We start from the raw sequence: 52,570 nt of genomic DNA, 5'->3' as shown, positions 1-52,570 counted from the left end.
CTAAAAAAATTCCCCTAAGATGAGACAAGTATATGCTTTATAACAATTAAAAAAGTTCGTTATACCAAACGTTATCTTTATATGAATAACTAGTTTAAATTATAGGTTTCTAAAGACAATTTTCACCTTATTTTAGATTTGTTTTTTAATTCTACTTAAATTATTGTGCATCTCTGTAGGGAGTCACAGCTTGAATTAATAAAAATAACATGCTAATTAGTTTGTTTCAAGGCTTTTCTAATACTGTAATGTACTAATATTTGGCTTGTGCAATAACGAAAAACGTATGGTAATTATATACATTTTTATTAAACAATACGTATAAGCCACATAAGCAATAGCTTATTTCACATAAGTAATATCCAATACTAGACAATTTATCAAATAACATATATTTTGGTTAAAAGTACAGCAGCAGTGTTGGGATTTAACCAGTTCGCGCAAACGGCTTCAAAAAAATGAAAGAAAGTTCGCAGAACGGTCCCTAAAACTTCCTCAGAGTCAGATTAGATCTAATCTAGGGGTGTCCAATTCAAACATGCCGGTGTGCCAATTTTTATCTTATAACTTTTTCCCGTGCCAAAGTTTCGTAACCGAACCAATTCTTTTTATTCACAAAAGCTTTTTTACCAAAAATAAGAACGTTTATTTAAACTTGAAAAAAAAACTGTCTAGTAGAAATGAGCATCACTACATCAAAGTGTCTCTCGGTGAACTGACTTTTGTTTCTTCACACTATGCTATATAATATTATGTGAATTCTAGCCTCCACACAGTATAATGTCACTAGATCAAAAGTAATTGTTGGTTGTCAGGATTGCCGTGATTGTTTTATATTGTGAACAAACAATGGCAATTGAAAATAACAAACTTATTATTTTCTAACAATTGGCTGAATAACAAATTGAGCTTTTTTTGTCAATTGGCTAAATAACAATTTTAGTATTTTTTGGGGAGGGCTTGCATGCCATTTTTTATAAGGTTGCATGTCACATTTGGCATGCATGCCGCTTGTTAGACACCCCTGATCTAATCACTAATGAGCCTGTAAGAATCACTTTACGTATAGGATTACTGTTAGCGACCCGGTTAAACCGGTTGCCTATAGCATTTCATATTTTGGCAAAATCCCATAGGTCGATATGTTCTTCAAAAACGGTTCTCCACAAAATGTAAAATAACCAAATGCAAAGCAATCTTACTTAATATTGTTGCTAGGGATGTTCAAAGTAGAATCCCAAAGTATTCTCGAATCTAGAATAACGAACTTAGAATATGGAATCCTAGTATATTTTAAATTAATTGAATTTAATCTTTTTTTTTTTGGTGGAACATTCAAAATATATATACCTATTTGTGACCATATAGTAAGTGAAATAATCCAACACAATAAACTCCTTAACGTTTAATAAGATATTATTGTGTTTTTGTTTTACTTTACTGCAAAGAATACAAAGTTACCACTGCCAGTAATGCATTACTTTTAATTACCAATTATGCTGTGCATAACCTTGCTGAATGTCAGCCTAAAGTTGACCTTGCGTAACCCTGTAGCGTAATTTGTTTAAGGCCAGTACGTTTTAGATGGAACTTTTTTTTTACACCTGACTGGCTTGTATTACACGTTATCCTCTCTCCCAATAACATTTGATTGGTACTTAATGATTAGGCCTGAGGATTATGGTAAGGAAATGGTCGACCGAAAAAAAAAGCCGACGCTTCATTACATGGTTTCATTCAAAGCAAGCACAGTAGTTCTTTTCCAATCATGTCCTAATCCAAACTCTATTTTGTAAAATTAGGCGCAACCTTTTGTGGTGACACAAATAAATTATATCGGTTCCAAATAGGTGATATAAACGGCAAAATTGAATACAAATCCAGTTTGAATTGGAATCAAAGGATGCAATATATTCTACTTTGAACTAGGGTTCCTCTCCGAAAATGTTTCGACAGAAAATTCCCGGGATTTTCCTCGAACTAACAATCCCGAAACTTGGAAATATTTTTTATAATCCTGGTTATTCGGCAACATAGCAAAACTTTAAAAAACTTGTCATTTTTTTACTAATATATAACAAAAAAGATATTAGCAAACCTATTAAATTTGTTGCCCGAGTTCCTTTATGCGCGCTTACCAACAGGAAAAACTAATTAAATTTATTTTACCAATATCAATGCTTTTGTTTTCCAAATAAAAACAAATAAGGGTGCAGCCTTTAATTCGAGAAGGTCTTGTAAGATAGCAGCAGCAATACTACAGAACATAAATCAGCAATTAAATGTTTGGAGCAAATATAAATTAATTAAAACATCATTATGACGTAATTAGGACACAAAAATTTCAGTGGGATTCCCAGTAATTTTCATTTTTCAAACCCATTTCTTGTGAGTAAAAAAATCCCGACAAAAGAGGAACCCTAATTTCAACTTCCTTAATTATTGCATGTTTCTCATTTGAACCCTTCAGTCGCTGTAATTTTTTACCTTTTCTGTTTGACCAGCTCAGTGCCATGTTGACTATTCCAGATTGGAAACTTTAGTTTTTGCAGCTTGAAATTGCACGGTTGTTTTAATATTATTTGTAAAGTTTGCACGGCTGAAAATGGAGTGCTATACTGAAAACCATTATCATGACGAAAGTTTTGCGCGTTTGCAATTTTTCGTAGCTAACCGCATTTAATGTTGGTTTCACACAAAAGTTTTTTTGGGTGCTGGTTAGGTCAATTAAAAAAAACGCTTTGGTTCACATGACATACTGTCCACATTGAACTCTGGCCAACAAGTAGGCTTGCCATATATTCCATTTTAATAGCCCCCCTTTTTATTGATTTGTCCCAAATCTCAATCAGTCAACCAAAAAGTTTCATTTTGACATCAAGTAAGCTAAGATCACCCTACAGGCTAAAATTACACTAATATTAGCATTTTGTGAACGTTCTGTTTACCCAACTGATACCTGAGGTGTTTTCTTGTATTTTGTGTTAAATATAAATATAATTATTATTTATTGTAGCTGGTAAGTGCTATGACCTGTTGATTGGTGGTACATTCACTAATTCAATAATAGTAAGCCGGTCATTCCAAATGAACCACAAAGGTTAAAAAGGTCTTAAACAACTTTACGAAAATACAGAATACTACACCAAGAATGACATCATCTGTTCTGCTTAAAAACTGCTAACACAAAGAAAATACAAAAAAGCTTTACATAAAAATAACAAATATCATTTTTTTGGCCAAGATATTAAGGTCTGTGCAAGTATTGTTTGTGTGGCATATTCTTTATGTATCTTAAAAACTAAAATTTACCTTGATAAACATTTTTGAGCTTCAAGAGAACTATTGTCCACCATTGGCAAAACTTAAATATGTTCTACTTGCACCAGATTTCAGAGCGCTCTAACGCAGAAGATGTTTTATGTTGCGGAATAATTACATTCAATGAGTTGATTTACAAAAAAACATATTTGATAACAACAACTAATTTATAACTGCAAGTTTCTCATATGTGTTATTTCAGTCTTGAATAGTATTTAGGCATTACATGGAGATCAATTAACTGAAATGTCAGCAAAATCAAAAAACGCTGAATGTGTTAAAGTAGTGGTGCGCTGTCGCCCTTTGAATGAAAAGGAAATTGCAAGCAACCATGCAAGTGTTGTTGATATGGATCTAAAACTTGGACAAGTGCAAGTTAAAAATCCTAAAAGTAAGATAATATAAATTATGTTCTTTTGTGATTTTCTTATTGTTTTGTTTTCTTTTTGCTTAGCCCCAAATGAGCCTTCTAAAACATTTACCTTTGATGCTATTTACAACTGGAACTCCACACAAAGTGATATATTTGAAGAAACATTTTTGCCATTACTGGAATCAGTGTTAAATGGCTTCAATGGCACAATATTTGCTTACGGTCAAACAGGAACTGGAAAAACATTCACCATGGAAGGTAAAAGCATACAACTAACACTCCAATTAAATTTGAAAAAAATATTTACAGAGCTGGGCCAAGAGAGCAAATTTTTTTGTGACACTAAGAAATACATAATGGGAGTGCAAAAGTTCAACCGTGTACATGTCTGCTTTTCTTACTCTCACACTGTTACATAGATAAGTTGTGCTCAAACAAAATTATGAGAAGTATGCAACTCATTACCACAGTAATTGAAAGCCTGAAAAAAAACTTTATTTGGGTGAATTGCCAAAAATTTTTTAATGTAAAAGTAGATATAACGCATTAGGCACATAACGGAGATTTGTCTATTGCTGAAAATACCTGTATGTACCATTCAAATTAATAGAAATGGCACTTTGTCAAGGTCATACTGCAGGGCTGCGGAGTTGAACTCCGACTCAGAACAGTCTGTTTGTTTTCCTGGAGTCTGACTCAAGACTCGAGTAAGACTACGTAAAAACTACCAGAGTCCCAAGTCTGATGTGGTTATGTGCAGTAGCAAGTGCGAAATTTATAAGGTTACAAACTGCGTTCATAAATGAGGAATAGTATTTGGTGAATTGCTTTTCAACTGGTCATTTGAATTACAAAAATCCTTATGAGTCGATTGCTGTATATCGACCCTATTTTGGTAAGTAAATAGGTTTAAAACCGGCTTAAAAGTCGTAGCCAGACTCGGGACTCAAATGATTCGACAAATATGAATCAAACTTGGGATTCGGGGTCAGACTCAAATCTACTTTTTGGTCTGAGTCGGACTCTGGTAATTATCGGCTCTGCAGCCCTGACCATGAGTCACACAGCGCAACGTAGTATGCATGGTGTGTTTGGGCTGAATAGACTTGCTTAACACAGTCAAAAATATTGTTTAGGTGGGTGGTGTAGTGCCCCCCGGAATCTCGAATTTCATACTTGTTCATTGGTACTGAAAGAGATTCTTAAGTACATATATCAAAATTAGAAAAACAACTAGCATGTGGTGAGCTGCAAACTCACAACCTACGGTCATAATCAAACTCGAAAAAGTTTGACAAACTAATATTGCCAAAATAAATCAAAAATAGATTTAAACATGAATAAAATGTTGGCCCACATTTATACTCTCACAGATAAGCCAGTTTTAAGAACGTGAAACAAATTCTTGTTATTTAATTGCCCTTTGTTGTTCAAATTACAATGCTATGGTTTAAAAAAAGATATGTTTTACAAATGTTTAGGTTATTTTAAGCAAAATATAAATCCATTACTTTTTGTTTAAGGTGTTAGATCCAATCCTGATCTAAGAGGTGCTATACCACGTTCTTTTGAGCATATTTACAAGCATATTGCTAGAACTGTTGATCAACAGTACCTTGTTCGAGCTTCCTACTTGGAAATATATCAAGAAGAAGTTAGAGACCTTTTATCCAAGGACCAAACTAAGCGGCTAGAACTAAAAGAGCGTTCTGATACAGGTAAATTTAAAACAACATTCATTGCCTAAATTTGCAACGACAACTATATGGGGCAAAAACTCAACAACATACAAAACAGGCACGTAAATCACAGCAACGTGCATTACAAACTTTATTGATTCTTCTCAATTTTTTGGATATGAACTCATGAACTCCTGTATAATATCACTCACGGAATAGGTAATATCACGGTGTACATTCATTGACAGTTGTAACAGGCAGGGTCATTGCAATCTGCATGACAAAACTTAATTTAGCAAATTCAGGGAAACAGTAAAAAAAACAGTAAATTAACCTGCTCGGATCAGGGTCTGCAAGTTTGGGAAAAACATTTCTTTTCCATTGTCAAAACTCATCCACTTCATTTTCCATCGTTCCATATAATTTATGGTTGCTAAACGCCAATAAGTTTTCTGGACATATTGGCGACACTATCGTACCCTTGACCTTGCATATTGTCGAAACTTAAATCCCACCTGTTTATGCTGTCTAAAAGAACAAGTTTCAGTCAATTGTTGTTGAGGTGACACTACAATCACTAATTTGTTTTGTGTTTTATTTTTTTGATGACTATTTTCTAGCAATTCTAATCAACTGCTAACACTTCTTGTGTCAAACTACGCTGTGATTTTTCTTACTTTTCGTTTCTTTCTTTTTGGGATGTCATATTTCTGGGAAAACTCGTTCTTTCTCTGACCAACTGTCAAATGAACACTGTCCACTAGAAAGTCTTTCTTAACCTTTTCAGTTCGCGAACCCACATTTAATGCAAGTTTTATTGAGCGACTCACAATGAGATATGACCAACGAATAAAAAACAAATTCATGAGAAAAGAAACAATGTATACATAATACATATGCCAGATACTATTAATGCGAAACTTGAGCTTTTATATTGGATATTATCTGATCAAATCGAGGCTTGATTGGAGACTAGCTCACACATAATGTTACGTAATGATAATAGTGCAATAATTTCCCGATCTAATAGAAAACTAAAATGCCTCACGACCCACCTAAAATAGCTTCGCGACCCACTGGTTGGGAAGCACTGTACTAGAAGAATATTCTATCACTTCACTAACATTTAATACTCCTGTTGATTAGGGTGAGGCCAGTGCCCCTCAAAAATTAAATATTGTAGTAGTTCCTTGGCCCTTTCCAAAAACATTCTTTAGGTTCAGTAGATTAAGATATATAAAAGAAAATAAAAAAAATATTCACATGTAGGGGTGCTTCTTTTCGATCAAATACTATCTGTTTTTATAAAATTAGCCATTTTAAGCTAATGCACTGTCAAAAAATAATTTAATCTGAACATCAATGGTTGAAAGTTGAAAGGTATCATAAATAAAGCAACATCAAACAGTTAATAGAAACAAGTAAAACTCATAGTTAAAAACATGAGTAAAAACAGGTTTAAAGGAAAATATATTTCGCCAAAGTGGCATCATCAGTTCCTGTAAGAGTACAAATAAATAAATAAAATCAGAGCGCAGCCATCAACAAACCAAAAGTAAACAATAAAATATTAAAACATGAAAATAGACTAAAAACGCAATGAAAAGCACTACAGCCTCGCAGGCAACACGACTGGGATAAATGAGTAGGCGACGCAAATAAGTGGAGGAAGGGGAAAAAATACATATGAGCAGTGCGAGATGCTAGACGGTAAAATGCGAGCCGCATTTTTTTATTTGTACTCTTACAGGAACTGATGATGCCACTTTGGCGAAATATATTTTCCTTTAAACAAAACGTCTGATCCTGTTTTTACTCATGTTTTTAACTATGAGTTTTACTTGTTAATATACGCGTCAGCGGAGCAGTGATCGACTGGCTAAAACCTGCCGCCGATGGTTTTCGATTCTATAAAGATACACCCTATTGTACAGTTAATAGAAAGAACCTCACAAAAAAGATATAAAAACCAAGCTGAAACTAAAATTACAAAATTAACTTAAAACAATACGATTTTGTTTTTAAAACACATTACTCATATATGTGCGGATAAGTTGACTTTACAAAGAGAGTTTTGGTCTTTTTCTTTGGTTTGGGACTTTGTTACTTTCATGTTCAACAACCAGTAACATGTTTTGAAAGTTCTCTTCTTTTTTAGATGCTTTCATGAAATCAGTTGTCAACTTGACACCTCTTTCTGCACAGTCATTGGTCACCATTAAAGATTTTACAACTTTTTTTGCATCTAGAAAAGCTTTGTCAGTTTCCCACATAGAAACAGACATGTGGTGTCAATGTTCATTATTTGGAAAAAATACCAGGAGTCAGATCCCACTAATTTGTCATATTTGATTAGTGGTACATAAATTTCATATCTAACCTCTGGAAATATCGGCTTTCCATGTCCCACTCCGTACCTATTTTTTGGTTGAACTATAGTTTTTGAGGACAATAACTTTCTCACCATGGCTTTTTTATTTGCTTGACTCACTTTGGTGCTAAATAAAGCTAATGGCACAGCCTCTTCAGTTAAATACCAAAGATGCTTTTTGAAGGCATATAAAGCTGATTCCGCAACTTGTGCATCAATTTCTTTATAATAGATTATCTTTTGTAGAAGTTTGGCATCATTATGTGGAGCATCTTCTGCAGATCCACATTCAATCCACCATTGGACATATATAAAAACTACAAATTTCACAAAGCGTTCAATTTGGTTCATCTGTTTTTGTGAACAGATAGTATGTCCCCGAGGCAAGGCAAGGATTTGTTCAGATAGTAGAGACATTTTGATGCTATATATAAGCTTCGCCATCCATCTAGCTTTATGCATAGGGCCCTCCTGTATACATCAGAAGAATAGGAACCTCCTGTATACATCAGAGATATCCTCTTGAATATAGAATGCTGCAAGCTCTAACAATTCTTTATAGTCATCTCTAGGTGTTTCTTTTCAAAGTAGATGGGTTTTAATGAAATGATGAGCTCATCTTTGTATATCTCCATTTTTGGTTGAGAATTTTTCTTGTAGGCAAATGAAACATTTTCCAGATTTTTAAATGGTAAGCTGTTAAAGCCTTCTTTAAACTTTTTAGATATAATAACATCAGGAGATTTTGAAGTTTCTATTTGCAAATCACCAAAAACACGCCCAACAATTAGCTCACCCATGTGGTGCCTGCATGCGTGCCAAAGTAAAGCCTTGTTTTAATTTTCTTTGGATGGAAATACATCCAGCTGTAACATGGCCAGTATTAGAACTAGTGGTATCAAATACCATAGCTCCCACTGAATTTTGCATTTCCATTCATCAAGTAGCTTTTCTGTTGCTGCAGAGATTAGTTCTCCAATTGGTTCGTTAGATTTAGTAGGAAGCTTTGGTGCTCCTAAAACCTTAATGCCATTAGAACCTGAAAACAGTATTGGAAGCCGCTCTTCTTGTTCCTTTGAATCCAGAGACATCATAAGTTTGCCATCCCAATGTAGAGATCCAGTTCCGGCCAATGGTGGTTGCCATTGTTCTTTAATAACATCAACAGTTGCTTTTACAGTTTCAGTGCGACATCTCAGAGCCTGAGAGTGGTGAAGGTTGATTTTTGTTACATCTCCGCCACATACAGTTATCAGTTCTGTCATCAATGCAGACAACGCAACAGAACTTACATGGTTTCTCACAGAACAACCAACAATTGAAGGATGTTTACAAATATCAAATGGAACATGAATTGTAGTGCAAGTTTTGACGGTGCGATGGTGACTTTGTGAAGTAGACGTGGAAGCTGCTTCTGATCCAGTATTACTGTCAGATGATAAATCCATTATTTGATCAAATGAAGTACTTTCAGTAGTCCTTTCCAAAGTGAATAACTTTTTTCGATCCTCTTCTTTTTCTGATAATTCTGAAGCCCTTCCATCGCATTGCATTTTTCTTTTTGCCTTTTCAATTATAATCAAATCTTTACCTGTAAATGTGGCTGTCCTGTCTGTCATCATGCTTTCCAAAAAATTTATGTCATTTTCAATTTTCAGTAGATGAAATATGTTCTTAGGCCAAAAGGACATAGTCTTATTTAGACAGTTTTGAAATTCTAAAACTCTTTCATTATGCTTTCTGTCATCTGCCTTTATTTTGCAAACTTTTAAAAAAATTTTGTAAAAATTAATGATTTCTTCTTCAATCTTCTTCTGTGTAATACTATCAATACCAGCAAATGAATACAGCTTTATGATTTGAACTGCAACTTTTCTCGCAGTTGTTCTCTTACTTCCTTGCTAGCCTGGATTTAATTCTTGAATCTCATCATTAAATGCGATAAATGAAAACAAAACTTGTTTGTATGTCGGTAGGCGACAACCTTTTAGTGTCTGATCACCTTTCTTTGGAATCGTTGTCAATATAAATAGTCTAGAATCATTATTTCTCCAATCCATTTCTACTAATAAACCTAAAAAAGATGAACATTGATTAATATAATAGTGAGCAATACTGATACACAATAAATTTATGGTATTATATATAACATATAAATCACTGTTATATGATACTAAATGAAATACCCTGTAAACATAATAAAACAATTGTAATGCATGCTTGAAAGTCATTACAAACCATACAACATGATGTACCGTTCTTCAAGGTGAAATGATCTAATATTTCATATGCGGATATTTGTAAAATCCTCTAAAAATTGAACAGTAAGGAGGCACCCCTAAGCATCATCCAAATTTGATAAAACTTCATACTTTGTCTATTTATAGTAATATATTGGCAAAGGGCCGAAAAAAAATTGACAGTAGTGGGGCATCAGCCTCACCCTACTGTTGATTACACGACCCTACTGTTGATTACACGCTGTGCAAGGGATTTATTTTTTATAAATGACTTATACAATTCTGTCTCCCTTCACAATGAATTGGACAAAAAAAGATTTTCATCTTATGAAAAACTTTTCCTAACTGAAAATAAATGGTAATCTTACTATAACTTCAGTAATGAACAGTGTTTTTATTTCTCTCTCATAGTTTTGGCTGAATAATTACTAATCCTACAAAAGGGTGATGGTACGCTTCATACAATTGGCGAAACCAAACTACAAATACAACCAAATTGTTGATATGCATTGTTAAATTTGCAGCAACAATTTGTGCTTGATATGTCATATTGGCTGTTCTGACACAGCAATTGCATAGAGCAGTGGTTTTTAACCTTTCATCCCTTGTGGCCCCCTTCAAAAGGCTTTTAATCCTTGTGACATAACAATGTTTGGCAATTAGGCGAGCAGATAAGGAATTGCAAGCTTGACGTCGACTGTTGCAAAACTTCTCACGAATAGCAAGTAGTAACCTGTAAGAAAAAATGCGTTATAGGTCAAAGAAGATTTAACACTAAGCTTGAGTTTAAATGAAAAAATAAAAATAGTGACACAGGTTTTGCAATACCCTACATTGCTACAGACTTATGCTCTTGGCCCCCCAATGACAGATCCGTGGCCCCCCCAGGGGAGCCGAGGGCCATGGTTGAGAAACCCTGGCATAGAGTTTTACATACAGTTCAAATCACGTGACAATCAAACGTGAATGTGTCAACGAGGTAAAATGTTGCTTACACCACACTCCAGACCACACGGTGCTTCGGGTTGCGTCCTCTTTAAAACGGCCATGCTACGTGCCTGATGTTTCCAAAATGCAAAAATCTCTTGAGAAATGTTATTATTAAACAAATTAGATGCTTACTGAAATGACTGTTTCCAATTCCAAAAGATTCAATTGTTCGTGAATAATACTGTTTCAATTGTTGATTGTGTAGGTCTTTTTACCACATGCAAAGTGACTAAGTCTTTGGTTGATTTCTTATTGTGGTTGTACAAGAGTGTATCGCAATGGATTAAACAAAATATTTGGCAGCCCAGTAAGTTAAACATAATATATTACGGATGAAAAAATTAAAACCTTCAATAGGTCTGAAAACAACAACCAATTTATGCCTAAAGGCACTCGCCAATTGGGCGAGTGGGTGTCAATTGTCATACATGTCCTTCGAATTGCACTCATGTTGGCAAGCGGCCAAATTCCAACCCTGTATATAGTTACGGTCAGGGTTGCGGAGTCCGTTAAAAATAACCCGAGTCCGACTCCGGCCAAAAAAATAAACTCGAGTCGGACTCTGACTCCAGTCAAATGTGCGATTTTTTCGAGTGCCGAGTCCGGCCCGGAAAATAATCCGCCTTTTATTTTCCACCTTAACAATTTCCATTTGGCGGCCATGTCAGTTTTAAAATTCGGTACTGCACATGCGCATGTCGGACTCGGGTAGTTTTACAAGGTCTTACTCGAGTCCCGAGTCCGACTCCAGCAAAAACAAACCGACTCCTCGAGTCCCGAGTCCTACTCCGACTCCGCAGCCTTGGTTACGTTAAATGTTTATGACAAGTTAAAGTAAGAAAGTGTAATTATAGTGTAAAACCTAAATAATGCGAAAACATTGTTTAAAGCAGGGGGGTACTTTTTTACTGTGGACCCCTAAAAGTTGTTTTTATTTTGTGTGGTCCAAGGTAGGCAAAGCATTTTAGAGATGACAAAATAAATTAACGTCACAATACAAATAGACTTAAGAAATCTGCTATTTCGTTCCAAAAATAAAGTGCAAATCATTTTTAAATAAAACCGTTTCTTCAAAAAATTGATTACTTTTCAAGTATACACTAATATTTGAATTAGGCCTTCACTGACCCCCTAGAACAATGGTTCCCAACGCATGGGTCGCAACCCAAAGATGGGTGGCCTGATTATTTTGGGGGTCGCTTTGTTTTCCAGGCATAAATAATTTTGGGTAAAAAAATAACAATAAAAAAATTTTAAGAGATCACAAAACTGGAAAATACAAACACAAGTTCTTCAAGCGTTTCATGTCGAGACAAGTGTAAAGTTCATCAAAGAAAGTGACATGTATGTTGATTATCAAGCATTGCTGCTGCATACGGAAGTGCGATGGTTGTCACGAGGTCGTGTCATGAAGCGAGTTTTTGATTTGCGGGAGGAGATTGCATCTTCATGAGGTAACAGAACTGTGTGTGGACCAAGAAGTTTTTGCAAAAAGATGTAAATGCAAAAATTGCTTACCTTGCTAATATATTTGTGACAAGGAAGTAGAATATAGAAGTTAATATTAAGCAAACCATAAGCGGACATCTGGAAGAGTTTGTGCACTACTATGGTGAATCTCTATGACCTAATAGCCAAAAGGATTGGATAATAATTGATCTATTTGCTTGAAAAGATCTGCATCAACTTCTCGTCCATGTTGCAGAACAGTTTATGAACATATAACGACAGAAGCAGCAAATTGTATTTCTCTTGCGTCCTTCAAAGAAAAATATCTCAAAGATTCTGCTTTCATGTAGCCTACAAAGTGTATCCCACAGTTTCAAAATTAGTTATTATAAAACTGATTCCATTTGCAACAACTTGGCTTTGTGAGATGGAATTTAGCGGCATGTTTGCATTGAAAACTTAACGGCTGGAAGTTGAAGCCGACATTTGGCTACACCTAAGCAAAATAACGCCTTGGTTTCAAAAACTCACTCGCAGCAAGTGTGCACAGCTATCCCATTGGTGATTTTATCATAAAATTATTTTCGAAAAAGTTACTGTTTTGAAGTGCTGTCTGTTTGCAATGCAATCTTTTATGGCTTATAAAATATTCCAACAATTTGCTTGGGTTGCGAGATTTCACCTACTGAATTTAAAAAAAAAAAAGGGTGGCCTTCAAAATGTGTTGGGAACCACTGCCCTAGAACTAGTTCACGTACCCCCAAGTGTGATAATATTTTTATTAGGCCATAACATTGCACTCATGCTCGCCGCCAAACTTCCAAAATTCCAGAGTGTTTTTGTTCCAGTGCAAAATGCCTAATCACCAACAAAACATAACAGTTTATGAGAAACTGATTTTGCGCTTCTGCATATTATCTCTAAAACAAAGCGTGACGTATAGTTTTATCATAACAAATTGTTCTTTAGCAAAGTGAGGGCCTGCTTGGTGCTGTAATAAATGGTAAGGGACTAGTGGTGTTCAATCCAGTGCTCTGCAACATTTTTTCACTTGCAGCACATCAACAGAGCTTAAAAAAATTTGGCAGCACACATACAACATATATGTCGATCGACGATTGACAAATATTCAAGGCAGCACAGAGAAGAGTGGACGAATTATGATTAAGGGCGAATAATTGATGTATTACATTCGCCCATGTTCTCTATTACATATCTCCATTTTTTATTTATACAGTCTTTCTAAGATATTTTCTGTCCTGAAAATTGCCCCTTCAATGCACACTTAGTCTTGGCACACCGTTTGCAGAGCACTTATCTACTCTGCTTATAGTAAAGCTATGCACCGTCTTAAGCTAAACAATAAACTTCTTGATACACAACTATTTACTAATGAGGCAATTGTCCCAACATTTAAATAAATCTTCCCAGCCGCAATTGACTGCCTGATTTTATAAAACCTATATTACTTTTTAAATAAACTCAATTAAAATATGGTTTTGATATTGATATGGCCTGTAGTTCTCTAGAGAGCTTGTGCTTGAATATGCAGCTAAAATTAAATATAACCCCACCTCTGAAAGTGCTGAGAGATATTTAAGAATCTTTAAAAATCTGTTTTTTGCTCAACACTTTCAATTTTTTTTGTAAAGATTACAGTGGAATGAATCCAAACATACCTTCCCATGTTGTGTAGAGTTAATGTGTGTTGTTCCAGTTCCGTTTAATGTGACATTCTAGTGAATTACCAGAAAAATCTTGTAGGGGTGCTGCAATCTAATCATTATATCTGAGGGGTGTTGCTAGCCATAAAAGGCTGAGAAACACTGTGCTAGCATCAGTCCGAATTGTCCCATATCCTAGTTCTACAGTTTTTGGTGGTATTTAGCTTGTATTCCAAAGAGATGTCATTGGTCTTAATAATATGGTATTATATCTAAATTGCTTTAGATAATGTTGCTTTACAGGTCTTATTGTATGTTTCCGTTTTGGCAAGAATTGTTACAACAGGCTGGGCATATTACTTTCTGAAGTAACTTTAAGTTGCCCATTGTGGCATGTTCAACAATTATCTTCGCTTTGTACATAAGGTTATTGACATGGAGAAATACCCACACACACTTACTGCACTAAGACTATTGTCTGATGAAAAAAATAGACATGATGGATATTAAACTTTAAACAATAGAACTGCCTAGCACAAGTGGTCTGTGAATATAACTTCCTAATTTTTAAGGTCAATTGAGTTGGTCTTAGTAAGTTGTTAGCTATTACACACACACCTCACTGTTCCTTATTTTTAAAGTAAAAAATGCTTAATGAGATAACTCCAAGGACAACGAAAAATGAAGCCTTTAATAATAGGTCTAATATTTTTTGGCGGTGACCTGGCAACTTTCCATGAAGCACAAGTGTGCCGCGGCTAAGTGGTAGAGTGTTGGCATTGCTAACCAATTCCAATTTTAAAAGAAGCATGGAGTTTCACTGACTCAAACACTGTAATTAAAAAACTGCAGACCAACATTTATTGAATTAAGAATGCAAGAGAGGCAAATTTGTTTTTTAGAGTATAAAAACTCATGTCTTGGATTATTACACTTTCGTATTGCATTTATTTGCATTGCATTTAGTGTCCAAACATCGCAACAAAATACTTTAAGATTGAAGAATATATTTTTCACTGCAATGTGTTGTACTGTATTTCAAAGTTAGAAAATTGGTTGACAATTTTGTCTATTTTAGCCTCAGTTGATTGCTTAATGAACATTTTATCATATAAGGTTTGGTAGTATACTTGTAGATATGCAAAGAACTATATTTTTCCACGCTGTAATTCTGGAAAGTTTAAAACACTGTTGGTGAACCTAAACTGTGCTACAGGCAATGAATTATAGGTTTAAACATTTGTATCGTTTATTCATATGTATACAATTTTGTATAAAATATTTGGTTCAGTCTCAGCTGTTTTTAATTTTATTTGGACATATGTAGAAGAACATTAAGAAACACTAAACAAGTTCTTTGACCTTAATTGTAAAATAAACCAACAACAAGTAGTATTTGTTATTATATTTTCAGGTGTATATGTTAAGGACTTGCTTTCATTTGTAACAAAGTCTGTCAAGGAAATTGAGCATGTTATGAATGTTGGAAATCAAAACCGAAGTGTTGGTGCAACTAACATGAATGAGCATAGGTATATATAATAAAAATTCTATGCCTGTATTTCTTTGGATACTTGTATTTATAAGACACCATGCAAAAGGTTATTTGAGTTTGAGTTTGGCCTTTGTTAGTATTTAGTAATCATAGAAATTTGCAATGAAATGTTACTTTTAAATTTGAAACACAATTTATTAAGGGGAAAGAAATACATTAACACAGTATAACATTTTATAATTAAACAATGTTTTTTCGGTATTAAATATATGTTTTTGATTACTGTTAAGTTTCTTCGCTTGGCTTAAAAGTCTGTCTATCCCACAATAGAACAAAAAATTGAGATATATAAATGTTATTTGTTAGGCAACCAAACTTAACTGATACATAGATTTGAATATAACATAAAAATATAGTTAATATAGACTGAATAACCAAGACTTTAATCATAACTACATTGACAAAAAGCAACTACCCTAAGACGAAGTGTAAGAAGTAGAACAATTAAACATAACAGTATAGTTGCAGTAGCATTTATCTAAGCCCATCTAAGTTAAGTTCAGCAGCATTATCTAGGTTTATATCAGCCGAAGTACTATTCTAAGTCAGAGTTCCTATTTATGTGTTGTTCAACACTATTTATAAGTTTGCATAAAGTGTAATGTTGTGCCTTTTGGCCACACATGACGATTGTTGGAGTGCCGCCAGTATTAAATTGAAAGTTACTGACTCTGGCAGCCTTTAATTTGAGTTATGTGCTTGTTGCTTTCAGAAGAACCCAGATTTCTTCAACTACCATAAGTGATTTAATATTCTGAATGGCTGTAAAAGCTACAGACACTTATTTTTTATGCTTTTGTTTTTTATCAGTAGTCAGCAAACTTTGGGTAGCGGCCTAAATGTTGGCCTTTTAGACAAAGTTTTTACTGAACCACAAGCTATTTTTTAATAATTTTGTGTTACATGTATTTGAGGGCCCGGGATACAATTGTACATTAATTGTTGTGTATTTTAAACTGTTGTGTGTTTTTTACATAGTGGACCTTTATCACTGGATGAGTACTTTAGGCTGCAATAAAAAGGTTTCCACTGTTTTATAATATAGTAGTATTTTTCTGTTTATCCAGTTAAATACTGTTTTTACTCTTCAGCTCACGATCACATGCAATTTTTATGATCACCATAGAATGCAGTGAAGATGGGTTGGATGGGAAAAACCACATTCGAGTGGGAAAGCTAAACTTGGTGGATCTTGCCGGCAGTGAAAGACAGGTTATATGATATCTAAAAATGAAATTGTAAAAGTTTTTTTTAGATCATATGCTACGTTTTTAGCACAGACACTTAGGCGTGGCACAATATGGAATTACTCCCATGTATGATGTATTTAAGACCGAACTGAATACCAATATGGTCAACATTATCTGATACTCATTGGAAAAACTATTTGTAGGTGAAAGATCTACAAAATGATTTAGGATTTCTAAAATCCAAATTTTTTTAAAAATATTACCTTACCTATTTTTCCATTAGTTTTGGTCAGACGACATACCACCAATACATAGTGGATAATATTGCAAACATTATTTTTTACCAAATTATAACCTATTTGTGCATTGTTTTTTTCAATCTACTGTTTGGGTTATCATAAACATTTTGTAACATTCATTCATTCATGGCTTTATATTCCCCCTTGGTCTTTTTAGGTTACTTCTGATATATTCATCTTGCTGAATAATATTTGACAAACATTTATTCAATCTACAGTTCACATAGCATGGCCCTATTAAAATGACATTATTTGCTAACTGAAAAAATATAAATAATATGAACATCTTCTTTTATGTGAAACCAACTTTTATTATTTATGTCTATTTAGAAAGTTTAGCCCAGGGTTTCTTACTCGTGGCCCTCGGCCCCCCATGGGGACAATGGAGCAGTGGTTAGGGGGCCACTGACATAACTCTCTAGCTAGCTAGGGCATGATATTTCAGTTTACGTCGGGTAAATGGAACCGCAATAATTATTTGTTTTATCGCGGAAAGTTTGGTTAACACCGCCTATAGCTATTGCAAAAAATTACTGTGCAGCCTCAAATGCAGCCTTTATGCGGTGTTGGTGCTTTTACGAGGGACCGATTGCTGACAGATAACCTTTCGTCTTATTATTAGGTATCTGTCAAATAATTCAAAAACTTATTAGGATTTGAAATTCTGGATTCATTACTCTAGGTTCAAAACCTATTATTGTAGAATACCTTTGGATTGTGTGTTTTGGGTTGCTTATCACGGAAAATGTTAAACCTTTGATTGTCATGAAAACCTAGAACCACTGGTTTAGCCTATATTATCAAGTCTAAATTATTAATTTACTTGGATGTAAATATATAAAATGTGTGATGTCATAACATTATCATGCCTACCAAATTAATGTTTTACAATTTTTGGGTTAACATTCCATATGGGACCATTTCTAAGTACCTGCAATTCCACATTGTATGACATTCATAGCAATTCATTGTACACATGAAGCCTTAATGGCATCCTAAGTTGGATTAATCTACTTGTTCCAATAGAATTTTTTTGTGGCACTTAGCATACTCTTTGATATGAGAACAATCTTGAGTATGATTTGTAGTCCTTAGCTTAAGCAATAGGAACGCAATATTTTTTACCACTAATTTTTAGAAAAAAACCTTCTGCTGCATTTAGTTTAAGATTTAGGATTTTTTACATAGATTTAATAGCTTAAACAGTTAAAATTGAGACAAAAAGTATTAGTCTGATATTCTTCATTTTGAATCCCTAATTAGAAAATTATATATGGCAATTTCTATATGAACAGTACTTCCATGTTGATAGGAACCTATACTACTTATCTGATATTACAAAAGTTGACTTTTTAAGTTTGTTATTTTGTATAAAAATTTAGGCTAAATCTGGTGCGGCAGGAGAGAGACTACGAGAAGCAACCAAAATTAATCTATCTTTATCAGCATTAGGTAAGACTGCTTTTATTGTAGGTTACCTATTTTTATTAGTGCTATTGCTCATGTTTTATAGGAAATGTAATATCTTCTCTGGTTGATAGAAAAGGGCATATTCCTTACAGAGACTCTAAGCTGACAAGATTACTGCAGGACTCTTTGGGTGGAAATGCAAAAACTGTCATGGTATGTTTTATGGATGTTTGATTTTCATGTTAAACCGTGAATATAAACCTGCCCTTGACAAAACAGTGAAAATGTCTTGAAAGGAATATCAAAAGATCTTGTTGAACTAGATTATGGCACCCTTACTGGCATTTTCAGTCAATAATTTGTGGAAAAGGCACAACATACAACTCTAGGTTGTATTATACAATTAGTGGTACTCATACTCAGACACAAAAGGTTTATGAAGCTCATCAATAGATCAAAATTTGAACCCTAGAGAAACCACAATATCTCTTGGCGACTTTAACTGTGGTTTTGGACCACTGTACTAAGTTTTTTTGTGTGTTACAACAAAACTAAAAGCAATTGAAAAGTTAAGCAATCATATGAGATCAGGGGCGTATCCAGAATCCAATAAGTGGGAGATGTCCCGAATTTTCAACTTGGGAATTCCCCTATTTTCTGTTTAATGTTAATAGTTAATGATGATGCAAAGCGAACACATGCATCATCAACACTCCTGCCAGGTGCCACTCTGCTAAACTGCTTTGTGTGGAATCATTAAAAACCAAAGATTGTGAAAAATATGTGTGATTGTTTTTGGTAAAATCATGTTTCAACTATCAGCAGGACAATTTCTGAAGTTCCATGTATGGGACTCCTTACTAAGTTACAGAATGTTAATATGCCATGATTAGTGCAACATCTGTGCCAAGCTGTGTGCCAAGTCAGCTAAAATATGGAAAATAAGTGGCGTCAATTGCACATTAAAAACATGTGGTCTTAGATATGCCCATAGAGAACAATTTTGCGGTAACTATCATCACATAAAGATGGTTACTGGTAAGCACGCTCAATAGCACAGATAGACCACCTTTTAAGAGAATCTGCTTCATGTAAAAAATGCTGTTGTTACTCAGCACAGGATGTGCAAACAGCAAGGAACATCAGCTGCTCCTAACTAGATGTTTAAGAAGGCTTCACTTAGCATTGTCAACTGTCATTCAGCCAATTTGAACGAATAACTAAGGCGAAAGAGAAAATATATCCTGACGATAAACAGCGTTTTGCATTTGATTTTGGTTCCGCATTAACTTAAGACGCGTGACCTAATTACATTAAAAACATTGCTACATTGGACAGTCACTTACACCCTGGCAAACGAACAAAAGAGTGAGTCGAGTAAATAGCCACTTCCTAATGTTTGGTTTAGTCAGGATACAATTAGCTATAAAACTTGTCAGAATATTGATGTTTTACATATACTGTTGAACGTTGATTAGTAAGTCAATATTGTTGTTGGGAATGATTCATTTTTTGGCCAATTTTCCTACATGTTAAAAGTTGTACCAGTAATGCTAATTGTGTTGCAAATATTGGGTCTGAAAAATAAAAAGAATGAAAGATGAGGTTAAAAACCATGCTTACACTGACAATGGATGAACTGCCGTTCATACTATTTCTTGTGACTTTTAGAGGAAGTTAAGCAATTTACAACTTTATGTATATTTTAAAATTTGCAGGTAGCAAATATTGGACCAGCAAGTTACAATTGTGATGAAACAATGACAACACTGAGATATGCTAATCGAGCCAAGAACATCCAAAATAAGCCAAAGATTAATGAGGATCCAAAAGATGCTTTACTGAGAGAATTTCAAGAAGAAATTGCAAAGTATGCTTTTTTATTATGGAGATAAATAGTTAACTTTTGCTAACTCTCTGTACAAACTAACAACGTTTAAAAACTTTTGCGGCACACCCACTAAAAAATACCTAAATCTACAACTAACATGTGGGTAAACTTTCAAAGCAACCAAAAGCGAAGGAAGGTTGCATGATTACATACCTTGCAGGCACAAACTTTTTGACTAAATTTCCTTTTGTAATGTAGTAAACCACTATAAGTCGTGGTTACCCCTTAAGATGGCAGATGAGAGGACATAAAGGTATTTTAACCTGTTCGCTGCGATTCCAATTTTTTGTTGTTTTCTTGTGTTGCGATTACATTTAACTTTCTTTACCGCTAGCTGCCGCCAGAGCTTTCCCGACAAATTTTGTCGACATGTTTTCTTCGCTTTAAGGAGTTCTTTCAGACAGTTTAATCGTTTGGACACCGGTGGGTCAAATCGCATTAAACACAAACTATATTGTAGCCGAGCGATTTGACCCACCGTTGGGTCGCATAATTTTACGCAACATATAGAGTAAAGCTTAACTATTTGCTTGTGTGATAGATCGTAGGTAATATCTTGCGAGTAATTTCTGTTTTAATTGTTGCAAAATGAATCCTGCAACAGTTTATGGGGCTGCGGTTGTTGTATATTTTGTCAAGGGGTATTTTTCAGGGCCATATTTTCAGGGGTGGTTCAATAACTGGGGTATTATATAGAGGGTTATTTACCAGGTTAATTTTTTTAATATTATATATTACTCTTTGGTTTATTTGTTTTACGGTTTTCAGCATTTTTAAAATGTATTTTTTTCAAACTCTCCAAAAAAATGCACCCCCAACCCTTGGGCCCAACCACAAAAATATACAACCTTCTTGATAATTTTTTATCTAATTCTAATAAGTACAACCAACAGTTCTAATAAATTAACTTTTTGTATTAATTCGCAATAAAAAAAAACACCCGATTGTTGGGTTGTTTACCCCAAAAAAACAAACAAGGTATTCATACTATTATTTTTATGGTTTACTGGCGATTTGGTTTACATCAATAGCATATTGACGAACATTACAAAAGGGAGATATATTGCTAGATATTACTGTTGCTAGGTAGGCATAGAGGCATAGAGAGCTTCAAATAACTTAACGGCAAACTATTTTATAGCGAAAAATAGGACCCGCTCACAATTTTGAACCAATAAATCCAATTAACATAATAAACATGAATTTTAAAGAAAAAGCCAATATGTTAAGTTTTAAAGTTTAACTTTATGAGTACCAGATTAATACCCTCAAAACTATTTGAGGCACAATTAATATCGCATCGCCGTGAACGTGAAAAAAAACAGTGATTTTTTTTTGTACGACCCACCGGTGGGTCGCATCGCAGTAGCTAAATTTTACGCATGAAATAACATTTAGGAAAAAAAAAAAGGTAAATAACATTTAGGGAAAAAACGGTGTTATTGTAGAACTGTAGTTGATCAAGGTCACTAAGGATTTTATGATAGGTCACTAAGGATTTTATGATAGCATTTTATGACTGTCAAAAGCCAACTCCTACCTAGACACGTATCAATGGCTTTTAGACTGCAACACATCCTCTAAAGCTGTTGTTCTTAACCTTTATTGAACCGCCCCTTTGGTAATTGTCCTGCGCTTAGCATGCCCCTATGAAAACCAATTCGGTATTTTTGAAATACATATCAGTAAGACATTAAAAATAGTAAAGTGAATTGTTAGTCGTGTGAAGCACGGAAAATTTTCAGTTTATTTGGTTGAATTAGATGAAAAAAGTTTTGAGTCTCTGTGTTTATAGCCTGTTATCATACATAAAGTAGTTGGAAAAAGTTTATTTATAAGTTAGCCAAACTATATAATTTGATTAGAGTCAGTAGATCTTCGAAAAAACATGCAATGGCACTCACAGAGACTTTGTGCTACAAAAATTGTCAACGAAACAAGAAAACAAAAGATTTGTGCATAACGCAAAACTTTTTTGAAGTTTCCATGTTGAAAGTGGAGTTTGTGCAGGCTTAGTAGTGCCCAACCCAATTGCACAACTTAGATAGCATGTTCACAACTTAGATAGCATGTTCACAACTTAGTCAAGTGTCCATCCTGTGCACAGCTTACAACTATACCATATTGTTCTGACTAAACAGAGCCCTAATCGTCCCTAAAAAGTAGCAATTGTAGTCCAGTGACCGAAAAATTATAAAAAAATTGTAGCGAAGCTCTAAATTGCAAATCCATGAACTATTTCTTCAGTCACTTGCCTACTTGTCTAATTTTATTGCAAAGTATAGGACATAAAAAACAGAATGAATACCAAAACGAAACCATACAACTTGTATGGAAGTGGCATGTAGTCAATTCTCATGGTATACAGCCGATGGTTTAAAAGAGTTGTGACAATTTAACATGCAACCAAAGTGCAATGATGTGTGCTGTTTGTGTAATGACAAAATGTGCAAGGGTAAACATACTGTGCAGTGCTATACGTATGTAGTGCTATACGTATGTAATGCAGTGCTATACGTATGCAGGGTTATTGTTTTTATGTGCCTAATGCAGCAAGTCTTTTTCGTTGAATTTTTTTGTCGATTTAACCAAATAATCGCTTTTTTCACAGTCACACATTTAAACTGGATTTGAGAGTGGCATATTTGTGGACAAGTTTGCTTGACAACAACTTAACATGCTATGTAACAGTGTGAAAATACAAAAGCAAAAAAACACCTGTAGATTGTTCTTTTGCATCCTCCTTATTTGTTAATGTCAAAAACCTATTTTTCTTGTTAATTTTCTTTTCACTTGTTAATTGTCAATTGTTAAAATATTTTAACTATAGATGACAATTGCTTGATAATTCTCTTGTTTATCTATCAAGCATTGAAAAAACACAGATAATTTGAGCCAAACATTCCGACAAGATTCTCTTAACCTTCATGTTGCTTTATAATTGTATAAAAATCTTTATATTTTTTCAGATTAAAAGCTCACTTGGAGAGCAAGGGAAGTCACGGAGGAAAAAAGAAGCAAAGGAAGAAAAAAATAGGAGCTAATGGTGAAGAATATGAGGAATCTGGTGATGATGATGATGATGATGATAGTAAATTTCATTTTTTACCTTTGTTTTTTTAACATTAGAAAATACTTTCCAGTCAGCTGTAATTTAAGTAATAAAAATCGTCACATGATTGTGTACACCGAATAGAAATTGTCAATTTTTACAGTGCACTGATCACTTATTCCTTTTAGGTTAAACTATAAATCAGTAATTTTTATATTCAAGACATTTGTACTTTAAAGTTGTAAATATTTTAACTGTATAGAAATCGTGTAAATAGTTTGCATATTCAACCACGCTAAAGGATTACAATAACTCTTTTATTTTGCTCTATTTATGGAAGCTGATAAGGTTCACACAAACATACTACTTAGGGCTTTTTATCTTACTATTTGCTCTCTGTGTAACCATCAACTTATGCAACTTTTGTTAAATCTTTTTTAAGTGGTCCTCTTTTTAGGAATGGTCCCATATTATTTTGTCAATTGTAGTAAATATATGTTATTGCGTCATCAAGTTTTATTTATACTATTAAATATAAACATTAAACATGTCTGCCTAAATATTTTATCATTTTCAATACCTTTATTGTGTTGTTTAACAAAATTTAAAGAAAGTAAGTATCCATTTAAATCTTAATGACCTAAGGCCAGTTAAAACAGTTTTGTTATTTTAATTGCATTTACACCCAATTAAAAAAAATTGTGCACATACCTTAGCAACCAGAAAATTATTTTAGCACATGTTCAAATATTCGTAGTCAGCAGAGATAAATTCAAGCCCGGAAGATTTAAAGTATTGTGAATGTAACAAAAGACATTTAAAAAATTCACAAAAACTTAGCTTATAGTAGTTGTCACACTTTTATAAGTGGTGACCCCTTTCCACGGACTTTCAATAACTTGCTGGTTTGTCCATGTTTTTTTTTATTGTAGAATTTTTATATACAACCACAGAGTTGAAGACATACCTCCTCATACAATTGCATGTATATAAGTTATTTCTTGATAGGCAGCCTTTCTGATGACAAAAAGGCAAATCTAGAGGCAGACAAAGAACGACTTTTGCAGGATACTACCATGGCTGAAGAGGAAAAATCCAGGTTATTAAAGGAAAAGGAAGCAAAATTAAAGGAGCTGCATGAGCAAAAAAAGGCCAAAGAAGCATTATCATCAAAAATACAAGTATGTGGAATATCTGAAATACCATATCATATGAATATTCATACGGTCATACCTACTATATATGAAGTGTGTGTCAGTGTATCTACGGCCCTCTTAATGTGTCTGTATGATATAGATTGTAAGAGGTCGCAGATAGGTAGATAAAACTCAGCCTTCGTGACTTACCGCTTGACCCCAAGAGATCTATAAGCCACGTTAAAAGTAGTTTTCATACAACAGTGGGACAATGGGACATACTATTTTTGGGAAAATTTCATTCAAGATGGACAACCTAAACGTTGTGCAGTAATCATCATTTTGCATATTTTCTCAAGCAAAGAAAATAGACTATGATAAACAACATGACTATTGTTTAATGTAGATGTTTGTTAATGACCATGTCCTGTGTGTCAATAAATTTTGTTAAGCATTACATAGCCAATCGTCATAAGTCAACAACAACACGCTTTATTAAACATAGATACGCGTTGCGTAATATGTTTTACATCTGGTTAAACGTTATTTGCATCTTGTATTATGCGTGATGGTATAACTCCTCAAACAAGTATATATATATTGTAAATAATCGGGCCTAAAACTTTAAAGTGGGAAAAGTGAGCAAGAAGTGCCCCACGTTTTTTGACGACTATTTTCTCAAGGGTCAACCAATCAAAATTGCCATCAAAATTTTGCGCAAGAACCGAAATTCAGTGCGCAAATTGCCCAAATTATTAAACGTAAAAGTGCCCCAAATGGTTCAGCGGAAGACCTTTTTTTGGTCTTCACGTTTTTTAGTCTGGTAATATCTGCGAGATTCACCCGAAGCGACGCTACAGACCACCTAATTACTAATCACTGCTTTCTTGCCACTGAACAGAGCAATTTTCTGGGAACTCTTTTGTCCACACGTTGCTTGAATAAACTGATTAAGGTACTTTTTTGTACGTACATATTTTTTGTATTTTTATCTCCAATAAAATTATATAGGGCGCTTTTGTGTTGTACGTAACTTAACTAAAACTATATTGTTTTTTGTTAACTAACACTATATTTGGGCACATTTTCGAAACTTTGGTGAAGTAAAAATGGGGTACTTAAAGGTATTATATTTAATAATCTTCGCAAAATAGTTATCATGCGGGCTCCAGAAGACGACTTTAGATTGAATTTTAGTAAAAAAACAACTTTTAATATTTTTTCTTGCGCACTTCCGTGAAAAAAAGTGGCAAGTTTCTAAAATTTTGCGCAAATAAAAATGCGCTTAGCGGAAACACTGTCAGTGTTTTTATAGATAACAAGCCTGACTCTTAACCCTTTTTAGATATACCTTTCTTACAAACCTCAGATATATCTAAACCTGTGCAATACAAAACTCATAAAAATAAATGATTTTTTCTGCGTTTCTGTTTCAGTCTTAAACTCGAATCTGCGAGTTCCTTTACAAACTTGGCTTGTCAAATCACTACATAGCATATTTCATAATATAACTCGCATATTTTTTGGAAGTTCTCACTTCCACACAAGTGAACAAATAGGCTAAATTAACTTGATTTTAAACTATTTATCATTCCTTGTTTTCCTCTTGACTTTAACCGTTCGTTGTAAGTCGTGAAGTAACTTACAAAAACGCGAACTGTCATAATCTGCTATGCTAATTTATTTTTAAATTCAAAGGGATAAAAAGGACAGTTATAGAGATACAACTAACTGTATGATAGGTTTGCCATATCGACTTAGAGCAGTGTTAAAAACTTTTTTCCTATCTACGTCTCTGTAAGTTTTCTGGTCTTGCGAATCAAGGAACCAAGCAAAACCGTAACTGCACATTGTCTTGTGTTTCCATACAAATTGCGAAGCGATGACCTTAAATGACATCTACACTCATAGGCATCTTGCTCTTTCTGGTAAATAAGAAATGAAAAAAATCTTTCTAGAAATGAAATACAATTACAATAGGTTTTCCCGGCATTTTTTTTGCTTTTAGCTATTTCAACCTTTATCTTCAAGAAATATAATAGAAGCACGTTGCACTCAATAAAATTTAACTTATGCCAAGTAAATCTAGATAAAATAATTTTTGCTTAACTCAGCAATTCGGTAAATCTTTGCAATACAGACTGAGCAATTATGGCTCCATTAAAATTACAATATTTTGGACACTTAAACTACCATGCTAATTTAATACGCTTCACTGTAGTTTCTGTAGCTGTGAGATGAATTTGAATAGGCTAGCTATAAGATAGGAAAAGGATAACTTACTTTGGGTGAAAACAATTTTTTTTCATTTGAAACTGTCTTGTCGATTTTTTTTAACGAAGCCATCGAAAATAAAAAGGGAGTAAGTTTACCTTTCTTGAATTGACGTTTATGTCGCAGGAGATTAGCTGTGTCATTTTAAACAATATGTTTTCTCTGTGGACTTTAGCAAACTGTTGTTTAAAAAAAACTATTTTAAACATATACGTATTTGCCTGAATACTTCTTTTACCAAGAGAGGATAGGTGTCAAACAATATTATTGATAAACCGGGTAGCCGATCTCTTTTGTACAACTAATATAGCACTGTACAGGCCAGAGTGTTCCAACCTACTGCCCTGCTCACCAACGTCTCTTTTTCAAACTAGGCACAAGGCATTGCCCAATATATTTTGACTATATTACTATTTTTCATTTGACTTACTGGGTTGTTTAGGAGAATCTTCTCAGCCCATAGGCGCCACCTTTAACTCTAAATGAAGTTTTTTATAGCATAGTCTCTACAACTTTTTTGGCAAACCTGTGGTCCAATGAACCTTACAATGTTTTTATTGCATTTTACGCAATAGCCTTCGTTTTATTAAATATAAAAGGACATTTTTAATTGCATTAAAGTGTGACTATTCCATGAATGAAAGATATTAAATCACATTACTTTAGAAAACATCTGTTTTAACAACAAAACTATTAGTGGAAATTTACTACGGCCCGCATAGACGTTGCTGAATTTGGTTTTGGCCCGCGGTTGCCCACCTCTGGTATACCTCATCTCATCATAATGACAGTACAAAATGTATATGCTGCTACAAACAAGTATAGTATAAATCAAACTATGGTTGGTTTTAATCATTTAAAGTATCCATAATGTTATAGGCAATGCAAAGCAAATTGCTTATGGGCGGCAAAACCATTATTGACCATACAAATCAACAAGAGAAAGAAATCGAGGCTCGTCGCCGACAACTTGCCGAACAGAATCGAAAAGAGCGTGAGATGAAACAAAAACTCATGAAAAAGGAAGAAACTGCTTTGGTGGCTCAGGAGAACTACACTTCGCTGAGGCAGGAGGTTGAATCGAAAACACTTAAGCTGAAAAAGGTGACAACCTAAAAATAAATAAACCTACACTCTAATTTAAATACCAAATTTAACAAATTTTCAATCCTGCATACTTTTCATTGTATTACATTTGCAAACTTAAAATTGTTTCATGTTGGAACAGAATAACTTTTGTGACATGTCTAAAAGAAATATTCTAATGCTATTTAATATTTTAAAGCTCTATGCCAAGATGCGACAAGCCGAGTCTGAAATTAAGGAATTAAGTGATATCCATGCAAGAGAACGAGAAGAACTGGAAATAATGCAAATGGAGGTTGTATTTATGTGATAGACTTTTATCTTTTACTAGACAAAATACCCAGCGTTTGCCCAGGTTAAAGATAATATTTACCGGTCTTTGTAAATGACATAAATAATGCAAACATATTTTTTTAAATGTCATAACAAATTTGCTTATGCCTAAACGTTTGAACTGAATGTCACTAAATATAAATTTCAAATCATGTGATGTGAAGTCGGTTATCTATAGCGCACAACTAAGCTTGTTTATATGCACCTTTCTCAGGCAGATTAGATTAAGGTTCAAGCCGGCTTGAAAAATAATCCGTTCCAGCGTCGTAATTACATGGCGCGAAATTCAAGCCAGCTTGAGTGCAAACTGCACTGATATGCATTATTACGTAATATTCCAGTAAACCTCTAACGCACAACCAATTTTTCGGCTTAGGCTACTCCTTGCAGCAATTTATTGCTGCTTGTTCGTTTTTATTAACCTAACATTGAAAAAAAAACAAGAATTACTTGAGTTAGGTTTGCCGATTAAGTACGTTTTTGTCTGTATTGTGCTTCAGTTTACCTGGCACACAGAATGTAAGTGCAGGAAAGTTAAGCTTGTTTGTCCTGGCCAACGCTATATACAAGGCAAAGTGGACAAAAGAAGGTGATAGGATGTACCAAACATTAATGAAAACTGTATTTGGCGCTGGCCTAGAATCCTACCACAGCGTTGAGACAATTATTAAAGCAAAGTACAATATTTGAGGGTGGGCCAACTATTACTATTTAAACCTACCCAAACCCGCATCCTAACCCAAATAATGTTATATGTTGTGGATTCTAGACCAGCGCCTATGTCACAAATTAGTATCTGATTCTAACGAGTGTATGTAATGTTCTTTCCTTATGCGCTAAACTTGTTTTGTTTACGACTAGCCGTTCGTGTTACGTCATAATGCCCCAAAGTGGCGTGATGTTTACTGCGTTAAAGCAGGTCATTCAACATCAAACAATTCCGGCCGTCAGCGAAACGAACAGATTAAGCGGAGAACGGATTGAAACCACTCCTTTTGTCAGATTAGGAAACGAGACAACTTAATTCATTCCAGCGCCAAAACGAGAGAGAATGAATTAACGAATCAGATTCGAATCCGGCTTAAACGTGCATATAAACGGGCTTACTTGGCTAAGCATGCAATACATCTTTAAAGTAACGAAAACCCGTGACGTCTGTCAATTGAGAATAACTCCCAAACTTAAAACTCCAGGTTGCAGCAGCAATTGCTTAGACTTGCTTAAAAGCGTCATGTTTAAGCAAATACGTAATCCCGGTGCTGAACTGCTTCAAACGTGAGAAAAATCCTCATTGACAAAAAAAATGCTTACTGTTAACTACTGCAATAAACGCAATATTTCGCGAACTCTGCGGTATTGCGTGGGTAAACACATGTAAGAAGTCATTAGGCTTTGGCCTCAATCACTATCGCTAACAAACGGCTTAAAAATAAAAATTCAATTCTTCGTAAATTTGCGAACTCTACCTAAATTTTACGCTTAAACAGGCATCAATAAGTTCCTAAACATAATAGTCTTAGTTGGAAACATAAAAATTGTACTTTATTAAGGAAATATACTTAATTTTATTTTTTTATTTCCCGGCAGGTAATAATTGGCTTGAAAAAAAGTTTTGCGTGGATACATTAAACTTGGACTATATTTTACGTACTGCGATAACAAACGCGATATTTTGCGAACTCTGCCGTTTATAACAGTGCTTCTCAACCGGGGGTCCAGAAAAACTTCTAAATATAACTATATTAAATTAACTAACGCTGGGGCTGGGGATACATGCTTAAACACAATCTTGGTAACATTGTACCTTGTTGTAAATCGCATTGAGTGTGACGTAACATTTCGATTGTGATGCAACACAAATATATTGTAAAATGACTGGGCGAACATGTTGCCACACAGACACACACACACACACACACGCACACACACACACACACACACACACACACACACACACACACACACACACACACACACACACACACACACACACACACACACACATCTCACAAACTTTCTCTTTTATTGTGTAGATTTTAGTTACCACCCAATCTTGCAACTAACATGTTGTGTCATACTTTTCAGATGACTCGTGAGTTAAAGTTAAAAACTCTTATTATTGAAAACTTTATCCCCCAAGAAGAGAGAACTAAACTGGAGCAACGAATATACTTGGATGAGGAAGGTGACATTTACAGAGTTAAGCCTCTATCGAATTTGGCAAAGTAAGTTTTATTTGTAAGGCATTTAAGAGTCCTGTTTTTATATTATGTCGAATTATTTGTGTGCGATTAGAGTACAAAAAATCGAATTATATTTTCCTACTATGTTGATGTGCGTTGTTCCATATCCGTTTATTGTGACATTATAGTGGATTACTTAACATTAAACTGACCTAATTACCGTCCCAGTCAAGTCGATTGCAAGTTAACTTAACTTTAAGTACTTGTTATAACAAGTCAAATCATTTGCATCGAAATAAATTGTAAAAATTCGTTAACTTATCCCATTGGTTCCTAAACTGTCGGCCATGGCCCAGCAGTGGGTCATCAATCAGACTATTTTAAGTGGGCAATAGAGCTATTTGGAAATATTGCAATTATACTTTTGTTTTACTAAAATAGTTGTTGGCATATCTATAATGTCTTGTGACGTCAAAATTGTGCGTCCGAGTTGTTTTAACTTCAACAGACTGTCTGAAACTTCAAGCTTTATTTGTTGTTAGACAAATTGTTTCAAAGAAAAAAATGTTTATAATATTGGAAAACTTTTGTTATTCAATATGCACTAGTCATCACTAGAGGTGGAAAAAACGATGTGCCAAGATCTGTTCTGTAAAAAAATTGGGCCACGGAATAAAAAAGTTTGGGAACCACTGACTTACGGATCTGGAGCCATATTTTAATAAGCAAACAGCAAAACATAGCGAGAAAACCTTATTTTCAAAAAAATTTAGATAAAACTAAACAATGTTACAAAAAAATATTTGATGAAAACATTTGACTTCAAGGCAAGTCATTGGTCTGAAAGACTTAAGTCAAAAGTCAATCCATTTTGCCGAAAAGACTTAAGTTGAGTCAGATAATTTTTAAATACTGACCTAAGTGTATTTAAGTCAATTCATTGACTCATTTACTCAAGTAAATTGCAGTAACCTATATATATATATATATATATATATATATTACTACAAATGTACGGTTAATTTATAACATCCTATCAAAAATTATTATTAGCCCTACTCAAAAAGCTTGAAAAACAGTACTGTTAAAATTAACATATTTACTTTAGCCAAACAATGATGAAGCGACCCCAGAGCGCACATTCTGGATCACAAAGACCGGTTTCACAATATGCAAAAATGGCAGCAGCAATTGACATGAACCCCCGTTATCGTTCTGAAAACATTGTTACGTTAGAGCTGGACTTGCCCACCAGGACCACCAGCGACTACCATGGACCAGCTATTGCACCAAGAGTACGTGTTTGTCAAAGACTTTGAATTGACTTTCTGTAGGCAAAATATATTCAGTTTTTACTTCCTGCTGATATTGCTAAATCTATGTTAATGATGGCGGATTGTGTAAAAATAATAAAATTTGTGCGAATTACTACATCATTTCTAGCTACCTACACCTGCGTAGGCAATAAAGTTTATTATATTGTGTTATTGTAACTGATTTAGGAAGAACTCATAGCAATGTTCTTTGATGTGTTATAACTACACATTCATAACTATTGTATATAACTCATCTAGGTTCAAGCTGCTTTGGACGCTGCCCTTCAAGATGAAGATGACATTCAACTGGACGCCAGCACTATTCAGATATCCAATAAAGTAAAACCAAGGTTAGTTTGCTGTTTCGTGTAAACCAATATAATTTCCTGGGTAGCGAATAAAGAAAAACGAACCATTGTGTAAAAATTCAATTTGCTAATAGTTTATACTGAGGTTTTCACCAGGGGAAAGCCTCCCTAAGTTGGATTTTACGTTTCAAGGAGGGAATTGGGTATTCCTGAATAAAATCATGTTTTTTTATCGTCAGTGTGTGTATCAATGATTGAAATCTCTTTTTTGGTAATTATTTTGTTACGACAAGGGCAACACACTGCTTTTTTATGCACGTGTCGATTCGCTGAAACAATGACTTTTAGCTGAACGAAAATTCTATACAGCTCTGGGGTCAATGCTCGTAAAACTTGCTTGAAATAATATTGATGTTTTTCACAATTATCTATTATATCGAGCAAAGTGCTTCTTTGCCCAATACGTCACATAAACTCCTAAATACCAAAAATGTGCCGAAACCATACAATGTAACTGAATAATCATTTTTTCAGTTGTAGTTGAATTAAGGGTAAAACACACCATGGTATAGGCATAACTAGATTGTATGCAATAAATCCAATTAGACAAAAAAACACATTATAGTTGGCTGTGAAATTCGCGTACATATGCATATTAGAGCAAGTTCTGTGCTGAACCCAATTCAAAATCTAAGCTTGTTATAAGAAGCCAAACAAAACTTCTAACTGAAGTGTACAGTTCCTAATTATCAGGCGACAATGCGCTATGTGTGTCCTCTATAATTTTCTACGACAGCATATATTGTTTTCATTAAATAGTATTCACCGAGTTGATTACTAATAATTTGGTGATACTGTAGTATAGCGTACGTTTCTTAAAAGGGTATACTCTCTTCGTTTTGACATATTTATAGGGTATTTGCAGGTGCTATTTTCTTAGGAAGATTGCGTTTAAATAGAGGTTTAAGGGATCATTGGTATGAAAAAGGTTGAGAACTTTATCGTCTACTTTGGTATATTAAAGTAATGTTTTTTCTAGGGCAAAATCAGCACGGTCGCGAGTGAAATCGAGCAAGGGCGGTGCTTCAATCACTCGCGGATCGACTGAGATGTATCCTTCCTCTCGAGGGTTGGTGCCCAAGTGACAACCATTTGACTTTATTGACACTTTTCCTACTGCCAGTATTTACTCAACGGTTTCTGTTGAGTAAATAGTATCTTTCATTTCATAGACAAGCTTTCGCACCACTATATAAGTTTAATAAAGCTTTGTTGGTATATCGCCAATAATATTTACATATTTAGACCTGGGTTTTCCTTTTCCTTACTTGGGATCGCGCAACGAGTTTAAGTGGTCAGAGGCCAACATACATTTTTCACAAAAAGCTACATCTATATAAATTGTATTTCCTGACTTTTGCAATACAATTGTCAAAACTTACCCCCGTTTACGATATGGTTTTATTTTGGTCGTCAATTTTCTATTTATGTTTTATGATAATTTCTGAAACCTGATGCCAAGTTGTAGTTTCGATAGTCTTTACTTGATTCCCCCTTAAGCCCCCCGAAGGCCTCCGCTGTACTGTTTATATAAAGTTTCTTTCGATGCGACACCTTAGAGGTAGATTTTCAATTTATGTCACCATTACACTGTGATGCATTGCACACTGTTTTGCTCCGTTTCTCTAATCAGTATTTTTTATTAAACATCAAGAGTTTTTTTACACCACTATAAATAATAAATAACTATATAAATTCCTATTGTGCTATTGTTAGTTGTTACTCTGTATGTTTACTAAGGATTGTTTCGCACCAAAAACGTTTTACTTTTTTCGATGTGTTTTCGTTTTTATCCACATTGTTTTAGGCAAGCCCAGTGCTTATGTATGCTACCTTATGAGTATGTTTACGTATAACTGCGGCTTGCGTCCACGCCAATTCGAAAGCACATCCCCATATAGTCAATAATTATATTGTTTATTTATACCGAAACATCCACTGTACAATGTTTGAGTTAGTTCGTCGTTCGTTGAGAATTTCGGTTAGTAGTTTACATCTTTCTGTATATGTACAAGCTGAAAAACAAACATAAAACACTTGTTAATTCCTAGTTTGCAATATCAGATTTTAAGCTTTTTATTTATGTTAGATCAATTAGCACCAATCGCTGTGTGTTACCTTTATTTTATTGATAAAAAGAGTTACGTAAATAATCGAATACAATAGTATATTTCTCTTGTGTCCTTTAATTTTAAATATTTAGTTAGAAAGTTGTTTACGACTATTTTGCTTTTAAATGCAAAAGCATGAGATTTTTCAGTTAAGACCTCACCGAGTTACCTCTTCACGTTACGCCATGATACAAGTAACCTTAATAAATTTTCTGTTTGCCAAGCGAAATAAAATTGCTCTTGTTTGGCTAAAATTGACAAATGTTTAATTTAGAAGGAGGCGTAACACCTTAAGCACACGATCATTATCCCACATTACACAACAACGCGAAATGTTCCAGCGAAGCCCAATAGGCATACAATGCATTTATCATGTTTAACTTTCAAGATGGATAAATGTTCCGTGCGAGTGGCGATATTCCGAAAAGTATCGATCAAATTTGCATCTAAACTTGTTTAGACGCTGTCCTCTATACATGGGCGCCCCCACGAGGGCGCAAGGGGGGGGGGGGGGGGGCACTTGTCCCCCCCCTGGAATTTCAAAATGCGATTATTTTTATTGTTTTTAAGTATAATAATTAAGGTAAATTGTGGAGAAAGGCGGGGCAAAACGAACCCCTTAAGGCAGAGCTAGGCAAAATACGCCCGCGGGCCAGATCTGGCTCACCAAGCATTTTAATCCGACTTGGATTTGTTTTTCTTGAAATTTAAAACAATTATCAATCCACCTTTTTACAACAGATTTTGTTAAAATTTCTGATTGTTTGCAAGAAAACCTCATGTCTTTAAAATCTCTTAACTTAAAAAGTCCAATTGTCTCGGATTAATAAACAGACCCTTATCTACAAACTACTTACCAAAGTAACTTTAGTAGCAAACATATAATTTTATTGCACTATCCTTATATCAACATCCCCTAAACACATTTTCCCCCTCCCTGGTTTGTTCAAAATCGAATCAGCCTGATTTTTGTCCACAAACGTCTTTTCGACGATGGTCACTGTTCAGTAAACAATATTTGACGCTGGCAATTTTTGTTCACGAGAAAAGTAAGGGATTGATCCGTTTTGTCTCCCCCCCCCTGGAAAATTTTCTGCGGGCGCCCCTGCCTCTATATGCTGCTTATATATAACAAAAACAGTTAACATTTGTGATTTTTGTAAATTAACTTACTAGTCAGCAACCGACGCAGGGAAATGCGTAAAGATGAAAGATCTAATCGACCAATATGCTGACATCGCTTGGTAGCGAACACGAGGGTGTCTGCTCAGCAAAGCATCTTCGTATGCGTTTAACACAGGACTCAGGTCGTTCATCCCAAGGCTACAATACGTAACCATTTCTGCAATCTATATAATATTTTATAATTATCAGTGACTGTGTGTTAAATAATACAAATTCAGTTTTAAGATATTTAACTTTATGACAAAATGTGTTCTATGGATTAAACAACATTTTGGATTTAGATTCTTTACCTTTTTTCTATTGCATCCCTTTTTTGCAATTGTCCTGTGCCTAGCGCCCCCTTCAGGTATTAAATAAATAACAAACTAAAAGTAAGGCGGTATTCGCCGATAACATAAGTTAGACCACATAAAAACAGTGACGCCAAAGCTTAAAACGCGAGAGGCGCGCCAAATAAATGTTTGTTTGGTTTAATTTTAATTTAGGAGGCATGATGAATTAGACACACTGAATTGCACATTGCTCGTACCAATACTTAATAAATATGGCGTTTTTAGGATGATTTCTACGAACATATTTGTGTTAGTGCCATTAACTCCACAAATGCAAGGCCGTATGTATAGTCACCTGTAGGGATGTGCAATACTGGTCATTTTATTCCAATACCCATTATTTTAGACATAAAGTTTCGCGAACCGATGCAGAATGATGTCATTACTAACTTAAAAACAAACAAAAAAAATTGAATAGTTCAGCGGCACTTTTCCGGGTTAATAGACCAAAAGTTGCTTTATCGTTAGTTTAGTTACATCCAGTTGTTCACGTACTATTGTTTGATAATATTAAATTTTATTGTAGTAATAGTAACTGCGTTAAATCCCGACCATGGCTAATATTTCTATGTTAATTTGGTATCGGATCGGCACCGATACCAACCTAGTATCGGACGAGTACCGATACTATTACTTGGGATCGGGTATCGGCTCCGATCCGATATTATCGGACATCCCTAGTCACGGAAAAAAATCGCGCTAAGCCCGAAAGACAGGGGTTCTTAAACTTTTTTTACCGCGGACCTCTAAATTTTTTTTTTTGGCTCTGCATGGATCCCGGTAGGCAAGAAATGTTCCAAAATTACGTCACAATACAAATAGATTTCATAACTCTGTTTATTTCGGTCCGAATTTTTTTTAAATGGAGTCTGAAAGTTAAATGGAGTCCAACTGTACATCCAGTGCAAAACCGTTTAATTTTTAATTAAAGTCTTTTCTTGAAAAAATTAATTACTTCTTAAGTACACACTAGTTCTTTAATTAGGCCTTCATGGACCCCCTAAAACTAATTCACGGACCCCAGTTTAAGAACCCCTGCCGAAAGATTATACATTGCGTTTATCTTATTTTTGCGCAAACGGTAAATTGCCCCTGGCACTACCCTGTTGTCAAATATAGGAAAGGTGTAAAAAAAATACTTGGGGAAACGGAATACTTTTATCATTAATCTATGTTGGCAAAAATTCTAATTTCATTTTTTAAATTTAGGTTAATTTTTAGTTTAGGTTGGCAAAAAATTCTAAAAATAATTTTTTGTTATCATTTCGATCACACTGCAAGGTGCATTTTTAATAGAATGAAAACATGCAATGCTATGTGCATACCTTTGACAAATATGTGCAAAACAGAATCAACGAAAAGTCGAAAATACAAGATTCGTGCGCAGCGCTATAAATGTTGCAGTTACATTGTAAAGCTGGTAAAAAACAGGTTTGCAATAAATATTCAAATGTTGGATTAATTATTGTTATATGTGACTTTAAAAGTATGTGATTGCACAGATGTTATAAGTGATTGATACTTACTCTTGCGTCAAACAGTTGTTTTCCGTAATCCTCCTTCACCTCATCCGACATTCCGGACCACATCTTATCGCTTATCAGTTTAACACTCTCCTTTGTAAAAATGTTAGTGCCGGCAATGTAGTTTCCAGGCTCGATAATGGAAACCTTCGAATACCATTACGACAAAACTGATGTAATAAAACTATTAAATGCAATGAAGAAATAAGCACAGACAAGAAATACAAAAAAAATGAAAGAATTACACAAAAACAGTGAGACAAATAAATTTTAAAGAGCAAATGTATAACCCATATACCTTGTAGAATTTTACTGAGTGTAAAATGATCGACTCTTTAGTGAAATATGTAAAAGATTTTCAGTTGGTGTAATTTATTTATTACACAATATTTAATAGTGTATGCAATATTTTAGCGTAGTTTTTGCCAATTATTATCACCCCTTCTATTGTTCTGCGACGATTTACTCCCCTTATTCCGAACTGTGTTTTATTCCGGCGATGATGTTAATCTACTATCAAACGTACAATATTAGCCTATAGGACCTTAAATATACCTACACGCTGTAGGAGTGTAGACTTCAATTTATCTTTTTGTGACAATCAACCCATCGCTTTTATGCAATAGAAAATATTTTTATCATAAGCTGGTCAAATAAGTCGGTAACATAAATATTTAAATAAATGTTAAAGGAAGTTTTCACTCCTTAGTCAGCGTGGTCCAAGTTTACAACATCGCATTTCCCTTCAGCCTAATTGCTGGCGTGTAACAGCTCGAGGGTGACCTAATTAATGTCACACTCGAGTTACCAAACTGCAGATGACGAAGCATACTATTGCCCTTTCCTTGCGTACGTTTTTGCCGTTGTTTGTTACTCGTGTACATGTTTTACATACTTATGTGATAGCTTCGAGTAAGTATCTTCGCGTTAGCTACAATTTAATAACCAACGGATTCCAAAATAAAGTCAAAAGCACACGCCCTGTTGATTGTTTACAGCTTATTTAAAACCTATTTGAAGTCACGTCACACATAAAATGTAAGAACTGATATGACATAAAATTACACTTTCCCGGTTACGCTTTAACGAGCTCATAATGACATTATGTTTGTTTAAAGAGACATTTATTTAGAGTTTGCGGATGATTCGATCGCATCAATTAAAACAATTTAAATGCATAGGTCATGGGCATATAAAATCAAATAGGGCCAAAAGTGTTGATGTAGTTTTTATTTTACGCTTTTTTGTCAATGCACAGGCGCGGATCTAGGATTTCAGTTTGGGGAGGGCCAGGGATTTTTTTCAGATATGACGTCACAATTTTTTCAGATATGACGTCACAAAAGTATACCATTGCGTGACGTCATAATTCAGGTAAAAATAACATCGGCTGGCCGAATAAACATACTCCTGTAAAATAACGCGAAAAACAGACCTTTTGAAAGCACGAAAAAGTAATAAGGTTAGCCTCTACAGTGGGCCGGTTTCCTAGTTTGACCCGGTATGAAGAATATCGCTGAAAGACGCTACCATGTCTATTGTCTACACATCTTGCTTTTTCCCGAAAAGGCGAGGGCAACCGCACATGCCACCGAAAAGCGCCGAGGCCACGTCGCAATAAAACCATAGCGTTGTCTGCTGCTGTCAGCTGTGGTTCTTTCATGACACTCTGCGGGCCGCACAAACATATGTTAAATGATATTTTATGGTATTACAACTTTATAACAATTGTGAATCAGGTGGGCCTCGGATTTTTTTGCACTTTTAAAACGTGTTTATAATTACTTTTAAGGAGGCAGTAAAGTCGTGGCGCAAATTCGCTGAAAAAAGCGTATACTTGGTTTAAAATTCGAGTCCACACGTCGTCATCCCCCTACTACTATTAAAAAAGTGTAATAAAACTACTTTGAGATTTTTTTGGTATACCGGTATTTCTTTTAAATTTCTTGTTTTTGTTACATTTAAAAAAATGGGTAAAAAATATTTGTCGATTATGTTTCAATACGTTTTCCGTTTGTCCGCGAAGCACTTGGCAGCTTTTCACGGCGAAACAGTGAAGAAGCGCTGATCTAGTTCAAAAAGAGCATCAAAACGTAAACACACTGGATGTATAAAGATCATTAGCGCGAAGCGCGAACATTTTTCGCATTTGCACACTTAAAATAGTCAAAAAGTATTTAAAATGGACTCGTGTCTAATTTGTCAAAGAGGCGGCGGGCCGGATGAAGTATATTGGCAGGCTGGTTCTGATACAGATTTGCATTAACAACAAAAAAGCTTTTAATTGTACTTGGATTTAAGTTAGTTATTATATAGTCGAGGTCAGCGTACGGTCACTTAAGCCGTCTCTGCAAATCTGAAAAACGCCGCTTTGCGCGAGTGCGCGAAACGAATTTTAATTTTTTTTTGATATATTCATTATATGGCGCCATAAGCTCGTACACCACTACAAAGCGTAAAAATATGTCTTATTTTGGCGAAAATAGGCCATACTTCCTAAGGAACCGCGAAAATAAGCTGCCTATAAAGTAAAAAAAAATGTACATCTTTTTTAGTTTGGGGGGGGGGGGGGGCATGGCCATATCGCCCCCCCCCTTCTAGATCCGCCCCTGTCAATGCAGTATAGTAATAATTCTAAAATGAACTAACCTTAACGCCCCAGCGCTTCATCTCGTATCGAAGGCAATCCGAGAAACCTTCGATGGCAAACTTAGGCAAGCAGTATACCGATCTAGATGGGGCTGTCATGCGCGCCAAACCGCTCGCCATGTTTACAATCCGCCCCTTTCGCCTAAAAAATAGAAAACGCAATCAATAAGCCCGTTAATATGCACGTTTAAGCCGGATTCGAATTTATTTCGTTAATTAATTTTCTCTCGTTTTTTAATCGGTCAAAAGAAGTAGTTTTCAATCCGTTCGCCGCTTAATCTGTTCGTTTCGCCGACGGCCGAAACGCGAGAAGTTTAATTATTTTTAACGGTTTCGACAGCAAAGTGTGAGGTAGAGTAGGCCTATTTCCGAAGTCAAACGTATAGTTGCTGGTGTTTGACTAGGGAGAACAGCAATTTTTGCACTGGCTAGGCTGCTAAAGTATATCTAGTGTGGTAGTTAGTCTTATTTTAATCGTAAGGAAAATGGAGGCTGTCACGAACACAAATAATGTGCCCGCTATTTTGGCACTACTTGAACACTTTCCAGTCTAAATACCCAGAAGTGTTAACTTTTAGTCAGGGAGTCGAACCGTTTGACTATTCCGGTTCAGGTTCGGTTCGGGTTCAAGGATTTTTTTGGAATCCGGTTCAGTTCCGGTTTCGGTTTCAAGCAATTTAAAAGTTCCGGTTCAGCTCCGGTTCGAACATTGTTATTTCAAAACCGGTTCATAAAGTTCCGGTTCAGATACAATATAATTTGCGTTAAATCTCAAAATGTGGGTCAATAAATGTAGAGAATAAAGTTTGAATTGTAAGTCATTTAATCTAAGTTCCGTGACTTATTTAAAAAACAGCAACTCAATATTGAAATATTTAAAAAATAAAAAATGAACGATTTTTTTATTCAATATTCATATTTTTTTTATAAAATTTCGAACATGACGTAACTTGACTCTGTAAAATAGAAGTTATGACGTCATGCTGGAGCGAACCGCTTTTGTTTACAGGTTCGGATTCGGTTAAGGTTCAGGTACTTTCAAATTATTCGGTTCAGTTCCGGTTAGGCTCTTAAAATCTTACATGAAACGGTTCAGGTTCGGTTACGGTTCAGAAAAAATTGACCCAAAACCGGTTCATAAAGTTCCGGTTCGGTTCCGGTTCGACCCCCTGCTTTTAGTTAGCTTTCATCTTGGGTTTTCATTTGCACATAAAAACACACGTGTTTTCACTGCCAGGGTTGCCAGATGAAAAAAATAAAAAAAGCCAAACTTACTCTAAAAAAAGGCCAAAAAAAGCCAAATCTAATACAAACTCTAATAAGCCTTTGTTTTTCCTTAAATAAAAAAAAATGCAATAAATGGTCATGCTGGTACATTGAATTTCTCTTTTTGTGGCAAATTTTCTTTATTGTTTTCTCTTTTTGGAATTTTTTCTTGGCAATTTTTTTTGTTTTCGCAAATTTTTCTTAGCAATTTTTCTCTTTTTGTGTTAGTTTGATCTCTTCTTAACGTAACACTCGTGACATTTTGGAATAAAACGAAAAACGCCTAAAAAAGCCAAATTTCATTTGGATTTTTTTTGAAAAGATAAAATCCAAAGAGGACAAATTTGGCTTTAAAAAATCCAAACTGGCAACCCTGTTCACTGCCACGTTTAATGTAGAATGACCTGCTTTAACGCAGCGGCAGTAAACATCACGCCACTTTTGGGGCATTATGACGTAACACTAACGGCTTGTCGTAAACAAAACAAGTTTAGCGCATAAAGAAAGAATATTACATAGCCTACACTTGTTAGATACTAATTTCAGAGGCGCTGGTCTAGAATTCACAAAATCGAACATTATTTGGGTTAGGATGCGGGTTTGGGTAGGTTTAAATAGTAATACTTGGCCCACCCTCACCCAAATATTGTAGCCTACATTGCTTTAATAATTGTCTCAACGTTAGGGCTACCATATTTTCAGCACCCAAAAAGAGGACATTTTTTTGCCTGCAAGTAAAACGAAAGTAGAACTGTTTGAGAGAAACGTGCCATATCCACAAGTAATACATTCAGCTTCGAAATTAATACGTCCCTTTTTGAAACAAGGATACTTCTGGCGTAGCTCATCAGTAAACAGAGTTTCGGCGTTATAATTTATAGCTTATTTTGCTTTATGGTTGTCTATATTTAAAGAATAATAAAGAAAAATGAAAGCATCTGCTGAAAACCACCTGTACGCCTGTGGTTCTTAACCTTTTTTTAGCATAGACCAGTGGTTCTTAGCCGTTCTATAGACCAGTGGTTCTTAACCTTTGTATAGACCAGTGGTCCTTGACCTTTTTCCAGTCGCGCCCACCTTTGGTAATTTTCCTATGCCTTGCGGCGCTTCACCTCCCCCCCCCACACGAAAAGCAATTCGGCATTTTCAATTATACAGGTACTGAGAAAACTTGAAAATAAGTGTCATGTCGGTCGCGCGAAGCGCGAAAAAAATTAAGTTTAATTGGTTGAATTGGCGGTAAACTGTAAATTCAGGAGGCTTTTCGCATTGGGCACACAACAAATAACTCGTGCACGTGTTGATTTTGACAAACGTGTTGCTGTGAGGGCATTTACTCCACAGTTGTAAGGCTGTGATGTCGAGTGCAAATCAAAATGTCAAGCGCAAAAATTAAACATTGCGTTATCGTGTTTCAAAAGATGTGACGACACGCAATGCAACGGCAATATTGCAAAAAACATTATCGATTCGCGCAAAATAGTTTAAGTTCCCCTGTTGCTAGTCTGTTATCATATATAAAATATGGGTAAAAATAGTTCGAACGGTGGAAGAGTTTTATTGTTTATCTATAAGTTAGCAAAATTGTAATTAAATATGGCCGCTATACCTTTGATGATATGAAAACATACAATGGCATTCAAAGAGACTTTGTGGTAAAAATGAAAAAAATTTGCAGTTTCAATAATAAAGTTGGCAAAAAAGAGTTTCTACAGCGCTGTAGGAGTGGTGTACAACCCAAAAGAAACCATTATAATCATTGCATAAAATTTAACTTATAAAATTTAACGCCCCCCTAAGAATTGCTATGCTCCCCCCGGTTAAGAACCGCTCTTATAGACTAACTAGACAAGCTTCTGTAAGAAATAAGAACATAGCCTACCATACAGTGATAACACTAGGCCTGCCAAACTTATACCTTTGCTTTATTAATGGGCCTTTTTAGATGTGGGTTGTATATTTTTGGAAATAAATACAACGTCTCGCCTAAAATTCTTGTTAAAAGTATAAGTAAGTAAATCGAAATGCGATAAAAGAGGACATTTGAACATATTTGAGCGTCCTCGGAGGACCATTCAGTTTTCTTGAGAAAAGAGGACAAATCCTCCTAAAAGAGGACATGGTAGGCCTTCTCAACGCTGTTGTAGCATTCTAGGCCAGCGCCAAATACAGTTTTCATTAGTCATGTTTGGTACATCTTTTACCTTCCTTTTGTGTATCACTAACTATAGTGTGTTGGGTAAATGTTTTTTGTTTTTTCGAATGAACTTTTGTACAAACAGGGTGCAGTTGACTCGATATACCTTACGGTCTTTCGCTGCATCCTGGAACAAACAACTGTAATTTTCTTGGTAAATTTGTATTGCGTTCTAGTTGTTTCGGTTTCAAAAAAATAAATCTATCAGTTCACTCTGCATTGTATATAGCGTTGACCAGCACACATAAGCTTAACTTTCCTGCACTTACATTCTGTGTGCCAGGTAAAATGAAGCACTATATAGTCAAAAACGTACTTAATCGGCAAACCTAACTCAAGTAATTCTTGTTTTTTTTTCAATTTTCGGTCAATAAAAACAAACAAGCAGCAATAGATTGCTACCGCAAGAAGTAGCCTAAGCCGAAAAATCAGTTGTGCGTCATAAGTTTACTGGACGCAATAATGCATATCAGTGCAGTTTGTAATGTACACTCAAGCTGGCTTGAATTTCGCGCCATGTAATTACGACACTGGAACGGATTTCTTTTCAATCCGGATTGAACCTACATCTAATCCGCCCGCGAAACGAGCATATAAACGGGCTTACTATGCAGAAATAATATCGCTATAGTTGTCAGAAGATTGGCTGCTGCTGTGCAATTTACATCTAGTCGTAAGTTATGACAACATGCCATAAACATTTTTGCTTCGACTAAAATATGTGCAATGTACTTAACCTGCGAATTAAAGGAAGGAAAGCCTTCGTGCAGCGAACTACTCCCCACAAGTTGACATCTGCAACATTCTTGTATAGATCAATGGATGACCATTCGACTTCTCCAAAGGCCGATGTTCCCGCGTTATTAATGATGCCCCATAAACCTATTTCGTTAAAATTAATATCAATCAAACTTCTGCTAAAACTATTGGAACCTTCTCATCGTGCAGTAATTTATACTTACCATTCTGATCTGCAGGTAGATGAGTTTTTACGTACAGAACAGCTCGATTAACCTGTGTTTCACTGGTTACATCTAGCTGAATCACATGTAGGCGATCAGACGGTATATTCAAGAGCTCTTTTGCCCCTTCGCCGCATTTGTCCTTAAATAAGCAGCCTTCATAAAAATCATAAGTTAAAAACATATTCTAAATAAAATGCAAAAAATAAATAAAAAGTCAACATAAGGAGTGTATGACAAGCAACTTGTACCAGCGAAAACGTGCATTCCAGTGGCATGAAGTTGCTTCGCCGCTTTTAAACCAAATCCAGTATCGCATCCGGTAATTAGAACTGATTTTCCTTTTGCCGCCAATCTTCCTCGGGGAAACACCAGCGGAAGGAGGGTCCCAAAAAAGCATAGTACCCAAAACATGACATGCTTCCATATGTCTACAACGAAATACGAGTTTTTTACAATCAGAAATGTAAACCTTCGAAAGATGACTTATCTCCTTGATTAACTGTTATAACCTATATGACTAATGGTCTTCTTAGTTTACCACATTTTGACATAAAGCATGTGTTTATTTCGGTCCGATTTATTTTAAACACGTAGTACAGCGGTGGCTAAGTACGCGAAGAAAAGAAGTTTTATTTCTTAATTTATGGAACGCATAGGGTCACACCTTAAACGTGTACAGAAATTCCACATTCACACATGTATCTTTGTTTAGATAGACTTTTATGTCGCATTAGTCTTCGTATGAATAGAATTTCAACTTGGCCCACTGCCATTGTCCTGGCTATAGAAAATAATTTCCCATGGACTAAACGCGATATTTTTGGCAGTTAATTTTATTAGATGCCAGGCGCTATATTAGTACCAGCATAGGCAACCAAGAAAAAATGTTGTTTCAATTGACATGCTTTCTTTCTCCTTAAAAGTTGCACAACAGGACGGCGCTAGGCGGTCGTTACATGGGAATTTTATGTAATGTAAGTTTTTTTTTCATTCCACCTGTCAAAATTCAACCTCACGGCATCGGAATAGACAAGCAAAACAGTCCAACAACAAAACAGTCAAATTCCAACAAAACAGTCAAACCGCCGAATTATGTAATTTCACATGAATCAAGTTTAAATCTGTAAAAAATATGGCACAACCCTCTGCAATGAGAACCGAATCAGAAACACAAAGGACTGAACTCATGCAATGTGGTTGAATTCCAAAACATCAAATTGAAGCGGAATAAAAATAGCTCATATAGAAAGACTAAAACCCCAAATTAGAGCAAATAGCATAACGGAAGCTCATATGAAAAACATCTAACTCATTTAAAATAGTACCCTAAACCAGTGGTCTCCAACCTGTGGGTCGCGACCCCGAGTGTGGTCGCCTAAAAGTTTTCTGGGGTCACCATAACTCTTTTCTTTACAATGACGTCACACTGATATAAACGTGACTGAGTGGATAGCAAAAACAAGCTTTTGTTTCTACTATCTATATATAGATGTTTTTAGCTTTTAAGAGCTGCTAGGTTACAAAAATTTCAGCAAATAAATATCTACTTTGGGTTTCGATGCAATTAAAACCCGAATCTGTTCAATTTTGTGAGTAAACTGCTATAGTTTCCATTATTAACCACATGGGTTTGTTGAACGAAAATCAGCGCAATGAGCATATTGAAAACGAAACATCGTCGCTTAGAAATAGAAATTGACGGTGTTATTCTTATGCAAAGTGGAGTTTTTTTTTTAAACTGGTGGATACCTACAATTGCAGGTGCAACCACCGCACTGAATGCAAGTAAGTGTTAAATTAAATTGGAATGTTGTGTTCGTTCGTGTGCATAATTCAAATTTATAATTTACTTCCTAAAAGATATCATTTTGGTGCACATGTAGCCATAGTTTTCTGGAAATGTGTATAATTTACACGTATTTGCTCGGGTTACTTAGTTCCAGTTTTTGTTCCTATCTGGAAGACTGAAAACAATATGGGGTAGCAATGTAAATTCTGATTTTATTTTATTTAAATTGGGGTTGCTTATTAAAAAGGTTGGAGACACTTCCCTAAACCAGTGTTTTTTTAAGTCTTTTGGCTTGCGGCACAGTAAACAAATTTAAAATCATTTGTGAAACAATTTCTGCAAAAGTGTATAACTTGACAATCGGCTAAATCAATTAGCTTCTTGGCATGGGTGTCAAACTTTTTAAATTAATACAATTTGCTTACTTATCAAGTAAAACGATGATTGACAACATATAGTGGCGATCTACTCTACTCACAACAAAGGAATGAAGCACTGTCTGTCTGTGAACTTTAATGTACTTTCCCAATTACAACGGCTTTAAGTTACACTTTCTAAATAAGTCGTAGGTAGCATACCTGAAGACCTAGCAAGCCGAGCGCAAAGTTGTTTTTTGGCATACCATTTTTAATTGCTTTTAATTGATTGAGTTAAAATACCTAGTTATTATGAAAAACGGCTTCGTGCCCAGTTTGTAGAAAGGTTACAGGTATGATTATTTGCATATTAGCTGCCCGTATTTTGCAAGTTCAGCTATTCGGTTTACATGTTTGTAGGCGCGGTCGGACACTTACCCACGTTGTAAGTTTCGCACAACAATTTAGTGAACCTAGGTTTTGCAACTGACGGCGTATGTTTATTATATCTTTGACAAAAGTGGAATTTGCACACGTAACTTGGTCAAATTCCAAGGCGTTTTGACTGGTGAGAAATCAAGGCTCGGAATAGGGGCTACAGGTTAAAAACAACCCGAGTCCACCCCCGAGTCCGACTCCGGACAAATCTGCGATTTAGTCTAGACCGGAGTCCGGCTCCGCCTATTTAGCCAGTATTTTACCCATTTACATAACTAAAATAAGGTAAATGTTTAGCAATTAAATCTAAGCGGTATTGCATAATTTATCCACCCATAAACCATGGTGAAAATATTATTCCGCCGTATGCTACTCCACCATTACAATTCACAGTTAGCGGCCATATCAGTTCAAAGCTTGGCACTGCGCATGGTAGTTTTGCGCAGTCTTACTCGAGTCCCGAGTCCGACAAAATTAACCGACTATACATCGAGTCCCGAATCTCGAGTCCGACCCCAACTCCCAAATCCAGGGCTTCTAAAAACGCTCGGATTTTCAAATGTAAGCCAGGAATTATCGCTAGACTGTGTTTTGGTTTGTAAGGTTTAAAATGTCAAATAAAACGCGCTTAGCTCAAAAAAGAAACTTTTATGTAATTAAAATTAGAAAATCACAGTTTGTTGGGTGCTTCTTATGCACAATTTGCTTCTAATGCAGAATTTGTTCAAACATAAACCAGATAAAATAATTTTCGCGTTAGATCGTAGAATTATGAAAAACCGAATTGTGACATGAATATAGTCACAGTTTTGCGCACGAGTTAGGTTGGGAACATACAAACTTATTTTACTTTCCAAGACAATATTTATTTGTGTTAAAAAGTATCTAACCAAAGTGACCGAACAGAACTTATCTTAAACTCTTCTATCTAACCTTTGTTTAATCCTATCATATAACCTCGATAAGTTAGTGCCTTATAGCATTTACTTGTGTAGGCACAAAATGGCTTAAGGTTGTTCACACCAGACACGTTTTGCTTCTGGCGTTAGCGTTTGGCGCAAAACGCTAGGCGTCGTCCAGTTCACACATAACGCGTTACCGGCGTTAACGCCAAATTTCCTCGCTTCTAAGCGAAAGCGTCAAAGTTAAAATATTTCAACTTTACCAAACCGAAAGCGTTTTAAAAAAAAACATTTTACGTTAACGCTAGACGAGTCTAGTTTGTGAACCAACCTTTAATATCATTAAAATCATTTCGCACTTCAAAAATCGTGTTTTAGTTTTGCTAAAAGTTAAACACTAATCGAGTAAACAATAGGAAATATGTAATTTGATAATAAAATACTTACAAAATAGCGCTATTCTACCTGATAAAAAGGTCTGCGGCAAATTGAACACGGATGTTAGGCATTCGCACAGAGTAGGAAACAGAAAACTAAATATTGCAGTTAAAACAGATGCAACGAGTACACTTTTAGCAATGAACCCTGAAAACATGTTTCTAGATATCCCCGGTAACACAACTACTGTTACAAGGGGTTGTTTGACCTTTAAAACATGAAAAGCAAACGTGTCTGCAAATATGGGCTCATGCTAGCCTGTTTGTTTTGTGTAGGCCTACGCCTAATCATGCGGGACCGTTATCTATTAATTATTTCTTTTTAATTTTGCAAATTTATAATAATTATATACTTTGCAAAATCATCTAAAGAAAAGTTTTTCAAACTGTCAGAATTGACTTTCTGATGACAAAAATACATGTCTAAGTATTTTTAGATATAGGTATAAATTGGCGTAATACTTAAATTTGGGTAAACACTTTATGTTTCAGGAACTACTTAGGATTCTGACGTTCGTCTGTTTCTAATTACGTTGTGATAGTAATTAAATTGGCCAGTAAAACAAGTTCGGGCGTTTTAATACGCAGTGGACATGTTTAAATGTTTTAATAATTAGTTATCGGTAACATATGCGCAACCAAAAAATCCTTTAAAAAAATGTATAAGTTGTCTACTTCATGACATGGTAATATAATAAGTAAAAAAATTGACCAAGTTTTTTTCTCGGCAGGTTTAAGTATGACATATCCTAGGTCAATATCCTTTGGCAACCTGTCGAACCGCCATGTTAATCTGCAAGCTTTTGACGAACCCCAAATTTCGTCTAGCATGCTTACGTGAACCCATGCGCAAATATGTAGCTAAAACCTGACATAATCAAATTATAAACTGGCGTTCACATAAGTTAAATTGGCTATTTTTTAATTTAAAAGGAGTCATAAACGATATTCGAATTTAGCTTGAAACAACGACATTTATGTTTCAGAGACGTTCTCACCGAACTCCTAAAACAGCTTCGTCGAACCCCAGGTATTCAATCGATCCCTGGTTAAGAACCACTGTTGTAGGTAAAAATTGTTAACGAACCTATTGTTTGCAGAATAAAAAAAACACTTAGGCTATATTTATACTGGACAACAACGTTTAGTCACAGGCCATGTGATTTTCTGAATAACATTACTATTTATGTCACAAAGCATATTTAAAAACCAAGCCTGCGGAGTGGATTAAAAATAACCCGAGTCCGATTCAAGTCAAAAGATTGAACCAGAGTCCCGAGCTTAACTGCCCAAATGTGCCGACTTTGTCGAGTCCCGATCGAGTTCGACTCACCCATCAACGTAACTTTCTAAAACAAGGCAGATATTCCGCAATCTACTCAAAGGTGTAAGATATAATTCATTCACCACAATGCTTGGTTGGCAAATATTCTACCGCATGCCATTCCATACTTACAATTTACGTTTTCGGCATTTTCGGTATTATAATTTGGTACTGCACATGCGCACATCGGACTCGGGTAGTCTTACATAGTTTTACCCAGGTCCCGATTACCGAGTCTGACTCCAGCAAAATAAGCCGACTATACGTCGAGTGCCGAGTCCAATTCCAACACTGCAACCCTGGTATAGACTATAGTCAAGGAAAATACAGGAATGCAGTTTAAGAAGACGATTGTATATTCCTGGAGATTGGCAACCTGATCTTGGTATAGGCCTACTTACACTTAGTTATGCCGTAACGAAGGTGTTTGTAAAAATCTTATTACACAAAACATAACAAAACCAAGCCATTAAAGTTACCCATTTATATTTGCTTAGGGTTCACACATGTTTTTAAAATGAGGTCCAGTTTCGGTTTTGGTTCTGAGCAATTTAAAAGTTTCGGCTCAAAGGTCAGCTCAAGGTCGTCGCAAGTTTTTTCAAAACTGAATCATGAAGAACCGGTTCGAGTTTGATAAAACTAACTTGAGTTAACCTAAAACTGTGAATTTAAATATGAATAAAATAATGATTTTTGATTATAACTAAAATATTTTAACTCGTGTTGTGTTAAATTTATGCTTCTGTGTACTGTTAAAATTTATGTTTGTATCATTAAAGCATTTTTTACAGGAATTGAGTTGCTCTTATTATTACTTAACTGGGACTTGACTCGGTATTTATTCAAAAATACTTGACATGGACTTAAGTCATTTTATAAATCACTTGACGGGGACTAAAGTCGTGTAAAATTACTTGTTTACAACACTGATGGTAGCCTACATCACAACAAACGTTGTTGAACTGCAGTACCTTGTTTAAATGTACGACGAAAGTAATTCGTGCGTAACGGTAGTTCCTATCACAAATAATTTCAAAATCGCTGTAGATATAATTTAACGCAAACTCAACTATTTAAACCAGTCCACTCTTGTTATATGAAAATTTCTTGTTTATATGAAAATTTTCGAGAAATGATTTTTTAGAAGTCTACTTTGGTAAAATCGTAAAATTACGAAAATTATGAGGGGGCGATATCCAAAAAAAGATCAGCAGAAGGATGTTTCTTTCCAGCAATGTAACGATTGGCAACCTACAAGAAACACAGAAGACACAATTAATTTTTAAAGGAGCGCCTTCTTTTTACGTACAATATCGCGAATAGCAACTCAACTTTGCTTGTATTTAATAGATGGGGGTAACCCCCTCCTGACTGATAAGGTCCGTTAAACCTTCCGCAAGATTCCGCACCGTACAAAAATGCGCGTACACAGGAAATAAGTACCCTTAAACTTGTATTTTAATTTTTAATGTATCGCAAACTAGCAATGTGTTTTGTAATTTTATTTTGTGGTTTTAAGATGATAAATTACGCTAGAGGTCGCACTTATTGTCGTTTTGCACATATTTATATGTTGGGAAAAAATATTTATCTGTGGGGCGTTTAGGTCTTTAGGATGTTAAGAAAGTTAAAACATGCCCCCGGCGTTTTTAAAAACAATTTAAAAAATGATTGTAATTTGTAGACCGTAACTTTAATTTTTTATATTTTTGCGTTACTTTTTACCAACAGGTACAATATTGAAAGAGGACCCCACCCAATATTAATTACTATAAAAAAGTGTGTGTGCTGAATAGTTAACAACAATGGCTTAGTAGTTGCATAATAATAATAATAATCTGAGTTATTACACTGTGAAAAACTACCCGCGCCAAGTTTAGCTAAATGCATATCAGACGCAGTGCAAATTTTTGGAGTAGGGGAAGTAGGGGGGCAAAACGGACCCTCCACTTTTCTCGTCAACGAAAATTGCAGCGTTAATATTTCTTTACTGAACGTGACTATCGTCGAAAAAATGTTTTGTCAACGAAAAAGTTTTGGACAAACCACGGAGTTGAGAAAGTGTGTTTCGGGGATGTTGATATAAGTATATAGTACAGTAAAAGGCGCTGGTCTAGAATCCTACCACATTCATGAAATCAATGCACAAAATTTGAGTTAGAGTGCGAGTTAGCGTTTGGGTGTGGGTGGGTGAAGTATTATTATATTCTTTGTTTTATATTAATACTTGAGCCACCCTAACCCAAACGCTAACCTTTTTACTAGTGTAACCAAGCCTAAACTTTCCTGTTGTTTTTTTATTACATTTCCAGTAAGACAGGAACAGGAATAAAATTACTTAGTATATCTAGATCAGTTTTGCAGTAAAGGCAAACAATCAGAAATTTTAACAAGAAATGTCATAAAAAATTTGTTGATAATAATTGTTTTAATGCTTATGATTTGGTATGGCATAAGAGCAATATTACACAGTTTATGTACAGCCTATTTCTAACCATTTAACTTCTATATTACTGCAATGTACTAACGCATAATCCTATTTTGGTTTTCTTGTATGTTTTGTCCTACTTTTGTAAGATATTTGCTATTTATAAGGATACCATTACTTGAATTATGACGTCACGTTGTGAAACTTGTGAAAATATCTCTGAAAATTTTTTATGAGCCCAACAAAAATCCTTGATCCATCATTTTCACACAACAAGGCAGTTAAATTTTCTTTTATTGGTGGGATCCCTTTTGTCCTGCCAGGGGCTCGTTTTGCCCCATAAAAAAGCGGCAAAATAGGTTGATTTATTCAAAAGGTATTAGAGATTGACCGATATCAAATTTTTGGACCGTCACCAGGTTTTTTGCAATTTTGTCAACTGTTACCCGATACCGATTTTTTATATACCTAAGATATGTTCAAAATTT

General features: G+C 35.0%; 2 protein-coding genes across 2 annotated transcripts; one reads left to right on the top strand and one right to left on the bottom strand.

Annotated features, from left to right (window-relative positions):
• The first annotated feature begins 3,528 nt into the window (after positions 1–3,528).
• On the top strand, positions 3,529–34,355 carry LOC146148534 (kinesin-like protein KIF3B). Its single transcript, XM_083388531.1, has 16 exons — positions 3,529–3,712; positions 3,776–3,952; positions 5,218–5,412; positions 15,502–15,619; positions 16,734–16,854; positions 18,514–18,583; positions 18,645–18,754; positions 20,260–20,411; positions 23,402–23,523; positions 24,493–24,665; positions 27,774–27,998; positions 28,180–28,275; positions 30,399–30,538; positions 31,605–31,791; positions 32,071–32,162; positions 33,160–34,355. The coding sequence occupies exons 1-16, from the start codon at positions 3,568–3,570 to the stop codon at positions 33,263–33,265; spliced, it is 2,229 nt and encodes a 742-aa protein (XP_083244657.1). The 5' UTR covers positions 3,529–3,567; the 3' UTR covers positions 33,266–34,355.
• Positions 34,171–48,522, bottom strand: LOC146148533 (D-beta-hydroxybutyrate dehydrogenase, mitochondrial-like). The gene is made up of 8 exons (XM_083388061.1): positions 48,359–48,522; positions 44,657–44,836; positions 44,406–44,561; positions 44,181–44,325; positions 39,981–40,122; positions 37,335–37,478; positions 35,465–35,640; positions 34,171–34,195 (listed from the first exon to the last, which is right to left on the bottom strand). The coding sequence occupies exons 1-8, from the start codon at positions 48,486–48,488 to the stop codon at positions 34,171–34,173; spliced, it is 1,098 nt and encodes a 365-aa protein (XP_083244187.1). The 5' UTR covers positions 48,489–48,522.
• Between the last annotated feature and the right edge of the window lie 4,048 nt (positions 48,523–52,570).

Source organism: Ascidiella aspersa, chromosome 4 (genome assembly GCF_963924565.1).
Source record: "Ascidiella aspersa chromosome 4, kaAscAspe10.2, whole genome shotgun sequence".
In the NCBI taxonomy this organism is placed as follows: Eukaryota; Metazoa; Chordata; class Ascidiacea; order Phlebobranchia; family Ascidiidae; genus Ascidiella; species Ascidiella aspersa.
Note: the sequence above shows the minus strand (reverse complement) of the source record. Positions and strands in the feature narration are given on the sequence as shown.

Excerpts from the sequence above, each read along its gene's own strand:
- LOC146148534 (XM_083388531.1), top strand. The coding sequence starts at position 3,568 with ATGTCAGCAAAATCAAAAAACGCTGAATGTGTTAAAGTAGTGGTGCGC. Across the intron at positions 18,755-20,259 it reads GAAATGCAAAAACTGTCATG|GTAGCAAATATTGGACCAGC; the intron begins GTATGTTTTATG and ends TAAAATTTGCAG. Across the intron at positions 27,999-28,179 it reads AAACACTTAAGCTGAAAAAG|CTCTATGCCAAGATGCGACA; the intron begins GTGACAACCTAA and ends AATATTTTAAAG.
- LOC146148533 (XM_083388061.1), bottom strand. The coding sequence starts at position 48,488 with ATGTTTTCAGGGTTCATTGCTAAAAGTGTACTCGTTGCATCTGTTTTA. Across the intron at positions 44,837-48,358 it reads GCCGCAGACCTTTTTATCAG|ACATATGGAAGCATGTCATG; the intron begins GTAGAATAGCGC and ends ATTTCGTTGTAG. Across the intron at positions 35,641-37,334 it reads AACAACTGTTTGACGCAAGA|ATTGCAGAAATGGTTACGTA; the intron begins GTAAGTATCAAT and ends AATATTATATAG.